General features: G+C 37.7%; 2 protein-coding genes across 2 annotated transcripts; one reads left to right on the forward strand and one right to left on the reverse strand.

Moving 5' to 3' along the window:
• Positions 1 to 28,106: 28,106 nt before the first annotated feature.
• On the forward strand, positions 28,107 to 37,126 carry LOC121377968. The gene is made up of 4 exons (XM_041506063.1): positions 28,107 to 28,164; positions 29,690 to 29,923; positions 35,524 to 35,763; positions 36,885 to 37,126. The coding sequence occupies exons 1-4, from the start codon at positions 28,107 to 28,109 to the stop codon at positions 37,124 to 37,126; spliced, it is 774 nt and encodes a 257-aa protein (XP_041361997.1).
• Positions 37,127 to 47,692: 10,566 nt separating this feature from the next.
• Positions 47,693 to 59,510, reverse strand: LOC121377691 (monocarboxylate transporter 2-like). Its single transcript, XM_041505773.1, has 5 exons — positions 59,054 to 59,510; positions 58,226 to 58,422; positions 52,758 to 52,901; positions 49,989 to 50,753; positions 47,693 to 48,242 (listed from the first exon to the last, which is right to left on the reverse strand). Exons 1-5 carry the CDS (start codon positions 59,479 to 59,481, stop codon positions 48,079 to 48,081), a joined length of 1,698 nt encoding a protein of 565 aa, XP_041361707.1. The 5' UTR covers positions 59,482 to 59,510; the 3' UTR covers positions 47,693 to 48,078.
• Between the last annotated feature and the right edge of the window lie 3,521 nt (positions 59,511 to 63,031).

The raw sequence follows: 63,031 nt of genomic DNA on the forward strand, positions 1-63,031 counted from the left end.
CAAGACCAGAACACGGATGTCAAGCATTAAATTAACACAATGTAGCGATCGTAATTTACTAATCTCCCATAAATATATTACGGAAACTATTTACAAACATAGTTTCATACACTTTAAATATATTATTTTGAAATACAACTAAATGTAGATCGCATTGTGCATCCAAACGATCACTAATAATGGTTACGCTATTACTTTTTTGTCTATAGTGCGCGACACGACGAGCTGCACTAAGAGTTTCATTAAACAATAACTATAATAAATAGCATAGTTTCAGACATTACAGAATACAAGCAAATATGAAAATAATTACTACTAAAGGTAACAATAAATATTCTGTTTTGTCCAATATTAAAATTTCGCGAGAAAAGTCTATGTCACAGCACACAGTTGAGAAAAGTGTTGGGACAGCCATGAAAATATATACATACATACATACATACATACATACATACATGCATACATATTCTTTCTCCTTCAGTAATGAACTGCTAAATTCCTAGAATATATTAATATATTTTTCTTCTTTCACGTTGTTTATACATTTTGAAACAAACATTTTATGCATATTTTTAAAAACAAACAATATTAGGAATTGACAGTTCTCCTATACACAGAACATTTAAATTTTCCTTCAGACTCTACGATTTACAAACAGTTAAGGTTTTTGTCGCTCAGATTAGCAGACATCCGCACCATAATAATCCCAGTCTGGATTGATCGCCTTGGTGTCGTCAAAAGTTCCAATAGAGATGAGTTCACATAGCAGACTGTTGACGTTGATGTTGAAAGCCAAGCAGCTGGTTTTCCTGTCACATGACATTGGACATTCCATCAATGACGTGCCATTTAACAGCTCAGAGTGTTGACTTAACACACGTATTCCAGACTGACGCCAGAAATATTTAGGATTACAACCTGAAAAGTCAATATAGCATAATTTTGAGTTTCTTGTTACGGTGCCTTATCGAGGTAACAATACACACACACACACACTCTCTCTCTCTCTCTCTCTCTCTCTCTCTCTCTCTCTCTCTCTCTCTCTCTCTCTCTCTCTCTCTCTCTCTCTCTCTCTCTCTCTCTCTCTCTCCATCTATGTAAGTGTCTATGCATCTATTATGTAAGTGACGAGATGTTTGTCAATGAGTCGAGACCCCAAATGAGGACACCAAATGTAACTATGTTGATTTTTCTGTTTTTGTTTTATAAAGTATGCATCTGGATCTCAACACAGCATGATGGACTTTTCTGCAGGGTAGCTGAAAGGTAAATGATACTATTCTGTGAAGATTTAAGACATTACATCTTCTTAAAAGTTTCACATGTTATAAAGATATCCTAAGTTATATTACTGGAATGTCCAAAACAAACCATAGGCCTCTGGGGGAAAAACAAATGTTGATCCACAGACCATAAAGTGAATAGGTGTATCAATCATTATGACGTCTGCTTGTTTCCGTGCGTAGTCGAATTAATCATGTTTTATATTGATTAAGCATATTTAATATTAAACCTTTCTGTAATGCAACAAAGAGGACATCAGTTGTTTGTGTTGCTTAAAGTGATATCCAGGAGACACAAAATTGCCTGTATTCACTGCTAAAACGGAGTTTTAAATGCATTGAAACTAAAGGAAAAAGGTGACTTTTTAAATCATTTACTGACTACTGGTATTTTCTTTATAATTGTATTCAGGATCTAACAGTCAATACATATTTATATATTTTTTTTGCACAGATACTAATGTTGGGTAAGAATATCAGTATGAGTCTAGAGATAATAAAAGTGTATTGTCACCGACGAAACGTTTTTACAGCCAGAGCTTGAAAAAGTCCATACATAGATACAAATTAATTACAATTCCACCATTTAAGGATCTTTGTGTTAAAAACAGCTTCATTGGAGTAATCAAAGACGCTCATAAAAACACAATCAGTACAAATAACATTATTTCCATAAAAAATATATTGTCCCTGAGGGTGGGGCTGGGGTCAGGGTGGAGGATGGGGGTCATTATATAGCCTATATAGACAGACGGTATTTTGTTACGTCACTGTATGTTTCAGTGCTAAACCTATCCTTAGTGACGTCATACCACTGTCATCCTGCTAGTTAACGCATCTACCGTTGCCAAATGTAGAGGTACTGGGTGCGATAGCATCATTTCCACTTTAGGTCAGAAACTGAGTTTTAGTAAAGAGGGGGCATTTTTCTGAAAATTTAATAGCATTTCTCTGTATTAATCGGCATGTCATTATATAGCTATCTAAATCGCAAACACAACATCATTGTAATCCAAGATGGCCGCCAACGTATTAGATAGAACAAAGAAAACGTAATGTTTGCATTTTACATCAAGTTGAAAAATATTTGGATGTTATTGAATTATATTTGTAGATAAAAAAGAATTCATTTATAACGACCTCTTGCTAAATGATATATTTAAAAACGAATGATGCACAGAACATCCATGCCAGTTTGCATGTATTATGTCCAATAGTGTCTATGCTTATAAGCTGCATTTGACCAAAATACATTACCTGGTATCATATTTATATTGTCTGTTGATGGAGATGGACAAAAGTGGCTTCTTTGATGTCAACAAGTATCTCCAACAAAATGACCTAACTCCAACATTTGGGTCAGCTTTATAAGATGAAGCTGCTTTCTTTGCCACTGTTAAGAGGTGGACATCTTAGTTTGAAAGGAGAAGAAAGCTTTGAAAATAATCCAAGACCAGGAAGATTTTAAATTACCACAACTAAGGTAAATGCTGATACAATGCAAGGATGATTGACAAGTCGCCACAAGTCAGGTAGCCAATACAAAGCTACGTAACCAATAAGAGAGTTGAACATATTCTGAGAAATGAACCGGGCATGAAAAAGGTTTCATCATGCTGGGTTTCAAGTCACCTGTACACACGTGTGTTGTTGCTATGGCTGCAATGCATGGCTCTGGCTTTGAACTCATTCGAACATCCACCAAAGTTCCACCTCTTCCCAAATTTGAAGAAAGAACTGTCTGGCAATCATTATGTAACTAATAATGACATCATTTCTCCAGTGGAGGATGTTTTACACCATCCGGAGGAAGCCTTCTACACCAGTGGGATCCAGACACTCCAGCATCGTTGGCAGCAGTGTCTGGACCTCGATTATTATCTGTCAACACAGTCGATCATAGTTAGGACCAACACTGTTAGCCACCCATCATAATGTTACCACTCTCCATTTCCTATCCCTATATAACTGATATATAGTTATCATTGAATTTTTTAACCGAGACAATGGTCACTGCAAAGAAACATGAAAAGATTGCCTCTTTTCTTGGTAACCCATGCGATATTGCTGCTGTAATATAAAGGGTTGGAAAAGCTTCCACAACTAAATATATCATGTGGAGTGAAGACATGCACCATCTGAACTCGTCCAACTAATTCAATGCACCTTTTGAACCAACCTTTTAAGACAATTGAGTGTATCCATTATCAAGAGACAGAAAATGGAAATGGTACAAATTTACTCCACAGTCTTTACCAGCACAACAGTCATTAGTTGCGACTATGTATCACAAGCAGGTTGGCATTGACGTTTTGGTATATATACTGCAACATTACATTCTAGATAGTGTAATCATAGCTTGGTGCACCATTAACACATAGCGGTCAGGATAAGAATTATTATTTTAATTTATGTTTTATATAACTTTATAGATTTGTTTAATGGAGTGAGAACCCACAAAACAAAAGTTATTTCCAAAAACATTATTTAAGGTGATGCATATGACAAATTTCTTTATTTTGCAGCCATTTTGTTTTGGGAATGATTTAATTTCTCTATAGCACCCTAGAAAACCTTGTATTTGAAGTAAAAAATATTATTTATGGTAAAATAGAATCAAAGATATGGTCACTTATTACTTCTAACGACCATTTCCTTGTCCATCTTGGATTTAAATTATGATGCAATATCTCAGTTAGCATGAGCAATGAATAGAACTCCATCTCTAACATCACAGTCTTGGAATAGTTGATGTAAAATGCGATAAATTACAATGTTCTTGTTCTGGTCGATATAGTGGTGGTTATCTTGGATGTAAATGATGTTGCAATGTCTTGATTAGCTTGGAGTAGTTCACAATTAATTTTCTGACCCCTAAAACACTATCAAGGACATCAACAGATTCGTCATAGTTGATACAGTATTGGAGATGTGGGTACCAACCTACAAGGTTTATTGATGCATTGGCAAACACTACAACACGGCCTTCTCGGATTTCTCTACCATCTGAATGATAAATTTTAAAAGTGTGATATCTAGCTAAAACTACTCTATTGGAAAGTCCATCATGTATTTTTGTTTTGTCCTAGGGTGCACTAAAACAATTATAATGGTTATGTTTGGTGCCCTCAGATGGTACCAAGTGTTGGTGTGACTCACGGACTCTGTAGTCCTATGGTAAAGTGCTCGCATAATGTTTTGGGCTATTTCACATTACAGACAGTAGACCAAGACTGGTAACGAGAAAACAAAACAATCAGCTGAATGGATCCACCGTGATGGTTCAATCCTGCGATGCAAGCACCTCAAGCGACCACTCCAAACACACAACTAAATCCCACCTCCATAAATGGGTTAATGTTTAAACTCACTAAACCACGGGGAAATAGTTCATACCATTTTCTTCATAGCTATAGATTTGAACTTCACACAAGGACAGTACATCAGAAGTGTGCTTCACGTTCCACTTTCTTATGCGGACGAATCGGCCTCTGTTTGGTTGATCGCATGTAAACGAAGTTTCCTCTGTTGGCAGCACCACTCCGGTGTAATTAAGACAAACGACAGAACCGGCGGCAGAACATCCTTCAGGGTTTTGTGAAAAGATTTCGATGACAAAACTGTGAAGCCTTTCTGCTGTAATAAAGGAAATATTAAAACACAATATTACTGTAAACTGGTTCGTTGGCAGCCTCACTCCGGTGTAATTGTAACAAACGACAGAACCAGCGCCAGAACATCCTAGAGGGTTTTGTGAAAAGATTTTGATGACAAAACTGCGGAGCCTTTCTGCTGTAACACAAGCATTTTTACAAGAGTTAAAATATAGTATGACTGTGAACTGAGAAGCAATTTTGTTATAAGCGACCGATATAGTAATAATTATGTAACCATATTGTTATAAAACAAATAATACGAATTCATTATAATGGAGTCATATTTGACTTCCCCGTGACCATGTATAGGGGACCAAAGTTTGAGGGTGGATACAAGTCTTTGGGTCCTTTAGAAACACTTTAGCCCGCATGTACCTAGCGAATGTTCCGGCAAAACCACTAAACCATATCCATTATGGCTGACAGGAAATCGCCATATGTCACGCAATATGCGAGTTTAAATCATAAATAATGTGTCCATTGTAATTTTGACATGCAAATCCAAGATGGCCATTGCCCACGATATTAATAATTTAAAAACAGAACCAGAACTCTTGAAATATTTGGGATAAATAATAAACGTCGTATTTATTTGCACTAAAAGGAGGATGTACACTGTGTAGGTGAGTTTATTTTTCCAATTTCAGGTCATCTTATTCTTCAATTTCAAGATGGTCGTTGTTTTCCGTATTCAAAATGTGAACTAATTAGAATGGAATAATAAATGGGGTATCTATTTCCACTAAACATGAGATGTACAATCGTTTTGTGCGGTTATTTATGCAATTTGAGGTTATTTTGATCTGCAAATCTAATATCAAGGGCGTGTACTGAAACGTTGAATAGTGTCATATAATTCGAAATAACTTTATCTACACTAGAACTGAAAATGATTTGAACAAAAGTTCATAATGTACAGTTTGTCATAACAGAGACCTAGTCTACTTCACAAAATTGAAATTCATTTGCCACCATAATCTGACTTGGACAAATCAGCTGCTGATGGTGTGCTGCCAACGTTGTGTTATAATTTCTGTATTGGATGTTCCAGTTAGTATTCACGGGAGTACAATGCAAACGCTGCAAATGACACGTCATTTTCTACTCTTCAAGCTCCAACCAAGATCAACAGAAAAGGGCTATGTGACAAGGGAACAACAAACCTAAATGAACGTGACGCAATTCGTGTGAATGCAACGCTATTCGAGAGAGTTGCTGTCTGATAAAATGTTCATTGTTCCCTTCTTCCTCTACTGATGCAACATTTTCGCCTGGTCATCTGTAACATTTGACATCTTTATTTCACGTTCAAGCCAGTGCTCCACAACTGGTGTAACAAAGGCAGTGGTATGTACTATCCTGTCTGTGGGATGGTGCATATATTATAGTCCTTGCTGGTAATCGAAAAGTGTAGCCCATGAAGTGTCGACAGCGAGTTTTCTCTCTCAACATCTGTGTAGTCCTTACCCATGTGTCCGACGCCACTGAATTTACAGTTCAAGTAGACATAAAATAATTTTTAAGTATATTGTGCTTTCCAATGTTTCAATACACATGACACGCCCTCCGTGTTAGATTAAATGGTCAAAATGACATCAAATTGTAAAATCTACCACACAAAACGATTGTGAATCCACTGTTTAGTGGAAAACCATATGTCTTTTATTATTATATACAATTATTCCAGTTAGTTCAAGGGTCCCAGCATGTTATCATTGTAAATATGGAGAACAACTGTCATCTTGGATTTGAAGATCAAAATAACCTCAAATTGCAAAATTATCCCCGCTAATATATTGATTGTTCATCCTACTTTCAGTGTAAACTGTCACTTGTCTTATGATTTAGTACAAATATTTTAAGAGATGCGGCCTTTTCAAATTATCAGTTAGGTTGACCACGGACAAGTTGAATTTTAATGTCAAGATGCCTTCATATTAGACACAAATAGCCTCACGAAATGATTAAGCAGCCTCTCTGTAATGGCAATAGACACATTATTCATGATTCTGGCATATTACATGAGATATGGCAATATGTTATTTTTAGTATTGGCCGTGCGAGGTACGGGCTTAAGTTGTTCTAAAGGTCCCAAATACTTGAAATCCACCTTGAAACTTTGGTCCCCTAAATATGGGCACGAGGCAGCCAAATATGTTTAAATCTTTAAAACTTTAGAATGTGACAAATGATTTAAATATTGACTACCTTTAAGTAAATTTAAACACTGCATTTCGCTCAACGTTTTAGATGTATATATAAAGATGCATTGTTATTATGATTAGATTGCGAAACATTTTTTGTTAAATTATCAATTAAGGTTTTATAGGCAATTTAATAATGGCTGAAATAGCTCGTACTATCACATATAAGGAATGGTTCGCACGTAAGTAGTACGATATACCTTCTCTACTAACACATTCGTCTCTCGGGAACATTACAAAACGATCAAGTAGCAATAATTCGTAATACTAACACGGCTAACTGAACAGTCCTTTTTTAAATGTGACAAACACAGAGCTTGTGCATCTCATACATTGATATAACCAAGTCCGTAAAACATGTTTCTAATATGTACAATCCATTTATATTCTGTGCCATATTGAATAAAGTCATAAAACATTAGTTTATATATACAAAGGGATAATTTTGTGTTTTACCTTTTAGAAGTCGAGCCCCAACACACAATTCTACCGTATATAATCCAGTACAGGAGTTTTCTTCAAAATTCACCATATAACATAGAACTTTTTTAACTGGAGCTAAATATTTTTAAATTTGTATATGGAGTTTTTCTATCATATTATGGTTTTCATAACCCCCACATTTCACATCCGTACAATAGTATTGGTACTACAACAGTATTGAACAATGCAACTCGGTATTCCACAGTTTGCTGAGCTTACTTGAAAAAAAATATTTGTATTGTGTTAATGAAGTCACAAACCAAACATATTTATATTTGTCTTCATTTAAATATATTAAGATGCGGCTAGCGAAATTTATTAGGTGTTAAGACATGTATCCCCGGAAAGAGTATTGACAGAATTAGAACATATGCTTGATCAAAGTGTGTGTGTGTGTGTGTGTGTGTGTGTGTGTGTGTGTGTGTGTGTGTGTGTGTGTGTGTGTGTGTGTGTGTGTGTGTGTGTGTGTGTGTGTGCTGAAACCCACCCTTTGCGCACCCTTCTGTGTTTGCAATTATATAACTAACCTAATGCCTCAGAAAATGACGTCACGACATCAAATGGGACGTCAATATGTAAAGCAGATCATAGGGAATAACGTTAGAAACTGATTTATGAATTATATGTAGTTTTAACTAAACAAGTTGTGTTGTTTGTAATTATAAGAAATGTTTGGCATTTTGTTGTGAATTTATCGATGTATAACAGTCATAAATTTAGTATAAAATTGCATCGCTACTCTACGCGATTTTATACAATTTGTGACTGTTATACAGCGATAAATTCACAAGAAATGACAAACAATTCTTATATACATATTGTGAATAGAATAGAATAGAATAGAATAGAATAAAATACATATTTTGAATTATTCTAAAGCAATTTCCAACGGCTGTCTACCGCGAAAACAAGACCAATTAACTACTGAAAGGGGTGCCTTGTTGTCTAGTGTACAAGTCCTAGACGGGTATCTGACATCTTTCGACTGACTGAACTAGAAGTTCATTTTCTACTAAGATGTAGGGGCTAGATGTAGCCTAGTGGTAAAGTGCTCGCTTGATGCGCGGTCGGTTTGGGATCGATCCCAGTCGGTGGGCCCATTGGGCTATTTCTCGCTCCAGCCAGTGTACCACTATCTATGGAATAGTGCATACAAAAGATCCCTTGCTGCTAATCGAAACGAATAGTCCATGAAGTGGCGACAGAGGGTTTCCTCTCTCAATATCTGTGTGGTCCTTAACCATATGTCCGACGCCATATAACCGTAAATAAAATGTGTTGGGTGCGTCTTTAAATAAACCCTTTACTTATTTCTACTAAAATTTAACACATTTCGTGAATTAAGAAACACTTATTTACATGACTTAATCCTACATTAGTAGGACATCTTACAATCACATCAGATCCTGGACAATTTCTATTGCACTTACCGTATTGATATCGGTTTGTTAAGATAACAGTGTGAACAACATACGTCCCCTGCAAGTCGACCATCCACCAAGGTTTGTTGGCAGGTATTTTGGTGTGGGTACAACCATCGATATATGCGTCAGTGCCCATGTTCCCATCGACGGCGAAACTGGAAACAAAAGTTTTAAACGTGCTGCTCATCACCGTAGCTTTATCACGGGCGATGTTAACTGTCAAATTACCTGAAATATAATAAAGAAAGAAATACGATCACACACAAATAAATAATAAATAAAAACTAATAAATAGATACACCGATCGATGGATCGATCCATAGATAGATAGATAGATATTGTAGATATATGGAAAACATTAGATAGATAAGATAAATAAATAGACGGACTGAAATAAAGGCAGGCAGACAGTTAGATAATTAGACACACACACACACACACACACACACACACATATATATATATATATATATATATATATATATATATATATATATATATATATATATATATATATATATATATATATATATATATAGATAGATAGATAGATAGATAGATAGATAGATTCTATAGATAGATGGATAGATAACATAAATAGGCAGGCAGGCAGGCAGACAGACATACAGAATGACAGATATATAGATAGACAGATATATATATATATATATAGATAGATAGATAGATAGATAGATAGATAGATAGATAGATAGATAGATAGATAGATAGATAGATAGATAGATAGACAGGCAGACAGAAAGAGAGATAGAGAGACAGATAGACAAACATATAGAGAGATAAAGAAAGAACTCCTGCCACAGCGTTTTATAAACTTGTGATGCATATATAGACATGTGTGCGCGCGCACATACACGCACACAGACACACACACACACACACACATGCATATGCATATGTATATGTATATGTATATGTATATGTATATGTATATGTATATGTATATGTATATATATATATATATGTATATGTATAAGCATATGTATATGTATATGTGTATGTATATGTATGTATCAGGCCTTTCCCCAGGATTTTTTTAAGGTGCTTACATATTTAGCATCATTATAACACAAATCAATCCAAAAGAAGTGGGGTAGTGGGTTGAAAACAGTAAAGTGTTTTCCTTCAATCCAGGTAATCATGTTGGGTTGTTAGTTGTTGTTTTTTGTTGTTGTTGTTTGTTTGTTTTTTTGTTGTTTTTTGTTGTTGGTTTTTTGGGGGGCTAGCTTTTTTTATTTTTAAGTAGCCCATCAATTCCCCACCCCCAATAATTTCATAATTTGCGCCATGTTGTTGCTGTTGATTTCAGCGTCGTGTTAAATGCTTGTTGTGATTTCTGCTAGTAAAATACCTAGGCTAAGAATGCTGACTTTTAAAGTATTTTCCATTTATATAAATTAAAAAATTAAAAATAATAATTAAAAAAAACGTTAATACAATTAAAATTTACGGTCTTTTTAAAATCCAGTTAACTTATTAAATGTCATCTCACAGTTTTACAAATATATATCTAACAAATATGATTATTGTAAACTAATTCAGTGTACGTTTAACTCCAATTTGTATAAATACTGCATGTTGATTTACCGCCATCGCGATCTGCATGCGTGCTCTCGACCATAGGTACAAAATTAACAAAGACAAAGGAAATTACCGAAACTGCAGTTAGGTATTCATTGATGCAAACAACTATTGTTTTTCTACAGATTTACATCAAGATTTACTTCTGTGTAATCGTATTGTTTAATGTCCGCAACGATGTCTCTTGACACGTGGGTGTTAGCTGACTCTGAAGCGTGACGTACATTCGCGCCGAGAGCTTTCCTCAGTTCAGCCAACGAACGTTCTTCCTAATGTTCGCGAACTATTTAATTGGTGTCCGTCGTGTCCATTTGGTTTAACGTGAAGCGCACAAACCAGTGTAGCGAACGTTTTGTTTTCACTCGGTCTGGCTGAACTCAGGCCTTGGGATAGCCTACATGTCTTTCTGCCCTGAACTGGCATGTGTATTCAAATTAGCAGGCATTGTCGGTTTGTTTTTATTACTTTGGTTCAAAGACTTTACAAAATTAAAGTAACAAGTTACAGATCTTCCTGACGTTGAATCACCGTTACATTGCTGTCATACATGTCGTTAAAATTAATAACCTTGATTATTAAAATAAACAAACATAGGCATACGCTGTATTCTGGATAAAACCGTTTCTCGTTACCGGTCGCGAGATCGCTATTACGCTAATTGAATATTTGGTATTATTATTATGTTTGAGGTGTCGGATAGATTATTGTCTAAATTGGCTACCGACAGCATGAACCATGGATGTTTTCAGTGTGTGTCTTGGGAAGGGGTTGTTAGGATAGAAATACATTTAAATTATCATCAATGCACAAAGACAGACACGACAAACAAATTGTATTTAAAGTCAGACCTCATCTATAAAGTTATATGGAGTTACGAGAGTCTGCATACGGGCATATTTCAAAAGTGGTCAACACCAGACATAACAATTCAAATCACCAGCTCCAACTAGAGTTTGCCTTCCATATGTTCGTAAAACCAAATCCTCTTTAAGCTACTATAAACCTTAGCTATACCAGATACACATGGTATACACACATTAATATTCTAAGGAAGAAAATGTAAATAATATCCAGTTTTATTCATGAAAAGCTTTGTTAGTCGGGGTAAAGTTTAAATGTCTGTAAAACAGGACTGCCTCTTTAAGAATCATGACTGGCATTTGATAATGAAGTACGATGATAAAAAACCCACACTTTAAAATATTTATCTGGGTGTTATACAGATGATATTTTATTTCCATCCGACACCAAAATATAATGTTCATAAAACACCAACACCAAAGTGCCTATAGAAAACAAAGGGTTAATCAGAGAAGTAAGTTAGTTTATCTACATTTCAATCATGTTTCTTGGTTATGAAAAAAACTAGGGTTAACCAAAGTTCATTCATACTTTTGACAGAATGTTGCATTGATTATGTTAAGTTGGCATCTTTGGTTTCTATCAATGTTTGACACCAAAACTATTTAAATTTAAAGTCAAAATGGGTTAATTAATGAATGTATTATGCATGCTATTAATGCAGCTCGTCCTGCCTCCTACAAAATTAGATTACTTCACTTCCTATAGTGAACACAAGGGCAGTTTCAAATTCCACCCGACACCAAAAGTCGTAATTTGAAATATGGCCATATCGACAGATAAAATACACAAGTATGTAAACATTACATTAAAACACATTTAAATAATTTAACACAATGTATATATATATATATATATATATATATATATATATATATAAGAAAAGATAATTGTAACCCAAGTTTTGTTGCCAATATTACATATATACAATCACTATTTAATATTGTCTTTTTTTTTTCTTTACAGTAATATCGTATTTTAATATTTCCTTTATTACAGCGGAAAGACTTCACAGTTTTGTCATTGAAATCTTTTTCACAAAACCCTGAAGGATGTTCTGGCGCCGGTTCTGTCGTTTGTCTTAGTTACACCGTTTACATGCGATCAACCAACCAGAGGCCGATTCTTCCGCATAAGAAAATGCAGCGTGAAGGACTCTTCTGATGTATTGATCTTGTGTGAAGTTCAAATATTTGGCACTGAAGAAAATGGTATGAACCATTCCTGTATATTTTAGTTCCATCATAGTTTGTTTGTTTTATTTTGACGATATCACTAGAACACATTAATTTATTAATCATCGGCTATTGGATACCAAACATTTGGTCAATTTGGCATATAGTCTTAGAGAGGAAACCCGCTATATTTTAGTTTTTTCATTCGTATTAAGAGATATTTTATATGCACCATCCCGGAGGGAGGGAGAGGTGTGGACTTCAAACATCGCTATGATAGGTTCCAAGGTACCAAATTATTTCCTATTGCTAATAATTTTAACGTTTACTAATAAAACTGAATTTAGCCGTATATAAACACACCCAGACAGTATACTCATAAAACGTGTGGCACCTCGTATTTAATCTACCTGCAAGAAAATGGGGGTCTCTATTAACAACCCTCAGTTTTCCTGAAAATCGCACTTTTATTTCTTGGGGTACCCTGCAGTGTTTTCATGCTTTCAACCTCTTGCGTATTCTACATAACAACTGTATAACAAATAAATGGATATTGGTATGTGTATTTATTACCAATGGACAATTTCACATATTACTACTAACCAGAGCCACAGTTGGTTATACTTCGTAAATATTCGATAATATGCAACCTGAAGTAACCGACACAACACTCTAAAATGATTTTATATTGACTTTTCAGGATGCGGTATTCCACAATATTTCTGGCGTACATCAGGGAAGCGTCTGTTAAGTCAACACTCTAAGCTGATAAATCACACGTCATTGATGGGATGTTCGGCGAAATGTGGCAGGAAAACCAGCTGTTTGGCTTTCAAAGTCAACGTCAACGGTCACCAGTGTGAACTCATCTCTAATAGAAGTATTGAAAACACCAAGGATATCAATCCAGACTGGGATTATTATGGCTCGGATTTCTGCTAGTCTGAGTAACAAAACCGTTAAAGGAATGCTAAAGCAAGGCTTTAGGACAGGTATGCCATTTCACCGATACATAATGCACATTATTGCTTAATATCAACAAGTATTATCGTATAGTTAATTAATAAAACGGTTAAATGTGACGGCTATTATATATAACGGGCGCAGACATTTTGTACCATCCCAGTATATGGTTTATACCAATAAGCAAATACCTAGACGGAAAAAAGATCCTTGCTAATTGCGGCACCGGGTAAGGTAGGCGGCAGATCATCTCAAAAGAGAAGTGGTCAGAACGATAGGAACATGTCCAAACGGCCCAGCTATTATAGTATACATAAAACAAGTATAAGAATATTATCTCTGGATATTGTGTTTTGAATCATAATTAATACACTAAAACGATTATACAGAAATATTATTATATCATATTAATTGTGATTGTACATTTAGCATGTGTGTGTGTGTGCGTGCGTGCGTGCGTGCGTGTGTGTGTGTGTGTGTGTGTGTGTGTGTGTGTGTGTGTGTGATGCTTTTAGCAACAACAACACTTTTTTTACTTGAATGCACAATTTCTATTTTTTAAATATGCAGTTAATATAATTTAGAACCTCAACACTACCACCACCAAATTGTCATGTTCTGAGACAATAAACATTTACAAAACACACGATCCATACACACACACACACACACACACACACACACACACACACACACACACACGCACACGCACACACTCACACACACACGTTTATATATATAATAAAAATAATACACATATCCAGTTCATTCATTAAAATGTTATACTTTTGCTCCATTTAACACAATTCACAGTTCGCCATCAAAGTTCATCTTAATCATCACTATTTTCGTCAGTGTTCACCTGTTACCATAGTCATCATCTGCATCACTCGTCATCACCATTCGTCGATCACCATAAACATCACCATCACCCGTCACCACCATTCGCTGACCACCATAACCATCACCATCACCACTATTCGCCGACCACCATAACCATCATCAGCAATCGTCACCACCATTCGCTGACTAACATAACCATCACAATCACCCGTCACCACCTTTTGCCGACAACCATAAATATCACACTCCACCAGTCACCACCATTCGCTGATCACCATCACTCGTCACCACCATTCGCTGACCACCATAACCATCACAATCACCACCATTCACTGACCACCAAAACCATCACCATCACCCGTCACCACCATTCGCCGATCACCATCACTCGTCACCACCATTCGGTGACTACCATAACCATCACCATCACCCGTCGCCACCATTCGCTGACCACCATAACCGTCACCATCACCAGTCACCACCATTCGCTGACCACCATAAACAGCAGCATCACCCTCAGCACCATTCCCTGACCATCATAAACATCACCATCACTCGTCACCACCATTCGCTGACAACCATAACCATCACCATCAACGGTCACCACCATTCGCTAACCACCATAACCGTCACCATGAACCCGTCACCACCATTCGCTGACCACCATAAACAGCAGCATCACCCTCAGCACCATTCGCTGACCACCATAAACATCACCATCACTCGTCACCACCATTCGCTGACAACCATAACCATCACCATCAACGGTCAACACCATTCGCTGACCACCATAACCATCACCATCACTCGCCACCACCATTCGCTGACCACCTTAAACATCAGCATCACACGTCACCACCATTCGCTGACCACCATAACCATCACCATCACTCGTCACCGCCATTCGTCGATCACCATAACCATCACCATCTACCAGTCACCACTATTCGCTGACTACCATAACCATCGCCATCAGTCGTCACCACCATTCGCTGACTACCGTAACTATCACCATCACTCGTCACCACCATTCGTCGATCACCATAAACATCACCATCAATCGTCATCACCTTTCGTCGATCACCATGACCCTGACCATCACCAGTCACCACCATTCGCTGATCACCATAAACATCACCATCACTCGTCACCACCATTCGTCGATCACCATAACCATCACCATCACTCGTCACCACCTTTCGCCGATCACCGTAAAAATCACCATCCACCAGTCACCACCATTCGCTGACCACCATAGCCTTCACCATCAGTCGTCACCACCATTCGCTGACTAACATAACTATCACCATTACTCGTCACCACCATTCGTCGATCACCATAACCATCACCATCACCCGTCACCACCATTCGTCGATCAGCATGGCCATGACCATCACCCGTCACCACCATTCGCTGATCACCATAAATATCAGCAGCACTCGTCACCACCATTCGCTGACCACCATAACTATCAGCATCACTCGTCATCACCATTTGCTGATCACCATAACCATCACCATCACTCGTCACCACCATTCGCTGACCACCATAACTATCACCATCACCCGTCAAGACCATTCGTCGATCACTATTAAACAATGTCCGTATTACACAAACAACATACTCTTCAAATACACCACAATACATTTTAGGTATCTCACCACTATTGATTATACATTGGTGACAGTACAAATATAAAGCCAAGCACTGACTAAATTATTAACAGTAGGTGCTATATACTACCTGACATGAAGAGAACAGCCCCTGTGACAGGATTTAAGCAAATAAAATTGATACTTCGCCACCTGCAATTTTGATTATCCACTCTCCTAAGCACATGGGCTAATGGAGGGGAGGCTACTCTCGTTAAATATATGTACCACAGGCATAGCAAACAATGGTCTTGCTTGTAGCTAAGCAGATATGCATCTGTCAGTTTGATATGCCAAACTCAAGAGGCAATGTTACCCTTCCAATATTCCATAATCATACTGTCAAGTCTGTTCAGACACCAACATAATAAAATAAAGAAAAGAGGTACTCTTTTTCATGGAACTAAATTCGTCGCCTACACGTCGCTCATTGGCTGAAATAGCGGTGTGATCCCTTAAGAGGGGGTTTGGAATGGGATAGCTAGTCAGTTTTGACACATGACATACTATGACGCATACCTAGTAGGAAAACACCAAATTTGGTCATGTCTTCTAATATGCATTAACGCAAGAGGCCATGAAGATTGGCCCGGGGGTTAGCAACACTGGGCTGAAATAATAGAAAATTAAGCTTCTCCACACCTCAAGTTCACCTGACCAAAGTTATAACATGGAGGTGACATTCCAAATGTTTGCTGTTGTATAATGGGGGGTACTGACAGCAGAACCTTATGAAATGGTCACATTAAAATTACAAGACCATACTGGGTACTGGCATATTTTAATATGTCATATGCATGAACTTTTATTAAAAATTTAATTTAAATATTGGATTTGGTAAATTCAAGTGAGCCACAAAAAGGTTATTTTGGGACAGTATGAGAGGGAAGTATGCACACTGGCAGCTGTCAACAGGACGCATGGGCAATTTCAAACTGGGAGTGAACTGAAGACTAAAGTATCTGATGGCTGAGAGAACTGACCACATTCATAGACCAATTCAAAACAGAACACGCATCAGTTTACTGCATGAGAGTATTTATTAACATAACACACACCACAGGTTCCATTCCACTGAAGACTGCTACATGCTAAGAGATACAAAAGTTCACAGTTTTCCTTATACTAAGAGAATATACCACACCCAATGTGCTAACAAAGAAGCCAAAGAAAATCCAACAGAAAACCTGCACAACAAGGGTGCCTTTCAAAAGGGACACCAATGTCTGTTCAAAAGAACTATAGGTGTTACTAAAACAAAGTGTCTTAAGCCTGAAGGTGACAACATACCAGTTACCAAGAGACTTAGTCAAGAAGAGTTCAACGCTGTGGTACACCATTGTGATAGACAGTCATACATCGTCAAGGATGCGGATGGAATTCCCAGTGACATTAGACTTCTCCGACCAACACGGATCTCAACTGGAGGTGGTACACAGGCAGGCGAGTTCCTGAAAGCAAAAATGGACATGAATGATTCCAAAATTATACACTGTGGTATGCTTCTAAAGATGTTTAATGACAGTAATGAAGACCACAGACTAGCTTCTCCAGGGTGCACTGGCAAGTACACATGGAATCTAGACTTGTGTCAGAAATGGGACCTGTGCACCCGTGCAGGACTGAGATGTCAAAAGTGTTCATTCACAAGTAAAAAATACAAACTGTATGAAGAGACAACACAGAATACTAGGAGGGGGCCAAAATCAGCAAAGCCAAATGTCGGTGTACACGTAGGACTACAGAGCACATCTGTCGGTGTTACCGGTTTCCGGGGAATAATGCTGTGTGCTGGAGTCACACCCCCAGCTACCAGCGGAATGCAGAATACTGCCAACGAAGTGGGACGAGTGACAACCAGTCTCAATAAACTTGACATGTCCACACGCAGAGCAGACTTAGTACAACTGAACATTAATAGGGGATTTTCAGCTGACCATCCCATTGCCATAGAAGGAGACTGCCGGTACAACAATCCTCTTTCAAGTGGGTGTGGTTCAACACCATTTCAACCGGCTACACAAGCAACTTACACTATGGTGGAAAATGAGACTGGCAAGAAACAAATAATAGGACTTTACACAGGAAATAAACTCTGCAAGGCTCGTGAGCTTCAAGCAGCTAGAGAAAATAGACTAATACTCTGCCCCGATCATACAGGTACCTGTATAGCAAATCTCCGGCTTGACGACACAGTAGGAGACGAAGAACATTCTGCAGCTCAGTGTTCAAGTGACTTCTCATCAGACGTCTCTCCACTCACGATTGGATTCTTCACAACTGATGGCGATTCCCATGCCGTGTCCAGATTACAGTCATCCCAGAGCAAAATATCTAAAGTGAAGATAAAAAATCTGAGAGACACCCGTCATTTATCCGAATCACAAAGGAAGTTTACAGAAAGGGTCAAGTTCAGTGACAACATGTTCCCTGGAAACACAAAAGCGGAACGAGAAAAGGTTAAAAAAAGATTTGCTATCGACTTGAGACAGCGCTGCCACAGTGAATATACATCGGCACACAACCAACTTGCCGGCATCATGAACAAGTTAGTAAGCAAACTGTCTTACACTGCTACGAGTATACTATATTATGTGACTGGGAAATGTGGAGCAACATGCAGAAAGCATTCCTTTGTGTGCTCAGGGGTGAAAAAGGGACGATCAAACATGACATTCATGCCTACCGGTACAAAGTTAAATGTCACGGTAGAGGACGAGGCACTGATTAAACAATGCATAGACATAAGACTGGGTGTAAAAGCCAATGAGAAGACTAAACTGAACACAAATACTCAAAAGTGTGAGAGCGTCAACAGAGCATACAACAGAACAAATCCAAAAACTGTTACATACCATAGAAATTTCACCAGCCGCATACACAGTGCCGTGCATATGCTGAACAGTGGGTTTTCAAGTTCGGTCATTCAAAGATGTACAGCTGTGGGAGCTGGGGTACGTGACAAAACATCGGTCATATGCCACTTGAAGAGCATCGAGCGGATAGCCAGGAGACATGCGAGTCGTCAACGAACACAGCAATTCCAAGCCAGGAGGGCATCTCTAAGAAGAAAAAGATACAATATGTATGATAGACTTCATCGGACAATAACATATTCAAAAAACTTACTCGACCCCGAACTGAACTATAACTCTGTCAGCAACAAACTGTGAACACTCGGTGAATTCTTTCGGATATATATATATATATATATATATATATATATATATATATATATATATATATATATTATATATGTTATTTTGTATGTATGTATGTATGTATGTATTTATTTATTTACCTGGACTATTATAAAATGCAATCTGGATATATACCATGGCCTGAACATTTCTTTGGAACCATATTTCTACAGTGCTGCCTTTGATTATTGATTACATGTGGCTCTAGACTTAAGTGGTGTATATTGGCACACAAACTGTGCTGACATAAGTGAGAAACATCAAACGATTTTGGTAAAGTGACTATTTGACCTGAATCATGTATCGAAGCCTGTGAACATTAATTGGCTTGTGTTTATCCTGACCTGGCAGTCTACTATTCATGACACCATATGCCATATTTTTATAATGTCTGATATATCCATTCCATAATACACAATTATTTACATTACTCTGTCTTGTGTTTCTATTAATTTTATGCAAAGTGGTGGCTATCCACAGTGCATTCATGCTATATTTCCTTAATTATTATGCTAATTAGTGCTGATTAAAATATCCACCACACTTCAAAAAATAAAAATGTGTAGCCTAGTGTGTGCCGATGCTCTGAGAACACGAAAGCACATGGCTGGTGAAGTTTACACCAATTACAACATGGTCACGGCCGGGCCGGTGCTATGCACTGGTAAAATAGTGTTTAGGTATCTCACCACTATTGATTATACATTGGTGACAGTACAAATATAAAGCCAAGCACTGACTAAATTATTAACAGTAGGTGCTATATACTACCTGACATGAAGTGAACAGCCCCTGTGACAGGATTTAAGCAAATAAAATTGATACTTCGCCACCTGCAAATTTGATTATCCACTCTCCTAAGCACATGGGCTAATGGAGGGGAGGCTACTCTCGTTAAATATATGTATCACAGGCATAGCAAACAATGGTCTTGCTTGTAGCTAAGCAGATATGCATCTGTCAGTTTGATATTCCAAAATCAAGAGGCAATGTTACCCTTCCAATATCCCATAATCATACTGTCAAGTCTGTTCAGACACCAACATAATAAAATAAAGAAAAAAGGTACTCTTTTTCATGGAACTAAATTCGTTGGCTGAAATAGCGGTGTGATCCCTTAACATTTCTTTAACAATTGTATACAGTTATTAATACATTAAATTATACAACACTGTATACATTACAACACAAATTCAATAAACTAAAATATATTCTACTTACCGTTGTCACCAACCCAGAATTACACAGTTCGAAATATTTCTACAAGGTTTCTCTCACAATAAAACTAGAACACACGATTTATCTTAGCAAGCTATGACTCATAGCTGCACATTATACTTTTAATTACAAACTTATTTACAATAAATGTTCTAAAATAAACTTAATTGTGAAAAGATTATCCTTGACTTGTGGCACACACACACACACACACACACACACACACACACACACACACACACACACACACACACACAGACACACTGACACGCAAGCACACACTGAGACTGACACACACACACACACGCACACACACATACACCGACACACACACTCACACACACACATACATACTGACACGCTAATACACACACACTGACACACACACACATACACATACACTCACACACAGATTAACACACACACACACACACACATACGCACACACACACACACATACACACAAACACACACACACACACTGACACAATCATATTACAAAAGTATTTACAATACAAAAGTATTTACTAACACAGTCTCTCTCTCTCTCTCTCTCTCTCTCTCTCTCTCTCTCTCTCTCTCTCTCTCTCTCTCTCTCTCTCTCTCTCTCTCTCTCTGTGTGTGTGTGTGTCCTTCTCTCTGTCTCTCTGTGCGTTCGTAATAAATATATTTGTGATATTTTTATTTTTTGCACAGTATATGTTCTTTACACTGTGTTTTAATTTAACTGTTTAATTGTTTATGCTGATGCATGGTTCATCACTTAATGTTTTGCATTTACCATAGTTTGACACTCAATAGCCGATGGCTTTGGTTGTGATGTGGTGTCGTTAAATATCCATTCATTCAAATTATTTTTAATACTAAAGGTATGTACATTTTTGTGGGGCGGGACGTAGCGCAGTGGTAAAGCGCTCGGCTGATGTGACACAATTAATTTAACATTTCTTTAACGGTGACATTTGCATACGACCAAACACACACACACAAACACACACACACACACACACACACACACACACACTCATACACACACGTGTGCGCGCGCGCACAAACACACATACACACATAGTGTCCTTGTCACTTGGAACTTCAATCATCAAGATGATAGTTTTAATCTTCAAATTATTACTCGTTTTACTGTATTTAATTCTAAAATTTAATATAACTATTTGTGATTTTTTTTGTGTTGTTTTTTTGCACAGGAACTGTTCTTTACACTGTTTTGATTTAACTGTTTCATTTTTTATATTGACGCATGGTTCATCGCTTAATGTTTTGCATTGACCATAGTTTGACACCCAATAGCCGATGTATTTTTCGAGCTGGAGTGTCGTTAAACATTCCTTCATTCAAATTAGTATTACAACACTGAAGGTACGTGCATTTTGCGGAGCGGTTCGTAGCGTAGTGTTTAAGCGATCGCGTGATGAGCGCTTAGTCTAGGATCGATCACTGTCGGTGGACCCATTGGGCTATTCTCATTCCAGGCAGTGTGCCAACTCAGGTATATCAAAGGACGTGGTGTGTGCTATGCTGACTGTGTGATGGCGCATATAAAACATGCCTTCCTGCTAACCGAAAAGAGTAGTCCATGAAGTGGCGACAGCGGGTTTCCTCTCTCAATATCTTTGTGGTCCTTAACCATATGTCCGACTCTTTCCTTCTTCCCTTGCTACTACTGGAGAAAATGTAGCGGGTTTCTACTCTATGATTCTATGTCAAGATTACCAAATATTTGACATCCCATAGCCGATGATTAATAAATCAATGGTCTCTAGTGTTGTTGTTAAGCAAAATAAACGTTTTATTCATTCTGTATGTATGTGTGTGTGTGTGTGTGTGTGTGTGTGTGTGTGTGTGTGTGTGTGTGTGTGTGTGTGTTTGTGTGTTGTGGGGTTCTGAGTGTATTTTGGAGGCGATGTTTTGGGTTTTATTATTAGTTTTGTTTTATTTTTGTTTCTTTTATTTTGAAATTCACTTTGCTTTTCACTTAATAAAAGTTCATAGATTTTTATATTAGCAAAAGTTTCTATTAATTATTAAAAATATGATTGTCTGTCACGTTATTTTTAGTAGAAAAATCGATTGTTTTCCTTTGTAATTTATGTGTTTCAGTTAGAAATTCTGTTTACGTATTCCATACATGTTATCCTTTTATACCCGATTAAATAAATGATGTTGTTATTTTTCGTGGACCATGACCAGCAACGTATGTGATTGTAACTGATCATCTAATATATATGGGCTTGTGCTTTGTTAACCTCTCCGACGTCCTTGTGTCTTACTGGGCGGTCCTCACCAATAAAAAATCATTGTTAGAACTTCTCATAGAACGGCACACGAAGCACGTGATGCATAAGCTGTAGAATGAATGGATGAACTAATGAAGTAATTAATGAATTAATGTTTAATGACACCCCAGAACAAAAATACACTGGGCAATTGGGTGTCATGAAAAAGGTAATATAAGCTGTAGTGACAGGATAGGGCTTACAGGAAACAATAGTATAACAGTATTAGTACAAATGCAATAACATAATAGAGACAATAGCATAACACAAATGATATCAAGTAATAAAGACAATAATATAATACAAATGGAATAAAGTAATGTGATGTCACATTATTGTAAGTACTACTAAATGTGCTAATCTTAAAGGTACATACCCTAGTTTCAAACCGTGAAAATTAGCACTAAGTTTAGTTAATCTACAAACCTGTAACATATTTGGATAAAGTTACAATTGAGTGAAACATGAGTCTGTGACTTTGAAACGGTGAATTACCATCTAAAAATAGACTAAAACTCAACTCCATAACTGTTATAACTCGACGCACGTGCGTTTTAAAACATGTGAGAAATACATTTTGTGATATTAAAAACACCAGGATGACCAAAAACACTTGGAATGTACGGAAATTGATAATCTTAACAAAGTAAAGTATGATTTAAGTTATCAAAAACGGTTATTATAGTCAAAAATAAGCGTTAGTGTTTAAAAAACTAGGGTATGTCCCTTTAATATTTATCAGACGCACTCTCACACACACACACACACGCACACACACAGGCACACATACAAACACACACAAAAACAAATATGTATATTTGGGCTGTAATAGTTATTGTAAATAATTCATATATATATATATATATATATATATATATATATATATATATATATATATATATATATATATATATATCGTGTCATGGTTGTTCCAACAATTGTCTTAAATGAGTGATGTGACTTGAACTTTTCTCAAGTAATTTTAACATTGGATAAAACAGAATATTTATTTTTACATTTAGTAGTAACTATTTGCATATTTGCTTGTATTGTATAATGTTTGGAACTATGCCATGTATTATAATTATTGTTTAATGAAATTCTTAGTGGTGCCGTTTGTCGTGTCGCACACTGTAGACAAAAACGAAATTACGTAACTATTGTTATTAGTGATCGTTTGGATGCACAATGCGAGCTACATTTAGCTATATTTAATAATAATATGTTTATAGTGTATGAAATTATGTTTGTAAATAGTTGCCGTAATTTATTGATGGCATATTATTATGTTACGATCGCTAAATGTGTTAATTTAATGTTTGATGTCCGTGTTTTGGCCTTGCGATTTTCGACTTTATTTAAAGGGGCATTCCTGAGTTTGCTGCAATTTTTAAGATGTTATCGACTAACAGAGACTTTTTAACGATTGTAATTACATATCAAATATATTTTTTCTGCATAAAATATTAGTGGCTGTATATTAAATGTGTTTCTGATCGTTCTAATATTTGTACTAGGTTAAATTTATTTTTATTTCCTAAACTATAATTTTTTCGTACGTACGAAATTATTTGGCGACAACATCCTGTTTGGGCTTCTTACTAATATTAAGACGACCAGAAACACATTGAATATACATAAACTGATATTCTAAACAAGAAAATATATTTAATATGTAAGTTTAATCGTAGAAATATTTTATTAGTCGGAAACATCATACAATGCAGCAAACTAAGGAATGTCCCTTTAAAATGCTGTTTTTATAATTACCTCAAAGGTATTTTCATTAAAACTATTTTGTATTGGAATTTGGCAAAACACGCAAATGTGTAGTGATAGTCTCATCTTTATGCACATTAGAATGTGTGTGTATTATTTGCTTGAATTCCCAATGTATTTGCAACGTACAATAGCGTGTTTCTGTGCCTGGTCAATAATGTCGTTTTTATAAATGTTCTAAAGGCTTTTTCTGTAAAATTGTTTTAGGCTAATTTTAGACTAACAAGCAATTAAGACATGTTAGTTTTATATTTATACACTTTAGAAATTTCCAGAATTAATCATTTCAAGTTGGTAATGCTTTTGCTATGAGTTAAATTGACGTATTTATAAAAGTTGAAGTTTCTCAGGATTTACAGTGCATTTACAAACTGTAAATTGCAAACGGAAGCTGAACCAAAGAGCAATTATTTTAGTGATTGTGCAACTGTGTGCATAACGTAATTATTAAATGAAATGATATTTATTTTGTAAAGGTTGAAATTTCCAGTATTACTTATTTCAAGTTTGTAATGTTTTTTCTATGGGCTGAACTGTATTTAAAAAAAATGGAAGTTTCTCAGGATCTGGAAGCTGGATGAAAATGTAATCACTTTATTTGTTGAGCAATTATATGTGTTTCCTGAGTTTGTTTTTGGGCTCATGATATTTTCCGCTGATGACTCGACAATTGTGTGTGTTACCGTCCAGTGATTGAGTACCTTTGAGTTTTACACGTTGCCTGATCATGTACGATCGTGAAATATCCTAGAGACAATTCAGCCGCATCTAAACATATTTTTTTCATAGCTCCTGTTGGAGTATCGACACGAGTTTGAATGTCAACAGACTGATTATCAAGGATTGTGGATATGATTTCGAGTTCTGGTTAATTTTATTTACAAATTCTGTTGATTTTTCGGGTTTCCCGTCATTAGGTTTTTTGTTGTTTGTTTCACCTTTTTGTTTGCTGGATATCTCATCCAATTAGAAGAATCGTTAGTTTGTTCACAATGTCCTTCTGAAACTCGGTCAAACTCTCACCTTTCAAAATGCTTAGTTATTATATATAAACTGAAGATCAAAAGAAAGTATACCAATTATTTTTATTATAAATAAACACAATACACGTTCATGGAAGGTTTGATAGGTTCCAGTATTGTTCGTTATAATGCATTCAATGACGAATAGTCGCACATTGCTGTGTTTGGGCGAAGCCGCACGTGCAAAATGAGTTTATTCATCATATTTATACTGCACGAGAAACATGATACTCGAGCACATAAGGGTATAAACAGGGTGCCATTGCTTAGAACAGCCTCAGTCAACAGTAAAGCATCAGAGAACATGGCAAGTCTAACTGCTGAAGAAAGAGAAAGAGAGAGCTATTGGTATGGTCCAGGTGGGTGCGAGTTATGCCCATGTGGCAAGAATCCTGAATTGCACACAATTGACGATCACCAGGTTGATACAGCGTTACAGGGTGACTGGCAGGACTGCAAACAGACCACAAAGTGGAAGACCCCGCATCACAACAACCAACGAGTACCGCCATCTCCGCACCTTACACTTACGTAACAGATTCCTCATTGTGACGTCATCTGCAGCGACTGGCCTTGGACATGTCATCAGTCGTCACACTGTACGTCGTCGACTACGACAGCATGATATCAGGGCCTATCGACCATTCAGAGGGATGGCATTGACGAAGCAACATCGACTTCGACGTTTACGTTGGGCACGTCAGTTTCAACGTTGGCAACATCGGAAATGGCAACGTGTACTCTTTTCTGATGAGACCAGGTTCCAGTTATTCAGAGCTGATGGCAGGACTGATATATACCGACGTGCAGGAGAGAGAACAGCTCCGTACTGTGTTCAGGAGACTGAACCGTTTGGTGGTGGATCTATGATGGTTTGGGGCGGTATCTGTGGCCAACAGCGGACAGACCTTATTGTCATCGACGGAAATCTTAACGCACACCGTTACATCAACAAGATTTTACGTCCCGTCCTGTTACCGTTCTTGCAACACCATCCTAGACTCTTGTTTCAACAGGACAATGCCAGACCTCATACAGCTCGTGTGGTGCAACAGTTCTTCGCTGTAAACAACGTCAATTTTTTGCCATGGCCAGCCCGTTCACTTGACCTGCCACCCATAGAACATGTGTGGGATCATCTTGACCAGCGAATTCGACGTCGTCCTAATCCTCCAATGAACAGGGATCAGTTGGTACAGGCACTGAGGCAGGAGTGGAGAGCAATACCTGATGTCGTCATTAGGCGCTTAACAAGCGCTGTCTGACGTCGGGTCCATGCTTGCATACTTGCACATGGTGGACATACACGCTATTGACACATGTTCTTTGTGGTCAAATTTATTCACCTTCGTTATGAGTGGTCCTTTATGAAATCGTACATTTCACCCCTAGTGCTGTTGTGCACTGTGATATTATCATTTTATGGGTTTTATTCAGTATACTCGTGTTTATTTATCGCCAAATTATTTTACTTTCAAAATATAACATTTGCGTCAACTTGTGTTTTGTGTTGTTTTTAATACTTTGAAAAAATAATTGGTATACTTTCTTTTGATCGTAAGTTTATATATATATATATATATATATATATATATATATATATATATATATATATATATATATATATATATATACCCAAGGGTCGTTCAGGGTCATCTTGATGAACTCCCTACTCCCTTTGTTACCATGGGAGACTTTAATGCTCACCACACTTTGTGTGGATGCATTGACATAAATGATAGAGGTAAATAATTAGAAGATGTAATTCTCAAAAGTGCCTTAATATTATTTGATGATAAAAGTCATACATACTTTCATCCTGCAGATATATATTTGTATCAAAAGATATGAGAATACATAACAATACGTTGAACAGATTTTGTACAACTGGATGTCTTCTGGGATAGGTTCATTGTGTGTTTTATAGTAACCTGAAACATACGATAGGAATAACTAAAAACTGGGGTCTTGATCCGTCAATGGGCCCATTTGGCTATTTCGCATTCTCCTAGCCAGTGTACTATGACTGGTATGTCTAAGGCCATAGTATGTGTTAGTCTGTCTGTAGGATGGTAGATACAAAATATCAATTGCTACTAATAGACAAAATTAGTGGGTTTCCTCTCTAACACTATGTCAAAATCCATACATGGTTGACATTCAATAGCCAATCATTAAAAAACAATGTGTTCTAGTGGTCTCTTTAAATAAAACGAACTTTTTATTTTTGAAAATTGGGTGGCGAGTTTCCAATGGAGTCCACTATATATGATATAAAAATCTATGCAAACGTACACCTTCCGCTAACGATGGAACTTTTGTTAAGAATAATAAATAATTGAGACTGTCATGATTTCCCATGCATAGCATAACAACGCCCACAGAAACCATATATATAATACTAGAAACTGGAAGGTAACGATAATTACGTTTTATTTCAAATCGTGAACATGGTTTCCAAGAACTACTTGGTGTTGATAGCTGTTGATTTATTCGTCATTTGTCAAAGTAAGAACCTGTATTATTACTAGAGTTCTAGTTAACTTCATTTTAGCAGTTACCTATCTGTCTGTCTATCTATCTATCTATATATCTATCTATCTATCTATCTATCTATCTATCTATCTATATCTATCTACCCATCCATCCATCTATATATATATATATATATATATATATATATATATATATATATATATATATATATATATATATATATATATATATATTTATTTTCTTTCTTTCTCTTTGTCTCTTTGTATATGTCTATTTGTGTGTGTCTATTTATCCATCTATCCATCTGTCTATCTATCTATCTAACTATCTATATATCTATATATCTATATCTATCTATCTATACATGCAGACAGACACACACGTGTGTGTGTGTGTGTGTGTGTGTGTGTGTAGAGAGAGAGAGAGAGAGAGAGAGAGAGAGAGAGAGAGAGAGAGAGAGAGAGAGAGAGAGAGAGAGAGAGAGAGATTGCCTATCATTCCATTTTTATGTTATAAGTGAACAATTTGGATATCTGACGAGTGAAAGCGAAAGTCTGATGCCAACACTGTTCACGAGTTTCATAAAAAATGGTATGGTAGGCAAGTAGGTTAATACTGTATTTATTACAAACCAAAAGGAAACAAACCAAAAAGTAAGCAGATGTCGAGACCTACTACATATTATTGTTTTACGAATTGAGTCAGCAATTGATCTACGTCAAGCTAATATTACACCAGTTAGATACTGAGTGATTGTTATGACATGAGCAATATCTTACACTGGTGTGAAATATATATATATATATATATATATATATATATATATATATATATATATATATATATGTGTGTGTGTGTGTGTCTGTTTATATATATTTACATGCATCTATGTATCCATCCATCTATCTATCTATCTATCTATCTATCTCTATGTATGCATCTCTGTGTGTCTGTTTATCTATTTGTGTGTGGTTGTTATATTTGAGGTCATGTAATAGTTACAGTCCACCACGGCTGGTATATCATAGGTCGTGGTATATTCTACCGAATAGCATCCCATATGTGTATGGTGCATGTAACAAATCCCTTGCTACTAATGGAAACCAGAGCGGGTTTCGTCTCGAAGTCTACATGCCCGAATTACCAAACATTTCACAACCAATAGCTGATGATTAATAAATCAATACAACCCCTCCAATTGTCCACGGCAGTCGGTAATGTCGTTGAGATTGTTGAGGGGGATTTAATTATATTCATTGTTTTTATTTGAATGACATATTTTTCGTGGCGGGGTGTTTTTTGTGTGGGGTTTTTTGGGTTAATTTTCTTAATTGCAGGTGTTCAGTGTGTTTTATTGGTGCCGTTAAACAAAAGCAAACATTTAACTTTGTTTATGTTGGTCCTTATTGCTCGAGTTACGCCGATTGCCGTGTACACACCGAAATAACTGACACGTAAAATTGGTGGATGATCTGCCTGTCTGTCTGTTTATCTATTCATCTGTATGTATGTGATTGTTTGTGTATATATATTTCAGGTAATGTGACAGTCAACATTGCCCACAATAAGGCTACGATGATGAGCAGCATTTGTTTTTGGTTTGGTGAAGTATTTAAATCGAGTGTCACCATTGATGGTAACTTGGGAAGTAATTGGATGCAAGATGGTTGTGGCTGCATCGTGGTAGGTGACACGAAAGCTTGGTGGATGGTCGACTTACAAGGAACGTTTGTTGTTCACAGCGTCAACATAACCAACAGTAATCAAAGCCGTAAGTGTGGTGTGTTAAAGGGACTGCCCCGAGTTTGCTGCCATTGTAACTTGCTACGACACATATAACCGTTTTGTAGGGGTAGGATGATTAATCGCGGTTCACGATTATCGCGGTTTTCGGCCCTTGGTTCGACGCACTGTTTTCCGATTTGCGTACCTTGGTTTATTATGATTATGTTTTTAATTAATTTCTTTCACGGGACCATACGCATTGCCCCCCCCCCCCCCCCAAAAAAAAAAAAAATAAAAAAAATACAAAATAATAATAATAATAATAATAATAATAATAATAATAAAAATAGGAACTGCAGGACCTGGGCGATGAATCTGTCGATAAATACGGCGCTCGCCTGATGCGTGATCGATCTATGATCGATTCCCGTCTGTGGACCCATTGGGTTATTTCTTGTTCCAGCCAGTGCTGCACAACTGCTGCATCAAAGGCCGTGGCATGTACTCTCCTTTCTGTGGGATGGGCATATAAAAGATCTCTTGCTGCTAATCGAAACGAGTAGCACATCAAGTGGCGACAGCGAGTCTCCTCTCTCAATGTCTGTGATGTCCTGAACCATAATTCCGATGCCATATAACCGTAAATAAAATGTGTCGAGTGCGTCGGTAATTAAATAGAGAATAATAAACGAGTTACCAGTTATTATCAAATTTATGTCCCGAGTGAAATAATTTTCACTTTTCACGAGCGTTAGCGGTTAACAGATAATTTTCAAAACCCAAAGTTCTATATATTCTGTAAAAAAACCAAATCTATAATGCATTGCATTAAACTACCATTTTATTACAGGTTTAACAATGAAACCAGAAAGACCAACGCAAACGCTTTAAACTACGTGACGTAATTTTTTGTGCTTTACCACATCGTGATGACGTCATATTTTGTACCGACAAGGTGATTGGTTTGTTGGCGTCAAATCGTCCAATAGTAGTGCACGTTAAACCAATGCATGATAATTTCTAAGTGAAAAATTATGGTTTTTATTTTCCCCGTTATGAGTGCCTGCTGGGGTAATAAATAGAGAATAATACACGAGTGGCCTTTACGTACCATTTATCTCACAACGAGTTGTTTTAAAATGTATCCCGATGAAATAGTCACACATTATTAAAACAGGCGGTCGATTCTGTAGCATATCCACTCCAGCTATTATTTAATAAATCACTTCTCTTATCAATATTTCCTACTGAAGGGAAAACTGCTCATGTAAAGCCATTAGGCAGGGATTCAAAATGATGGCCGTACTGCTTTGGTGCGAGTTAATGGAGCGCTCAATGGCCAGCTATATCGACACGAGATACAGCAGCATCACGTTGTTCCACTGATTAGCGTCACTCGTGGTATCTCTCAGCATGCCAATGCCAGGCCACACATTGCACGTGTCTGCCAAGACTTTCTACAGAAAACTAACGTTCGTGTTCTGCCTTGGCCAGCCGGATCGCCAGATTTATCCCCAATTGAACACCTCTTGGAGGTCCTGGATCGCAGAGTTCGCCAAAGGAACCCTCCGCCATACAGGAACTGTACTTGGCATTACATACTGATACTGAACATTTTGAAACCCCATGATTGATTCACACCACGTGATACACTTCAGCGTTAACACTGCAAATTCAGAATGTTAGATAATTTAGTAAGCATACAATGTCACTTAATAATGAAATATGTAATATTTGACTAAAATAAATGATGTCAAAGTTATATGTAACAGAAATTTTTTGGGAGAGTATATTTAAAAACAGGATTGGCTAGACTATCTGAACGCTGAAAGACCAAAATTTTGTGTGCTATGTTCAAAATAATTAATGGTATGGCTCCTGACTTCCTAGTCAGCAGCATACCACCTAGGGTGGAACAACGTGCCCACTATAGTCTGAGAAGCCCAAAACCGATGTATCTATTCCTTTTGCTATAGCAAATGTCTTAAACATACCATTTATACATTAAACAATTGATCTTTGGAATAGACTGAAAGCGGAAATACCAAATTGCGAACGAATTTCATCTCTCAAAAAAACAGTAGCACTGGATGTTTATAACGTTCCCTCAATCCATTTATATGGAAATCGAAAGGAAACTGTTTTACAAACCACATAAAGACATGCCTATTATACCTTAATCGCAGATCTATATCGTTGTGTCGATTTTATAACCAGCAGGGACAAATTCTTTTAACATCCCTAAACAATTTTGAATCAATTAATCTTCAATTGATAATAAATGGTCGAGACACGTTTGACGATGATGAAACCAATAAACACATATTTGAGCATGTTTACAAATACGTTAAACATACACACCAATTTGACTAAGAACATGTTATCTCGTTATTTATTTGTTGTTGCTTTTTTCACAAGTTGGGCTGTCTGAGAAGACAAAATGTTAACAATGAATATTATTAAACCACCAATTACTTCTATTTCTTTTCTTTTCCTTTTCTGTCCTTTCAGTTTACGTAGTCCCCCCCCCCCCCCCCCCCCCCACCCCCACCCCCACACACACACACCTAGGATTTTGATCAGGGTACGGCCCTGTACATTTTAAAACAACTCGTTGTGAGATAAATAATATCTAAATGCCACTCATGTATTATTCTCTATTTAACGTCTAAAAATACCCATTAAATATATTTTCTTGTTTATGATATCAGTGTGTGTATATTCAATGTGTGTCAGGTCGTCTTAATATTTGTAAGAAGCCCAAACTGGATTTTATCTTCAAATACGTTCGTACGTACCAAAAAATATATTTTAAGAAACAAAATGAAATGTAACCTAGTACATATCCTAGAACGATCATAAACATGTTTAATATACAGCAACTAATATGCAATGCATATATATATACATACATATTTGATATGTAATTACAGTCGTTAAAATGTCTCTGTCAGCTGATAAGGGGTCTGGATGTAGCCCTGTGGTACAGCGTTCGCTCGATCGGTGTGCGGTCGGTGTGAGATCGATCCCCGTCGGTGGGCCCATTGGGCTATTTCTCGCTTCAGCCAGTGCACCACGACTGGTATATCAAATGCCGTGGTATGTGTTATCCTGTCTGTGGGATGGTGCATATAAAAGATCCATTGCTGCTAATCGAAAATAGTAGCCCATGAAGTGGCGGCAGCGGGTTTCCTCTCTCACTGTCTATGTGTTCCTTAACCATATGTCCGACGCCATATAACCGTGAATACAATATATTGAGTGCGTCGTTAAATAAAACATTTCCTTCCTTCCTGTCAGTCGATAACATCTTTAAAAATTGCAGCAAACTCAGGACTGTCTCTTTAAATTCCCTGAATTTGAAACCTTAAAGGTATGTTAGCATTACAGTGACAGGTTACAACACACAAATAGCAGACATAATAAACATCAAAAGGTTGTCGTTTACAGGCAATACAAATGAACAAATTGCATAGGATTGCATGAGTAATAATATAACCAGTAACGTTACTATCTTAAGGAAACGGTTTTACCCTACTTAGGTCAGATTGTCTCGTCACATTCCTCATCCTATCCTTCGCAGGATAAAGCCGATACCTTAAACCAGAAAAGGGTCATCACTTTGTTTTCCCCATTACCATAGCTTGACACCCAATAGCCGATGTATTTTTCGTGCTGGGGTGTCGTTAAACATTCATTCATTCATTAAACAAGAAAACAATAATTATTCTCTGTATAGTAATTTTTAATAGTACATTAAATACTGTCACTGATGTCACTGACGAAATGTGTGACTTGGCTTGTTGTATATAGAATACTAAACGAGCTTGCCTGTCATATAATTGTTTCCTGAAATGAGGAACTGGTTTGGTATCTGACGAGAGAAAACGAGTCAGACACCAACACTGTTCACGAGTTTTATAAAAAATAGTATAACCGGCAAGCTAGTTTAGTATTTTAGTTATTACAAACCAACTACAAACAAGCCGCAACACTGAAGTAAGCAGCCCCAAGTTCAGCCAGCAAACGTTTCGCTAACGTTCGCGAACTGTTTTATTGTTTCCCGACGAGGCCATTTAGTTTACCACGGAGCGCATAAACCAGTCTAGCGGACGTTTTTTTCTGCTCGGTCTGCTTGAACGCAGCCCAGATGTTGAAACCTACTATGATTTGGTTCAGCAAGTCATCTACGTCACGCTCACGTCATGCCAATACATTACACTGCATGCCATGAACAATATCTTACACTGGTGTTGAATACAATGAAATAGTGTTCCATATGGCCAGTAAATTAGTTTATCCTATAACTTAACCATGGTATCCATGTAATAAATCCATGTAATATTGCAATGTATTAACCCGTTAATAATGGAATGCAAATGTAAAGGTATGTGCAAATGTATGGTATAGCGGCAATACTGTGTTGCCGTGAATGGGTCACTTGTTTACAAGCCGTTAAAGCGATCAAGACCAGTATATATGAACGTAACGTTTTCATAAGATTTAGTTAAAGTGAGTGACGTCAAAGTAATTTGTGCTAACCGTGATGACGTCATATTACCGATGGAGGCGACTCTAGTACTGTAATATACTAAATATTGAATGCAAATATTATTGTAGAAGTGTTATAGGATAAATAGAATTCGCTACTCGTGTTTTGTTTTTAATATGTAAACTATCCACATCGTCTAGTTAATAGGTATTTGTCTCGGCAGAGCCTCGATTAACAAGGACTCGTTTGATATTGTCCGTATTAAAACACACTCGTGACGAATCCTCTATATATTTTGTTTTGAATTTATGTACCTGCGACTGGCAGTGTTCCACTAAAATTAGGTTAAATTTTAAATAGTCAGTGGCTTCCCGTTATATCCAAAACTAGCAGTATACTCACACACACATTTTCTTTCTTGATTCGTATGTTGACTGCGTGGGGGAGGGAGCGGGTATCTCAGTATGTAAACCGCTTGAATTAAAGGGACAGACCCTAGGTTCAGCCCACGAAAATGCACACTAAGTTTAGTTAGTCTACGAACCTGTAATACATTTGGATAAAGTTACATTTGAGTGAAACATGAGTCTGTGACTTTGAAATGGTTCAATACCCTCTAAAAATAGACTAAAACTCGACTCCATAACTGTTACTTCTCAAACGGCCGTATAGAAATATGAGAAATGGCTTTTGTGATATTAAAATCACCAGAATTACCAAAACCACTCCAGATGTACGGAAATGGAGAATCTAAACAATACAATCTAAGTAAAGTATGATTTCAGTTATCAAAAATGGTTCTAATAGTCAACACTATGCCTTGGTGTTTAAAAACTAGGGCATGTCACTTTACATGTTTGCGCGTAGCACCATTAGCACTAGGGACTTTTAATTGTTCGTTTCCACAGGCAGGATATCACATACCACGGCATTTGGTATACCGTCGTGGGGCACAGGTTCCAGGGAGGGTGGGGGAGGGGAAGTGGTCCCAATCATAGAATGGGTCAATTGCGGGGGTTCGATCCTTGAACCCAAGCATCTCATGTCATTATTTAAAGCCCAATTTTTTTGCTAATATTACATATATATAATTACTATTTAATATTGTTTTTTGTTCACAGTAATATCGTGTTTTAATATTTCCTTTATTACAGAGAAAAATCTTCACAGTTTTGTCATTGAAATCTTTTCACAAAACCCTGAAGGATGTTCTGGCGCCGGTTCTGTCGTTTGTGTTAATTACACCGGAGTGGTGCTGACAACAGACACAACTTCGTTTACATGCGATCAACCAACCAGAGGCCGATTCGTCCGCATAAGAAAATGGAACGTGAAGGACGTTTCTGATCCACTGACCTTGTGTGAAGTTCAAATATATGGCACTGAAGAAAATGGTATGAATCATCCCTCTATATTTTAGTTACATCATAGTTTGTTTGTTTGTTTTAGTTTGACGATATCACTAGAACACATTCATTTATTAATGGAACATTCCTGATTGTGCTGCATTGTAAAATGTGTTTCAACTAATGAAATATATCTACGATTAAACTTACATATTAAATATATTTTCTGGTTTGGAATATCAGTGTCTGTATATTCAATGTGTTTCAGATCGTCTTAATATTTGTAAGAAGCCCAAACTGGATTTTTTCTTCAAATAATTTTGTACGTATTAAAAAAAATAATTAGGAAATAAAATTAAATTTAACCTAGTACAAATATTAGAACGATCAGAAACACGTTTAATATACAGCCACTAATATTGTATGCAGAAAAATATATTTCATATGTAATTACAATCGTTAAAAAGTCTCTGTTAATCGATAACATCTTAAACATTGTAGCAAACTCGGGAATGTCCCTTTAATCGTCGGCTATTGGATGCCAAACATTTGGTCATTTTGGCATATAGTCAGAGAGGAAACCCGCTACATTTTTTTCTCATTAGTATTAAGAAATATTTCATATGCACCATCCCGGAGGGAGGGAGAGGTGTGAACTTCAAACATCGTTATGCTAGGTTCCAATGTACCAAATAATTTCCTATTGCTAATAATGTTAACGTTTACTAATAAAACTGAATTTAGCCGTGTATAAACACACCCAGACAGTATACTAATAAAACGTGTGGCACCTCGCATTTAATCTACCTGCAAGAAAATGGGGGTGGGGAGGGAGTCAGATACCATTTAAGATATTAAATGAAAGTCTCTATTAACAACCCTCATTTTCCCTACACATCGCACTTTTATTTTTGGGGGTACCCTGCACTGCTTTCATGCTTTCAACCTCTTGTGCATTCTACATAATAACTATAACAAATAAATGTATATTTACATGTATATTTATTACCAATGGAAAATGGTATTTACACAAATAATCAATTTCAAATATTACTACCAACCAGAGCCACAGTTGTTTATACTTCGTAAATATTCGATACAATGCAGCCTGAAGTAACCAACACAACACTCTCAGGGTGTTAAACTATTATTGTATATTGACTTTTCAGGATGCGGTATTCCACAACATTTCTGGCGTACATCAGGGGCGCGTCTGTTAAGTCAACACTCTGAGCTGATAAATCACACGTCGTTGATGGAATGTTCGGTGAAATGTGACAGGCAAACCAGCTGTTTGGCTTTCAATGTCAACGTCAACAGTCACCAGTGTGAACTCATCTCTAATGGAGGTTTTGAAAACATCAAGGATATCAATCCAGACTGGAATTATTATGGCTCGGATTTCTGCTAGTCTGAGTAACAAAACCGTGAAAGGAATGCTAAAACAAGGCTTTTGGACCGGTATGCATATTCAACGATACATAATGTACATTATTGCTTAATATCAATAAGTATAATCGTATAGTTAATTAAAAAGACGGTTAAATGTGACGGCTATTAGATATATATAACGGGCGCAGCCATTTTGTACCATCCCAGTGAATACGCCCTCTGGCTAGCTGGTTGTTACGTAATACCTAACGTGTCATGTCAGGAATTAGTCTTCGAACTGAAGAAACAAAACAAACCTGAGTAATAATATCCATCCCACAAATCCCATAACGACCAGAAACACGTTTAATATGCAGCAATTAATACTTAATGCAAAAAATATATACATTTGATATGTAATTACAGTCGTTAAAATGTCTTTGTTAGTCGATAACATCTTAAAAATTGCAGCAAACGCAGGACTGTCTCTTTAAATTCCCTGAATTAAAACTTTAAAGGCATGTTAGCATTAAAGTGACCAGTTACTACATACAAATAGCTGACATAATAAACATCAAAAGATTGTCTTTTACGGGTGAAAAAATAAACAAATTGCATAGGATTGCAAGAGCAATAAAATAACCAGTAACGTTACTATCTGATGAAAACGGTTTTATCCTACTCAGATCAGAGTTTCTCGTTACATTCGCTATCCTAACCTTAGCAGGATAAAGCCGATACCTTAAACCAGTGAACAATTATTCTCCGTATAGTAACTTTTAATAGTGCATTAAATACTGCCACTGATGTCACTGACGAAATGTGTAACTCGTTGTATATAGAATACTAAACGAGCTTGCTTGTTATATAATTTTTATGAAATGAGTGAACAGTTTTGGTATCTGACGAGCGAAAGTGTTTTTTTTCAAAATAAACGAGTGCAATAAATAGGAAGCGAAAACAAAGTATGTGAAGTTCTGTATTTATTACATATCTTCTTTTATGTTTTACAAAAACGGTTTTTAATTTAACGTCATAACAACACTTTGTTAAATCTATGATCAAAACTCCTTTCATGGATTCATGTAACATTAAGAATCATACTCTGCGGCAGTTTTGTGTAATGTTTCAAATAAGATATGACCTACGATGTGATTTGAAATCATATATGACATAATTAAATAAAAGGCACCAACTGCAGTAAAAAGAAAAAGGGAATTCCCCATTTAAAAGTTCCGGTCCAGATTGCACATACGTGCGATACAGGATTCATTTATTACACGGTTTCAAAAGGCCTTTATCACTATAGTAAGATTGAATAGAGGATATTTCATGGGTTTTTTGTCAAATATGATTTATATCTCATCGACTGAAGTTTGCAATCACATCTCACGAGTCACGCAAGCGCGACGAGTGTGATATGATTGCACACTTCAATCGATGAGATATAAATCATATTTGACACCCCCCCCCCAAAAAAAAACACACAAAAAAAACACACAAAAAAACAAAAAACAACAACAACAACAACAACAACAAAAAAACACACCATGAAATGTTCTATTTATTGTATAAATATTGACAATTTATCTTTATTTTTAAAATGGATGTAGCAAAATAGTTCCGGCTTTCTTACAATGAAGATAACACCTTCTACAGTGACGATAACACATTTTAAAATAAAATAGTGAAATTTTCACTCTAAAATGTGTTATTGTCACTGAGTGACTGATAACACTTTTATTTCACTGATATTTTTAGATATTTCACTAAATGTTATATAATAAAATAAAACAGCGTTCCATCTGGCCAATAAATTAATTTATCCTATAACTTACCCATGATATCGATGTCATAAACCCATCTGATAATGTAGTGTATTAACCTGGTTAATAATGGAATTCAAATTTAAAGGTATATGCAAATGTTCACGGTCTCTCGGTAATAATGTGTTGCCATGAATGGGTAACTTGTTTACAAGCCATTGAAGCCATCAACACCTGTATACCTGAGCGTAACGTTTTCATAAGATTTAGTTAAAGTGTGTGACGTCAAAGTAATTTGTGCTAACAGGTGATGACGTCATATTGCCGACGTAGGCGACTCTAGTACTGTAATATAATAAATATTTAATGCAAATATTATTTTAGAAATGTTATGGGATAAATATAATTCGCTACTCGTGTTCTTTTTAAATATGTCAAATATCAACCTATATTAATATAGACTGTCTGAATATTTTCCGTATTAAAAACACTCGTGACGAATCCTCTATATATTTTCTTTTGAATTTTTATACCTGAGACTGGCAGTATTCCACTAAAATTAGGTTAAATTTTGAATAGTCAGAGGCTTCCCGTTATATCCAAAACTAGCAGTATACCCACACACCCATTTTCGTTCTATGATGTGTATGTTGACTGCGACGGGGGGGGGGGGGGGGGGGGGGGGGGGGGGTGAGAGGGGGACTGTATCTCAGTATGTAAACCGCTTGTCTGAGATCGTTTGATAGAAGAATCGAGCTCACTCAGTGTACAAATTTTCTCAATTTGTTTTCCGGTCCGAACTAGTGTCCGACTACTGGAACATCAAATATCGTGGTATGTGCTGTCCTGTCTAAGGAAAAGTACATATACAAATCCCTTGCTGCAATTGGGGGGAAATTTAGCGGGTTTGCTCTAAAATTATGTCAGGATTACTACATATTTCACATGCAATAGCCGATGATTAATGCATCAATGTTCTCTGTTACAATTGGTACTTCGGTAATTTTTTATACTTTGATTGAATGTTTGCGCGTAGCGGCATTGGCGATTTCATTTAGTGGATTACACATGACAGCGCCGGCTTTCAATTTACAGTAATATCGTGTTTTAATATTTCCTTATTACAGCAGAAAGACTTCACAGTTTTGTCATTGAACTCTTTTCACAAAACCCTGAAGGATGTTCTGGCGCTGGTTCTGTCGTTTGTTTGAATTACACCGTAGCGGGGCTGCCACCAGGCCAATGTAATTTTACATGCAATCAACCAACCAGAGGCCGATTTTTCCGCATAAGAAAATGGAACATGAAGGGCACTTCTGATGTACTGACCTTGTGTGAAGTTCAAATATATGGCACTGAAGAAAATGGTATGAACCATTCCTCCATATTTTAGTTACATCATAGTTTGTTTGTTTGTTTGTTTTAGTTTGACGATACCCTAGAACACGTTCATTCATTAATCATCGGCTGTTGGATGTCAAACAGTTGTGCATTTCGGCATATATAGTCTTCCGGAGGAAACTCGCTACATGTCGTCCATTAGTATTAAGAGATATTTTATATGCAGCATCCCACAGACATTTCCTACTGCTAACAATGTTAACGTTTATTAATAAAACTGAAATTAGCCATGTATAAACACACCCAGACAGTATACCAACAAAAAGTGTGGCACCTCGCATCTAATCTACCTGCACGGAAATGGGGGTGAAGGAGTCAGATGCCATTTAAGATATTTAATTAATTTCTTTATTAGCAACTCTCATTTTCCCTCAAAATCACACTTTCATTTTTTGGGGTACCCTGCATTGCTTTCATGCTTTCAACCTCTTGTGTATTGTACATGATAACTGTATAACAAATAAATGTATATTTATAGGTGTAGTTATTACCAAATGACAATAGCATTTGCACAAATAATCAATTTTACATATTACTACAGTTGTTTTAACTTCGTAAATATTCGAAACAATGCAACCTGAACTGGCCAAAACTCTCAGGATGTTAAAATATTATTGTATATTGACTTTGCAGTTCTGGCGTGTACCAGGAGCGCGTCTGTTAAGTCAACACTCTGAGCTGATAAATGACACGTCGCTGATGGAATGCTCAATAAAATGTGAAAGGAAAACCAGCTGTTTGGCTTTCAACGTCAATGTCAACAGTCACCAGTGTGAACTCACCTTTAATGGAAGTTTCAAAAACACCAAGGAGATCAATCCAGACTGGAATTACTATGGCTCGGATTTTTGCTATTCTGAGGAACAAAACCTTGTAAAATCGTATCACTACAAGAGTTAGAGTCTGAAGGACGATTTAAATGTTTTGTCTATAGGACTGCCAATTCCCAAGACGAAACATCCTACTATTGTTTGCTTTTAGAAACCCGCATACAATGGTTGATTCAAAATGTATAGACAACGAGAAAGAATAAAAATAATATATTGTAGAAATTTAACAGTACACTATTAAACGGTGAACAATATAACAGTGATATCTATTTTCTCAAAGTTTGTGAAATAAGAGGAAAAAGGAACATTTCTTACTTGGATTGGATAATCATCCCACTTTTGTCTCTAGGAAAAAACAAACATTGATTTGTTAGTTGTCACCGGCCTCGGTGGCGTCGTGGCAGGCCATCGCTCTACAGGCTGATAGGTACTGGGTTCGGATCCCAGTCGAGGCATGGGATTTTTAATCCAGATACCGACTCCAAACCCTGAGTGAGTGCTCCGCAAGGCTCAATGGGTAGGTGTAAACCACTTGCACCGACCAGTGATCCATAACTGGTTCAACAAAGGCCATGGTTTGTGCTATCCTGTCTGTAGGAAGCGCAAATAAAAGATCCCTTGCTGCCTGTCGTAAAAAAGAGTAGCCTATGTGGCGACAGCGGGTTTCCTCTAAAAACAGTGTGAGAATGACCATATGTTTGACGTCCAATAGCCGATGATAAGATAAAAAAATCAATGTGCTCTAGTGGCGTCGTTAAATAAAACAAACTTTTTTCTTTTTTTTGTTAGTTGTCAGGTTCTGGATGTAAAGCATTTGATAATTCCTACAATAAGGAGGAGTTCAGGTGTATGTTTCCATTAACAGTAATTTGAAAGAGTTTTGTTATATACGCTTGACCATAATCAGAGAATGGGTTCATCCAGGTTGTTGGGGGGTGGGAGGGAGGTCGATCCTACGTATATACACTTGACCATAGATAAGAAAGCGCATACCACGGCCTTTGATATGTCAATCGTGGGACACAGGTTGGGATGGGGAAAGGTCATAATCAGAGAATGGGTCGATCCAGATTACTTATTTTATTATTATTATTAACTTCTTTTTATTATTATTATTTTTTTTTTTAAACTGGGGGGTGGGGGGGGGGGGAGGTAGAGGGCGGGACGTAGCCCAGTGGTCGGTTTAGGATGGATCCCCGTCGGTGGGCCCATTGGGCTATTTCTCGTTCCTCGTGCACCACGACTGGTATATCAAAGGCTGTGGTATATGCTGTCCTGTTTGTGGGACGGTGCATATGAAAGATCTCTTGCTACTAGTGCAAACATGTAGCGGGTTTCCTCTCTAAGACTATATTTCAAAATTACCAAATGTTTGATATCCAATAGCCGAAGATTAATAAATCAATGTGCTATAGTGGTGTTGTTAAACAAAACATTAAAAAAAAAAAAAAAATCTGTATATATTTTATCTGTGTTTGCTTCTTAAACATTTCTTCATATATATTTTCTAAAATGTTATTAGTATGTGTATCCGGGTTGTTTTTGTTGTTGTTGTTGTTGGGGTATTTGGTGGGTTTTTTTTGTAAAACTTAGTAATTATTTATTGTTTTCGCACATAATAATAATAAAATAATAATTTAGTATTTTAAATTAATTTAAATGTTTTAGCAAATTGTGATCTATGTATTTTTACAAGTTTTCATCATAATTATCGTCGTATTTATAAAATTACCTTCTTTTTTTCTTTCTTGTGTTTAATTTTGTTTATTTACTAATTGATTTATTCATTTATAGCCAGTGATCCACGACTGGTATATCAAAGGCCATGGTATGCACTATCCTGTCTGTGGGATAGTGCATATAGAAGATCCTTTGCTGCATTAGAAAAAAATGTAGCGGGTTTCCTCTGATGACGAGTCAGAATTACCAATGTTTGACATCCAATAGTCGATGATTATTCAATGTACTCTAGTGGTGTTGTTAAATAAAATAAAAAAACAAGCAGAAAAAAAAATGATTCATTTATATACTCCTGAGCACAAGTTAAGCAAAATGTAAACAAAAATGCAAGTCTAGAAACATTACACACACAGACTAGTATAAGGCGAATTGCTGTAACAAAGTTAAATTGTACATGAAATGCACACTTGTAAAGGACATTAGGTACACAAAACTTACTTTCTACTTTTAACACTGGTATTAAATTTAATAGTCAACAAAGGTTTTGGTATCTGGCTCATGGACTTTAGTGGACTTAACGTTTGTACTGACTACGGAATGAATTGTAACGCATTACATTAACCATTTTATCATATTTCTTGTAGTCAATGGAAAATAAACAGCCAGTCGTGTGACACAGGTTGGGATGGGGAAAAGTCATAGTCAGAGAATGGGTCGATCCAGGTAGTGGGGGGGGGGGGGGGGGGGGGGGGGGGGGGGGGGGGGGGGGGGGGGGGGGTCGATCCTACTTATATACACTTGACCATAGAAAAGACAGCCCATACCACGGCCTTTGATATGCCAATCGTGGGACACAGGTTGGGACGGGGAAAAGTCATAATCAGAGAATCGGTCGATCCAGATGTGGCGGGGTGGGGGAGGTCGATCTTACGACCTAAACATCTCACCCTTAACGCTCTACCGACTAAGCTAGATTCCGCCTCTTGTGTCTAGGGGAGCAGAATTTTGCATACAATGGTTGACCAAAAATAGGTTAACCACCATTAATCGTCTCTTAACCGCCATTATGCCAGAACACTGCAATGCACACTTGTAAAGGACATTAGGTACACAACACTTACTTTCTACTTTTAACGCTGGTATTAAATTTAATAGTCAACAAAGTTAACTGAGGGCCAGTAAAGGTTTTGGTATCTGACATCTTTTGCGGGGGCGGGGGTTGGGGGGTGGGTGGGGGTGGACGTAGCGCAATGGTCGGTTTAGAATGGATCCCCGTCGGTGGGCCCATTGGGTTATTTCTCGTTCCAGCCAGTGCACCACGACTGGTATATCAAAGGCCGTGGTATATGCTGTCCTGTTTGTGGGATGGTGCATATAAAAGATTCCTTGCTACTAATGCAAAACCGTAGCGGGTTTCCTCTCTAAGACTATATTTCAAAATTACCAAATGTTTGATATCCAATAGCCAAAGATTAATAAATCAATGTGCTTTATTGGTGTTGTTAAAGAACACATTAAAAAAAAAAAAAATCTGTATATATTTTATCTGTGTTTGCTTTTAAAAAACTTTCTTCATATATATTTTCTAAAATGTTATTAGTATGTGTATCCAATAGTCGATGATTATTCAATTTGTTCTATTGGTGGTGTTAAACAGCAACAACAACAAAAACCCCATCAGAAACAACAAAAAACATTATTCATTTATATACTCCTGGGCACAAGTTGAGCACAAAATGTAAACAGAAATGCAAGTCTAGAAACATTTCAAACACAGGCTAGTATAAGTTGAATTGCTGTGACAAAGTTAAATTGTACATGCAATGCACACTTGTAAAGGAAATTAGGTACACAAAACTTACTTTCTACTTTTAACACTGGTATTAAATTTAATAGTCAACAAAGTTAACTGAAGGCCAATTTTTACTGACAACGAAATGAATTGTAGCGCATTGCATTAACCATTTTATCATATTTCTTGTAATCAATGGAAAATATTTAAACCAGTTTAATTGTAAACTTTAATGGCAATAAGCATTTCCTTGCGATCGAGATGGGTATTATTTTATATACAATTTATCTTGTTTCATTTTGTAATATTTTTTTTCCAGGAAAAACGTTGTTGTTATAAAATAATGACTACTTTTCATTTCAATTTTTCATGTCAATTTATTTTCGTGCCTGTATCCAATTAAGATTCAAGCACGCTGTCCTGGGACCACACATCAGCTATCTGGGCTGTCTGTCCAGGACAGAAAGTTATTTGTTAGTGATTAGTGAGAGAAGAGGGTGTAGTGGTCTTACACCTACCCATTGAGTCGTTAAAACTCACTCTGGGTGGGAGCCGGTACGGAGCTGCGAACCCTGTACCTACCAGCCTTATGTGCGATAGCTTAACCACGACTCCACCGAGGACGGTAATGACTACAAATATCCTAATTTCTGAAAAGGGATGCAACAACATTTGTTTTTTTCATGCAACATTAGTTATATCCCTTGTGTTAATTTATGCAACATTGGTTATATCAATTGTGTTAATTCGTGCAACACGGTTATATCCCTTGTGTTAATTTATGGAACATTGGTTATATCATTTGTGTTAATTCATGCAACACTGTTATAACCCTTGTGTTAATTCGTGCAACACGGTTATATCCCTTGTGTTAATTTATGCAACATGGGTTATATCAATTGTGTTAATTCATGCAACACGGTTATATCCCTTGTGTTAATTCATGCAACATGGGTTATATCAATTGTGTTAATTCATGCAACACGGTTATATCCCTTGTGTTAATTCGTGCAACATGGTTGTATCAATTGTGTTAATTCATGCAACATGGGTTATATCCCTTGTGTTAATTCATGCAACACGGTTATATCCCTTGTGTTAATTCATGCAACACGGTTATATCCCTTGTGTTAATTCATGCAACACGGTTATATCCCTTGTGTTAATTCATGCAACACTGTTATATCCCTTGTGTTAATTCGTGCAACACGGTTGTATCAATTGTGTTAATTCATGCAACATGGGTTATATCCCTTGTGTTAATTCATGCAACACGGTTATATCCCTTGTGTTAATTCATGCAACACGGTTATATCCCTTGTGTTAATTCATGCAACACGGTTATATCCCTTGTGTTAATTCATGCAACACTGTTATATCCCTTGTATTAATGTATGCAACACGATTATATCCATTGTGTTAATTCATGCAACATTGGTTATATCCCTTGTGTTAATTCATGCAACATGGGTTATATATCTTGTGTTAATTCATGCAACATGGTTTATATCCCTTGTGTTAATTCATGCAACACGGTTATATCCCTTGTGTTAATTCATGCAACACGGGTTATTTCCATACAATACTCTGAAACTTCAAGGAGTGTGTTTACAAGTTGTTTTATTCCATCTATAGATCATCGTTATCCGACACTTAGTTAAACAAAAAACCCAGAAAAAAGCTGCAGTATCGCCTGGATATCTTATGCTTGGTACACACCTATCGATTAACGCCGACTTGACTGTCGAGTCGGCAGTAGTCTGAAAATGTGCACCTGCTCACACTAGCCGACCAGAGCCGGTTTATCCTAATAGCACATGTAGCACGTGCAACAGGGCCCCGCGCTTCAAGGGGGCCCGCGGTGATGTGGACATTTATTCCCCCCCAGGTCATTTTCCCCCTCTCCCCGAGGGGTTGCAAAATATATATCCTGGGAAGGGGATCCGCTGTTATTTGTGCTTAAACCGGCTCTGCAGCATTCATTTCATTTTAACTTATTTTCGTTCTTATATCCAATCTGTAGATTAACCTTCTCGTTCCAGCCTGTGCTTCACAACTGGTGCAACAAAGGTCGTGGTATATACTATCCTGTCTGTGGGATGGTGCACATAAACGATCCCTTGCTGCCAATCGAAAAGAGTAGCCCATGAAGTGGCGACAGCGGGTTTCCTCTCTCAATATCTATGTGGTCCTTAACCATATGTCTGACGCCATATAACTGTAAATTAAAATGTGTTGAGTGCGTCGTTAAATAAAACATTTCCTTCCTTCCTGTAGATTAACCATTATAATTATAACATATGTTTTAAATGCAGTCATAGGTACTAACACGCACTGTTTTAATAACAGTGTGTTATATTTTAGATATTAGCATATATGGTCAACGTCTGTGTTATTATAACCAGTTTGTAGCTGTTTTTCTTATTTGTTAAAGAGACAGACCCTAGTCTCAACCCGTGAAAATTAACACGAAGTTTAGTTAATCTACAAACCTTAACACAGTTGGATAAAGTTACAATTGAGTGAAACATGAGTCTCCAATTTTGAAATGGTGAATTACCCTCTAAAAATAGATTAAAACTCGACTCCATAACTGTTACATCTCAGACGCACGTGCGTTTTTAAAAATATGAGAAATGCATTTTGTGATATTAAAAACACCAGGATAACCAAAAACACTTCAAATGTACTGAAATGGATAATCTAAACAATAAAATGTAAGTAAAGTATGATTTCAGTTGTCAAAACCGGCTCTAATAGTCCAAAATATGCCTTAGTGTTTAAAAACGAGGGTATGTCCCTTTAACTGTTCGTTGTTGAGATGGGATTTATCTCAGTCAGTTGAGTCCTCGCTTGCGGTGCTTGTATCGCAGGATCGAACCACCTCGGTGGAGCCATTCACCTGCTTGTGTTTTTTTTCTCTTTCTAACCAGTACACCACCACAGTTCAAAGGCCCTGGTATGTGTTTTCCTGTCTGCGGAAAAGTGCATATGAAGATCACTTGCTGCTTTAGGAAAAATGTAGCGTGTTTCCTCTGCTGACCACGTGTCAGAATTACCAAATGTTTAACATCCAATAGCCGATGATTAATTAGTTAATGTGCTCTAGTGGTAGCGTTAAATGAAGCAAACTTTAACTTTCTTAAAATATATTGTTAAAGTCAACAGTGGAGAAGTTGCCCCGAGCTTTGAACATCTATAATATAGTGAACAGATCTTATGTCACCTAAAATAGGTCACAAGGAAATTAATTGTAAGAATGATATTCAGAAAATAACCATATATTCAGAACAGTAGCTTTAATAAAATTTCAATATGTAGTTCTCTCTCTCTCTCTCTCTCTCTCTCTCTCTCTCTCTCTCTCTCTCTCTCTCTCTCTCTCTTTCTTCTTCTTCTTCTTCTCTTTCTTCCTCTCCTCTTTCTTCTTCTCCTCCTCTTTCTCTTTCTTCTTCTTCTCTTTCTTCTCCTCTTTCTCTTTCTTCTTCTTCTCCTTCTTCTTTTCTTTCTTCTCTTCCTCCTAATTCTATAGATATGTATCGACCTCCTCGTTTTCCACTTCGACGTTTTGTTTGGCTGATCTACGGCGATAAACATACAGAATGAAAAAACAAATGGCGCACGACGCACAACCGAAGACGCCCATATAAACCACGCCATCATATGATCCCGAAAGGTCTTTGATCATGCCTGAAAGAAAAGAGAACAGTGTTATTCAGGGCGCAGGCCCTAGTTTCATCTAATGAAAATGGACACTAAGTTTAGTTGATCTACAAACCTGTAACACATTTGGTATAACGTTATAACAAAGATAAGCTAAAGTGTGTGATGTTTAAAGCCAACGCACCACTGTTTGGCCTGTCGTTACTTGACGTAGCAGCTTAATATAGTCCGGTTTAAGAAATAGTTCCTCATAAAAAAAAATACTACAAAATTCTGATACGCTTTTTGATATCTTTCTTTGATAATTACACGTATACGATAGTGTTGTATTTTTTCACAGAATACATTCTGACATAGACATTGTATTGAACTGCATGGAATAATCAATGGCGGCGTGTAACCTTAACGGGTCTAGAGCTTGTCTCAATAACCAATATTTCTTAGACGAACGTGCGTTTTCAGAATTATGAACATGCATTTTGAGATATTACAAACACTTGGACGACCAGAGCCTCTTCAAGTGTACGAAAGTGTATATTTTAAATAATAAAATGCATGTATTTTTAATTTAAATGATCAAAAACAGCTTTAATAGTGAATAATACGTCGTAGTGTTTAAAAAATAAGGATCTGGCACTTTAAACCAGCATTGTGGCAGTTTTGCTGTGTGTGCAGGATATCTATAGTCCTTTTCGGACTCCCATAAACGGGGGGAGGGGTTAAATATAATTTTAGTTTGATTTGGATTGGGGGGGGGGGGGGGGGCGCCTAGCAGGTACAAGGGAGCACCAGCAGCCCGACCGGGGTCGGTAACAGGCGGATGGTGTTGTTTTTGTGTTTTTTTGGGAATGTCCTGTAGGAATAATGCCAAAGGGAAAGGGTGCACAGTTTTATTCAAGGAAATTAGGCGTAATTCTGAACGGTCCGTCAATTTATAAAGAGGGGGCTCCATATGTTTTTGAATTAGTATGCCGAGAGTAGTTCGTTGCTAGGACCTAGTAGGTGATGATCTCTCTCCCTAGGTTGGCCATAGGGGCCCTTAAAAGGGCCTGATCTGTTCAGATCGTGGCATGACAGCCCAGGGGAGACAGGGGATGTGTCGTTTTGCTTTATATCGGTATCGTCTTGTAATATGAGATAACTCTGTTTGATTAATTTTTGTAAGGCTACTACATAACAAGGAAATAATCAGAATTATCTCATATTCAAAAGGAAGGAAGGGAATGTCTTATTTAACGACGCACCTAACACATTTTATTGACTGTTATATGACGTCGGACATACGGTTAAGGACCACACAGATAGTGAGAGAGGAAACCCGCTGTCGTCACTTCATGGGCTACTCTTTTCGATTAGCAGCAAGGCTCATATTGAAAGACTACGCCAATCCATGAAACAAAATGGCGGCTATAAAGCTGTAACCGTCGTGTTCTTACAGTGGTATGTAATACAGTTTTATTTATATCTAGAACGATTTTGTTTTTAAAATCCCAATTTCAGTATTTCCAAACCATTTATTTTTGTTTTTATGTCAAACCAAACTGAAATTATTTACACCCTCCCCCCCCCCCCCCCCCCCCCAACACCCCCTCCCTCACATTTTATGGAGGCTGGCAAGAACTATGTTAATACAGACTGTTTCTATGCGTATCCGGGTAATGCAGTCCCGAAAACAAATTATTCTATTCGCTTTAACCAGGGCGTTTCGACCACCGACCACCGATCACCATCTTTTTATTTTTATTTACTAAAAAAACAACTTAAATAACTTACCTCCGATTGGTCCGCTGATCCATGTCGCTACTCCACCTATCAGACCAGTATATCCCATAGCAGACGTGTAACGGTGAATTCCCGCCACTTCATATACGGTAGACGGGAATAAAACCGACTCGGCACCGAAGGGGATGTTGTAAAGTGGAATCACAGTGGCCATAAAAGGATATGTTTGAGCAAAAGGCATAATGGCCATAAACGCCCCTGTTAGTATATAAAGAAACGCGATTAGTAGTATTTTGGATCCTTTTTTGAGAGCAGTCAAAGCAACGCACAATAATCGCCCAGCTAAACCGGACATTCCCGCTAGGGTTAAGAAAAAGGCTCCCGTATTTACGTCAAAACCTTTTGACTTGGACATATCCACCAAGAAATAATTCACTGTAGGTATCAAGGCCATAATTACGAACACATTGAAACCGATGGCGAGAAATCCAAATTCTTTGAACAAAGAAAGATTCCAGTTCGATTTGCTCACGACAGTCTCGTCCAACTTCCGGTCCTTTTGTATGAGATCTCGCGCGATCGCGTCGATGGCGAGAAATGCCGGACAGCACTGAAGAGTTATTCCACCTAGTAGCAGCATTGCGCCACGCCAGGCAAACCTCTCTAATAAAAATGCTGTCATTACTGGAGATACTGAAAATCCAATTCCACCCGCGCTGGCTAAAAGAGCAAAAGCAAAGTCTCTCCATTTGGAGCTTTTTATTACAGTTCCCACAACTGAAAAGTTGATGACGTACTGACAGCAGAGGCCAATACCTGTGAACGAAAATAATACAAGAACTGTAAGATCGTGTATTTAAGCGGCAAGTGACGCTGTGGTTACATCAATATTTAAAATACTCCAGGAGAAAAGATAAATAATACAAGAACTGTAAGATCGTGTATTTAAGCGGCAAGTGACGCTGTGGTTACATCAATATTTAAAATACTCCAGGAGAAAAGATAAATAATACAAGAACTGTAAGATCGTGTATTTAAGCGGCAAGTGACGCTGTGGTTACATCAATATTTAAAATACTCCAGGAGAAAAGATAAATAATACAAGAACTGTAAGATCGTGTATTTAAGCGGCAAGTGACGCTGTGGTTACATCAATATTTAAAATACTCCAGGAGAAAAGATAAATAATACAAGAACTGTAAGAGCGTGTATTTAAGCGGCAAGTGACGCTGTGGTTACATCAATATTTAAAATACTCCAGGAGAAAAGATAAATAATACAAGAACTGTAAGATCGTGTATTTAAGCGGCAAGTGACGCTGTGGTTACATCAATATTTAAAATACTCCAGGAGAAAAGACAAATAATACAAGAACTGTAAGATCGTGTATTTAAGCGGCAAGTGACGCTGTGGTTACATCAATATTTAAAATACTCCAGGAGAAAAGATCAATAATACAAGAACTGTAAGATCGTGTATTTAAGCGGCAAGTGACGCTGTGGTTACATCAATATTTAAAATACTCCAGTAGAAAAGACAAATAATACAAGAACTGTAAGATCGTGTATTTAAGCGGCAAGTGATGCTGTGGTTACATCAATATTTAAAATACTCCAGGAGAAAAGATAAATAATACAAGAACTGTAAGATCGTGTATTTAAGCGGCAAGTCACACTGTGGTTACATCAATGTTTATTGTACTCTAGGAGAAAAGATAAATAATACATAAACATGTATTGTAATTAAGTATGGAGCAGGAATCACACTGATGTGAATGAATGAATGGATGAATTAATAAATGTTTAACGACACCCCAGCACGAAAAATACATCGGCTATTGGGTGTCAAACTATGGTAAATACACACTGATGTGCTTTTCATTAGTAATGTATTCATGTCATAGTTTCTGGCATGAGTCCTTTTGTAGACAGTTTTTCTGACACGAGTTTAAAGAAAAAAAAAAAAAAAAAAAAATCCATCTAGTGCAAAATGTGACACTTAACACGCCACTTTGCATGCAATTAGCCCATCATGTACAATTTTATATAGGACCAACCTGGAAGTGGCCTATTACCTATTTTTTTTATATACACAGGTGGATTCACAGCTCACTAAAACATGACAAAAGGTTTTGGAATCATGGTTCTATGTGTCTTGTAATCCGGGATTTTCAGTAGAAATTGTAACTGGTGTCGGCCATTTTGAAATTCAAAATGGCGGCCATAGGGGAGATATTATATGTTTTTTAATTTTTATTTCACACCATAGAAGATTTGTGTCAAGTTTCATCCTTTTTAAAAAGTGAACGATTTCATTGATATTTAGACTTTTGCCATTGGACTATTATATAATTTTATAGGGTATTAGTGATTAGACACGTTTTTTTGTTGTTCAGCATATTCATATAAAAAAAAAAAAATAAAAAAAAAAAAAAAAAATAATATATATATAACATCAACATATAAATAATAATAATGTCTGAAATGTGTCATTGGAGCTAATATTTTACACCTTACACTTTTAAATGTGATACAAACAGAGTGAGAAATAATTAATTGGCGGTCATTTTGAATTGTGACGTCACTTGACCAATAGGGGTCACTGCCAGGTTGGTCCTATTTGAACTTTTACTCTGCACATAATGGCCTACCTGCCTGCAAAGTGGCATGTTAGTATCACAGTCTGCACTATTTTAAACTAATTCTACTACACTATACACTCGTGCCCCTTGGACACGATTTATCTTACTGCCTATGGTTTCGAAACGTATCTAACTCGCTTTCGCTCGTGTATTAGTTCTATATATCCACGGAGACTTACCTGTAGTAAATCCACCTGACACAACGAGAAGCGGAAATGAGGGAGTCAGAAAGCTCACGACGAGGCCAGTGGTTGCCACGAGACTTCCAACGAACCCAACGGGCCCAGCGCCATATTTGAGAAACAGTGGACTTACAACAGCACCTGCATGAAAACAAAAGTGTTAAAATGTATGATTCTTTAGAGACCAATGTTTGTCTCACGGTATGTGTCCCCGTCAACGGGCCCAGCGCCATATTTGAGAAACAGTGGACCTACAACAGCACCTGCATGAAAACAAAAGTGTTAAAATGTATGATTCTTTAGAGACCAATGTTTGTCTCACGGTATGTGTCCCCGTCAACGGGCCCAGCGCCATATTTGAGAAACAGTGGACTTACAACAGCACCTGCATGAAAACAAAAGTGTTAAAATGTATGATTCTTTAGAGACCAATGTTTGTCTCACGGTATGTGTCCCCGTCAACGGGCCCAGCGCCATATTTGAGAAACAGTGGACTTACAACAGCACCTGCATGAAAACAAAAGTTAAAATGTATGATTCTTTAGAGACCAATGTTTGTCTCACGGTATGTGTCCCCGTCAACGGGCCCAGCGCCATATTTGAGAAACAGTGGACTTACAACAGCACCTGCATGAAAACAAAAGTGTTAAAATGTATGATTCTTTAGAGACCAATGTTTGTCTCACGGTATGTGTCCCCGTCAACGGGCCCAGCGCCATATTTGAGAAACAGTGGACCTACAACAGCACCTGCATGAAAACAAAAGTGTTAAAATGTATGATTCTTTAGAGACCAATGTTTGTCTCACGGTATGTGTCCCCGTCAACGGGCCCAGCGCCATATTTGAGAAACCGTGGACTTACAACAGCACCTGCATGAAAATAAAAGTGTTAAAATGTATGATTCTTTAGAGACCAATGTTTGTCTCACGGTATGTGTCCCCGTCAACGGGTCCAGCGCCATATTTGAGAAACCGTGGACTTACAACAGCACCTGCATGAAAATAAAAGTGTTAAAATGTATGATTCTTTAGAGACCAATGTTTGTCTCACGGTATGTGTCCCCGTCAACGGGCCCAGCGCCATATTTGAGAAACAGTGGACTTACAACAGCACCTGCATGAAAATAAAAGTGTTAAAATGTATGATTCTTTAGAGACCAATGTTTGTCTCACGGTATGTGTCCCCGTCAACGGGCCCAGCGCCATATTTGAGAAACAGTGGACTTACAACAGCACCTGCATGAAAACAAAAGTGTTAAAATGTATGATTCTTTAGACACCAATATTTGTCTCACGTTATGTTTCCTCGTCGGTGGGCCCATTTGGGCTATCTCTCGTTCCGGCCTGTGCACCACGACTGGTATATCAAAGGCCGTGGTATGTGCTATCATGTCTGTAGGGATGGTGCATATAAAAGATCCCTTGCTACTAATGGAGAAATGTTGCGGGTTTCCTCTCTTAAAACTATATGTCAACATTAGCAAATGTAATGATTAATAAATCAATTTGCTCTAGTGGTGTAGTTAAACATAAACAAACTCGTTATATGTGGACAGTGATTCATGAGTGCATGCAATCAGAATATGTGTTTGTGCATGTCTATTGAGCTTTTTCTCGTGCACGTTCAGACTGGTCAAACCAGCTCTGGGAGTAGCAGTCTTCCTTCACATTGTAAGATAGGTCTATCGTACCGGGGGCTAGGATCGATCCCCGCCAGTGGACCCACTGTGTTATTTTTTCGTTCCAGCTAGTGGCCCAAAACTGGTGTCAAAAATAGCGTGCTTTGTACAATCTTGACTGGGATGGTGATTACAAAAAAATACCTTGCTGCTAATAAAACAAAGAGTAAGTAACCCATGACGTGGCGACAGTGTTTTCTCTCTCATTATCTGTGTTCTTAACACATTGAACATAGGCTACAGACACTATATAATAGATAATTTGTGTTCTTAAAGGGACAGACCCTAGTTTCAACCCGTGAAAATTAACAATAAGTTTAGTCAATTTACAAACCTGCAACACATTTGGATAAAATATGACTTTGAAACGGTGAAATACCCTCTAAAAATAGACTAAAACTCGACTCCATAACTGTTACTTCTCAGACGCACATGCGTTTTTTAAAAATATGAGAAATGCATTTTGTGATATTAAAAACACCAGGATGACCAAAACCACTTCGAATGTACGGAAATGGATAATCTAAACAATAAACCGGCTCTAATAGTCCAAAATATGCCTTAGTGTATAAAAACTAGGGTATGTCCCTATAAAACATTTTTACAGTCGAAAACATCTTACAATTGTTTTCTGACCTTGAAGTGGGTGGGACGTAGCCCAGTGGTAAAGCGCTCGCTTGATGCGCGATCGGTCTGGGATCGATCCCCGTCGGTGAACCTATTCGGCTATTTCTTGTTCCAGCCAATTCACCACGATTAGTATATCAGATACCGTGGTATGTGCTACCCTGTATGTGGGATGTAGTGGGTTTCGTCTCTAAGACTATGTATCAGAATTACGAAATGTTTGACATTCAATAACCGGTGATTAGTAAATCAGTGTGCTCTAGTGGTGTCGTTAAACAAAGCAAATTTTAACTTTAATATTGTGTGAGCACGGTGACTGGTAATAGTTGAGATTCTTTGCTAAAGATGTGGGATGGTGGTAAAGCGCCTGCTTGATGCGTAGTCGATCTGAGATCGATCCCCGTCTGTGGGCCCTTTGGGCTATTTTTCGTTCCAACCAGTGTACTACGACTGGTATATCAAAGGCCGTGTTATGTTCTATCCGGTCTATAGGTCTATGGTGTGTGTTGAGTGCTCGCCTGAGGTGCTCGCGTCGCACGATCAAACCACGTCGGTGGATCCATTCAACTCATTTTTTTTTTCTCGTTTCAATCAGTGCACCACAACTGGTCAAAGGCCGTTGTATGTGCTTTCCTATCTGTGGGAAAGTGCATATAAAAGATCCCTTTCTGTATTAGGACACATGTAACGCATTTTCTCTTTCGCATTTCCAATTTTTTGACATCCAATTACCAATGATTAATTACAAAACAAACTTCTTTTTTTACCTACTGTATCTCCTGTCGATTCTCAATAAACGAGTTACAATAATGAATCACGGGTTTCTTCTCGTATTTATAAACACTTAGAATTACATTACAAATAAATTATTCAACCGGCCTCGGTGGCGTCGTGGTTAAGCCATTGGGCATAATGTTGGTAGGTACTGCGTTCGCAGCCCAGTACAGGTTCCCGCCCAGAGCGAGCTTAAACGACTCAATGGGTAGGTGTAAGACCACTACACCCTCCTCTATCTCACTAACCACTAACCCACTGTCCTGGACAGACAGCTCAGATAGCTGAGGTGTGTGTGTGTGCCCAGGACAGCGTGCTTGGACGTTAATTGGATATAGGCACGAAATTAAGTTGAAATGAATGTACTATTTTTCTTCACAGGTCTTGGCCTGCGTTGCCAGTACGTCATCAACTTTTCAGTTCTCGGAAGTGTTATTAAGAATGCCAAGTGGAGAGATTTTGCTTTTGCCCTGTTGGCCAGCTCCATCGGAATAGCTGAGGTGTGTGCCCAGGACATTGTGCTTGACCCTTAATTGGATATAATCACAAAAATAAGTTGAAATGAAATAAAATGATTGACAAAACCGGCCTCGGTGGCGTCGTGGTTAAGCCATCGGACATAAGGCTGGTAGGTACAGGGTTCGCAGCCCAGTACAGGTTCCCTCCCAGAGCGAGCGTTAACGACTCGGTGGGTAGGTGTAAGACCACTACACCTTCTTCTTTCTCACTAACCACTAACAATTAACAACTAACCCTCTGTCCTGGGACAAACAGTCCAAATAGCTGAGGTGTCTACCCAGGACATCGTGCTAGAACCTTAATTGGATATAAGCATGACAATACGTTGAAATGAAATGAAATAGAGTTTTCAGAACAATGTCAATGTCTTTTGTCTTGGTCCTTGTCATTCTATTTACGTGCCTATACCAATTTAATGTCCAGGCACGTCTGCCAGCGGCTTGGTCCGGGGTCAAAACGTCTTTCATTGTTTCGTTGTTATTTACACCGTTTAGAATACGTTTACTTGGGTGATAATATATGAGCAGTCATAAAGGTAAATTTTGACGCATGGCCGTGACGCTCAGAAACGGTTATAATCCTTGAAACTATTGTAGTCCTTGACATGAAGTAATGGATATCGTGTAATGTGAAAAAACTAAACACCAAAACCAAAACAATAATAACAATCAAATAAAACATCAAAAACAACACTGTATCTCCTAAATTCATGGGCCATAACTCATAAATGCCAAATTTGATCTGTATTAGAACATGGTAAAGATATACATAAAATGGCATCTCAATATCTTGAGACATTGCAAAACAATTGGTCAGAAAACAAAATTCCGTATCTCCTTAGTTCAAGGGCCATAACTCTGTCAAAATAGGTAAATGGCCATGAATGTCAAACTTGGTCTGTAACAGTACATGATAACGCTATTTCAGCTAAATATATCAAGGCATTGTGTAACAAAACATCCGGGAAACTATATGTGGGACAGACGGATGGACAGACGGACAGACGGACAGAGATGAAACCTATAGTCCCATCCGGTTGGACCGGTAGAGAAGTAGTAAATCGGACGTAGAAAGAACCACACTCTCTACGTCCCTTCGGACTACATTGTTGATTACTGGTAGTAATTAGTAACAATTCCGGACCCGGTGTAATAAAGCGGTTGTAACGCAAAGTGAGACATCAATAACCATGGGGGAGCGGGATTTAGCCGGTGCTTCAGTTGCAGGATCGAACCACCTCCGTGAATCCGTTCGACTGATTGGGTTTTTTCTCATTCCAACCAGTGCACCACAACTGGTCAAAAAAGAGAGAACGAAATGTTTTATTTAACTCAACACATTTTATTTACGGTTATATGGCGTCAGACTTTGCCCCGCCTACTCTTTAAACGGGCATAGCATTTTAAGGACAAAAGAAAACGAAATATGTATTCTCCAAACTATTTTGATTGTACATGTACTCTTTAAGGGACTGTCCTGAGTTTGCAGCCATTGTAAGATGTTTGCGATAACACAGCCTTGTGGGCGACTACTATTTCATACTAAATACATTTTCTTGTTTAGAATACCAGTGTCTGTATATCAAATGTGTTTGCGGTCGTATACAATGTACTAATGTTTGTAGCACTCAGTTTTTACTTTAATCCGTGATATATATATTGTTTCGTACGTACGATATTATTGGGAGGTAAAATCTGATTTGGGCTGCTACAAGCTTTAGGACACACCTTGCAAATACAGCCACTGATATTCTAAATAAGAAAATGTATTTAATTTATCTGTTACGTGATCGGAAAGACTCTGTTGATCGGAAACATTCTGCAATGGTTGTAAACTCAGGGCTGTCTCTTTAATTCCGTACGTACCTGCGCACAACAAACTCCCCAGACAGACAGACCGCAATAATGCCGTTTCAGCGGTGTTGGTTCCAAACGTGTCCTTGATTGGCAGGAAAAGTACTGCAAGAGACATGACGTAACCATAGGAGACGACCAAGGTCATAAACGAGAGACCCACCAGGACGATCTGCTTTCTCAGCCTCGGTTTCAAATACCATCGTCGCCTAAAGGACAAAAGTGTTTGACTTTGATTAGTAAAGTTATCCTTTTTTTCTGTTGAAATATTCTACACGTTGTTTGGTCGTGTGATGTTCTGCGTAAGAGCATTTCGATTTTGCAATAGTTAGAGATGTGTAGATTATAGTAACTAAGGAGAGAGAGAGAGAGAGAGAGAGAGAGAGAGAGAGAGAGAGAGAGAGAGAGAGAGAGAGAGAGAGAGAGAGAGAGAGAGAGAGAGAGAGAGAGAGAGAGAGAGGGGGGGGGGGGGATATTGGGTGAGTCAGGGCACATTAATTTACGGTCTTCTGTTGCTAAACAAAAGCGGCTTTTATAATCCGAAAATATCGTTTTCATATTTTCCTCCCCTGGACAACCAGTGGCGGTTCTAGAAAATCCATTTAGGGGGGCCCCAATGACATGAGGTGGAATGCCAAGGGAACTTTGGGGGAGGTTTGGAGGGGGATCGTAAAAAATGAAAATTAATATAATATTATAATAAAATTATAACTATCGCAAAATTCAGATCCGCCTTTGAAAACAATACACATTGGGACCTGGGTATTGCCGAAAGTTTAAACAATGTTTTAATGTAATGACGATGAATAAGAAACAAATATGCATTCATATATTATATACCTTGTGATTTCCTTATCTGGAATTACGTTTTGCACAACGCATGTACCATTTATAGGTAATCTTTTGGAAGATTTTGTTGACCATGGTCCGTCTACATCCTCTGTCTGTTGGTCTGTGCGTACATCTTTGTTTTTTGACCTGTCACAATTAGACAATGCTGTTGTTGCCAAAACCGCAACCACTGACGCCGTATCTGATGATGTTGACCGCAATACTGTTGTTGCCAAAACCGTAACCTTTGACGCCGTATCTGATGTTGCTATCCCCAATGCTGTTGTTGGCAATACCGTATCGTCTGACGCCGTATCTGATAATGCTGTCCGCAATGCTGTCGTCTGTATCCTAGAATCGTCTGTGGTTTCATCTCGGACGCCATTACACGTCACTTCACAATCATTATGATTGTTGAAAGCTACGTTTATTGCCATTTTGGTCTGTCGTATTTTCCACCACCCGGCTTTATGAACAAAATGTCCAATAGTATGGTTTAACATTCAGTGTATGATGTGTGTGATAGGATATGCGACGTTTTCCTCTCTCTCTATAGTTATTAATGCAAAGCCACGAACGCAACACGCTCTGCATATCACTACGTCACTGTGTGATGACTTGCAAGGACGAGACACAGTTTCTTGACCTAAGGGCAGTGGTATAGCCAGGGAGTCAAACTGTTTAAAAAAAAAAGAATTATCTATCTATCTATTTATCTGTATATATATATATATATATATATATATATATATATATATATATATATATATATATCATCAATACATAGTGTGGGTTGCCCCCTCCCACCCCCAATATAAAATCCTGACTATGCCAGTGCCTATGGTTATCGAGATTCTGCATTAGCGGGTTCTCGCGCAATCAATACAGCATTTGCCTGAGGTGCTAGGGTCCTCGGTGGACCCATTCTATGATTGATCTTTTTGTCATCTGAGCCGAAGAGTCACTTGACCTCTTCGTTCGGCTTCGTATGCTGTAACGTCAGACGTGTGTGACGTCAGGCGTGCGTCATGCGTCATGCGTCGTGCATGAACGGTTCACATTTTAGACGTCTCCACAACTATTGAACCATCACCAACTAGTTTTAACGTTTTAAAAACTACTCAACCAATTCCAATTACATGTTGTGGTAAGCTTACTTGGCACGTGGATAAACAGATGTATGTATTTGGTAATTCTGAGAGGCGGGCCCCCAAAATGAAGACAATTAAGCCAATTCTTCTCAAAATACTTGACCAATTTCAATTAAATTAAATTGGAACCTTCCTTGGCATCTAGAGAAACAAATTTATGAATTTTGGTTGTTCGAACTCCCCCTGGAGATTGGTGGGTGTGACCCAAAAGGTTAAAAATAAACTACTTAAAAATATATATTTTCTATTCTTCCGTAAATGCTATAACCAAATAGTCTTCATATATGCAATGGCAAATAGATGGTTGATCTAATCTTTGAATGTCATTAATGTCGGGACCCCCGTTTATCCCCAGGGATGGGGTGAAATTTATTATAGTTATATATAAAAATGCACCATTTTCAACTAAACGCAGTTGAAAACGTCATTGACCCACAGTGAAACAAAATTGTTAATTTGGTCGTTCTCAACCCCAGGCGCCTGAGTGAGGGTGCGTTGAAGTGTGGGTGTGGGGAGGGTGACGGGGCGGGGCAGGGGACAAAAGAAAAATGAACAAAAACTAAGCCATTGTTTCAAAACGTCATTTCTTCTTCTGTAAATGCCTAATCTGGACACATGTGAGTTTAGTCATTCTGGTTTCAAGGGGCGGGATTTGGCTCAGTCGGTTGAACGCTCGCTTCAGGTGCTTGCGTCACAGGATCGAACCATCTCGGTGGATCCGTTCAACTGAGTGAGTTTTTTCTCGTTCCATCCAGTGCACCACAACTGGTCAAAGGCCGTGGTATGTGTTTTCCTGTCTGTGAGAAAGTGCATATAAAAGATACCTTGCTGCGTTAAGAAAATGTAGCGAGTTTCCTCCATTGACTACGAGTCAGAATTACCAAATGTTTGACATCCAATAGCGGATGATTAATAAATCAATGTGATCTGGTGGTGTCGTTAAACAAAACAAACTTTGATTTTTCTGGTTCCAAGGGACCCGATGGATGAAAACCAAATGGACAAAATGAGCTAATTTAAAAAACAAAGTCTGCTTCCAGAAATGCTATAGGCGAATGGTCTTAATATGTATATGTCATTAGATGACCCAGCAAAGTTGTGAAATTTGTATGAGCCTTGGGAAGGGTGAAGTTTACTAGAGTTGTATAGAGAAATGCATTTAAACTGTAAGTTCTTGACATCTACACCGTACAAGACCATTTCCAAGTTAAGTTAGCGGGAAGCGTCCTTGTCAAGTTGACCCACGGAGAAACAAAATCATGAATTTTGGTCATTCGGTGCCCACCCTCTCTCTAAGAAAACGTGTCATACACGCCATGTGCCTGGTAGGTGGGGGTGTCAACAATTTACTAAGGTGACCGTTTAGACTCACGGGCTTCTTGTTTTCCGTCTCAACCAGTGCCCTAAGACCGCGGCAGGTGCTCTCCTGTGTGTGAAAGTGCATATAAATGATCACTTGTGCTAATTGACAAATGTAACGGGTTCCCAGCAAGGATACTGAACAGACATACAAATGAAATTATAACAGTGTAAGACGTTTTATTTCGCATATCAATAAGACTAGTCGTACAATTAACATTAATAAACTTTTGGAATTTGTTTGTAGTGTATCCACGAGTACTCGAGTACTCGGGGGGAAATGGGACGAGTCTAGCAAGACTTGAGTCCGCTCAAAGGACTCGAGTACCCGTGCAAGAAAGAGCACTCTCATTTCATTATACTTTATACGTCATTTTGTCATATGCTTGACGCCAGTTACATTGTACGGCTATGAGACATGGAGGGAAAACAAAAGTCGAATGTGTGGAATGCAATACAATGGCATGATTTGGCATCCATGTTCAGTGCTGGAATTAAGATGCATAATGCTATTTTACTTTATTCCTTAGTACCGGCCTCAGTGGCGTCGTGGTAGGCCATAGGTATACAGGCTGGTAGGTACTGGGTTCGGATCCCAGTCGAGGCATGAGATTTTCAATCCAGAAACCGACTCCAAACCCTGAGTGAGTGCTCCGCAAGGCTCAATGGGTAGGTGTAAACCACTTGCACCGACCAGTGATCCATAACTGGCTCAACAAAGGCCATGGTTTGTGCTATCCTGCCTGTGGGAAGCGCAAATAAAAGATCCCTTGCTGCTAATCGGAAGAGTAGCCCATGTATTGGCGACAAAATCTTTGTGGTCCTTAACCATAATATGTCTGACGCCATATAACCGTAAATAAAATGTGTTGAGTATGTCGTCAAATAAAACATTTCTTTCTTTTATTCCTTAGTCTAATCATCTAGTATAAATGTCGGGTACTCGGGTCCGTGTCGAGTTTGACCATGGAGTACTTGAGTCCAATATTTCGGACCTGTGGAGGCCCTATTTGTTTTTTTGTTTTTTTTTACAGATAAGCGTCAACTTCCTCATCTTATTTAGCACACCAATAAGACTAGTTTTAGCTATCGTACAGTTAACATGAATAACGTTGGAAATGTTTTGTTTTTCTACAAATAAGTGTCAACCGCTTCATTTTCTACTGCGGCAATCTGTTTGGCAGATGTGCGACGATGAAAATACAGACGTAGAGAACATATGCCGCAAGAGGCACAACCAGTGACGGCCATATAAACAACCCCATCATAGGAACCCGACAGGTCCTTGATCATACCTGAAAGAGAGGGAGAGAATAAAAAAAGACAAAAGATCAACAACAACGAAACCAACAAACAAACAAGTTCATTAAAACAGTCTTTTAACAGTTATATTAAATATATATGTGGCTGGGCGTAGACCAATGGTAAAGCGCTCGCCTGATGTGCGGTCCGCCTAGGATCGATCCACCTCCGTGGG

This window comes from Gigantopelta aegis, chromosome 7, assembly GCF_016097555.1.
Source record: "Gigantopelta aegis isolate Gae_Host chromosome 7, Gae_host_genome, whole genome shotgun sequence".
Classification (NCBI taxonomy): Eukaryota; Metazoa; Mollusca; class Gastropoda; order Neomphalida; family Peltospiridae; genus Gigantopelta; species Gigantopelta aegis.

Coding starts and splice junctions, on each gene's coding strand:
- LOC121377691 (XM_041505773.1), bottom strand. CDS start 59,481: ATGGCAATAAACGTAGCTTTCAACAATCATAATGATTGTGAAGTGACG. Junction 52,902..58,225: donor GGGGAGTTTGTTGTGCGCAG/GTACGTACGGAA, acceptor GTTTTCATGCAG/GTGCTGTTGTAAGTCCACTG. Junction 48,243..49,988: donor GATCAGCGGACCAATCGGAG/GTAAGTTATTTA, acceptor CTTTTCTTTCAG/GCATGATCAAAGACCTTTCG.
- LOC121377968 (XM_041506063.1), top strand. CDS start 28,107: ATGGTTTCCAAGAACTACTTGGTGTTGATAGCTGTTGATTTATTCGTC. Junction 29,924..35,523: donor AACCAACAGTAATCAAAGCC/GTAAGTGTGGTG, acceptor CCTTTATTACAG/AGAAAAATCTTCACAGTTTT. Junction 35,764..36,884: donor ATATGGCACTGAAGAAAATG/GTATGAATCATC, acceptor TTGACTTTTCAG/GATGCGGTATTCCACAACAT.